This window comes from Gordionus sp. m RMFG-2023, chromosome 2, assembly GCF_954871325.1.
Source record: "Gordionus sp. m RMFG-2023 chromosome 2, tfGorSpeb1-WG-v2, whole genome shotgun sequence".
Taxonomy (NCBI): Eukaryota; Metazoa; Nematomorpha; class Gordioida; order Chordodea; family Parachordodidae; genus Gordionus; species Gordionus sp. m RMFG-2023.
Genome location: NC_088776.1, coordinates 63,193,075 through 63,265,163, shown reverse-complemented (window position 1 = coordinate 63,265,163; position 72,089 = coordinate 63,193,075). Strand labels below are relative to the sequence as shown.

Below are 72,089 nucleotides of genomic sequence, written 5' to 3'. Positions count from 1 at the left end.
ATCGTCAACATGTTTCATTAAATTATCACAACACTGTATATATATATATTGAAATTATTTACTGAAGGCGATTTTTAAAAACTAAAATTCTGTTTTAAAACTGGAAATGTTTTCTAGCATGTTTAGTTAGAGTATATCTATATCCTATTTAATTTTAGATCATTTTCTCCAGAAAATTTTCTCGTTAAATAATTTGTATAAAAAATCCATATAAAAAAAATTACTATAATTTACGACTAGTTCAAAAGTTCGCTGTAAAATTATCTGAAATTTGCGGTGTAAGTTACCCCTATATATGCAGAAATATTTTCTCATATCAAATTAGATTTTTTTGAAATTTAAAAATTATCATCAGTAAATGATTTAAATTTGGAGATTATGTATCCCCCATGGAATTCATATCCCAATACGATATAAATAAATATTTAGCATTCTACTGGAATATATTCAAATAAAAGCTAATTTATCAAAATGCATATAAATTGTCTACTTACAAATAAATCCGAGGATAGACAGAGCAACTATGAAAATTGGGATAATTTTGATCATTTCAAGAATAAAATAATTTAACGAATAAAAAGAAAATTTCAAAAATTATCTAACTAATTAAGGATTTTTAAAATTAAGAAAAAAGGATTTTAAATGACTTTAAAATTATTTTAAGCCAGTGTATATATATTATTTTAGTAATTATTTTTTTATTTATGTTTTTAATTTTAACTTTTTCAAAGAAAATGTTTAATAGAAAGATAAACATAAATAAATAATAATTTTTAAAAATTATACGTCAATAAATTAAAGGGAATATATTTTTTTCGAAAATTTGTGTTGTTTTGTTTGAAAAAAATAAATAAAGGAGGGGTCGAATTTACTCAATGATAAAATTTTTCCAAAAATTTTTTTACGTCATTTCGTATCTTAAATTTAAAAAAATGTTTTTAGCAAATTCAGCCATTAAATTGCAAATTAAAAGTATAAGAAATTAAATAAATTAGGTAATATTACATAAATAAGTTAATAATTTTATACAATAATTTATACGTCTAAATTTATTATCATTTAATGATATGATAATGTTGATTAACACTATTCATTATTTTATATTCTAAAATATATGTGATAATATTAAATATCATTAGTAGTGTTGTTAAAAGGTCCGATTCGAGTCAATTTTTCAAAAAGACCCGATTAAGATTTTAGCAAAAAAATGCTATGTATATATTGAGATTTAATAAAATAGATGTCCAAGCATTTCTGCCAGCTGAAAAATCTTTTGGATTACATAATGTTCTTTCTTTCTTACTTTCTTTCTTTGTACTATCTCAAATTTGCCTTTTTTTTTAGTAAATATCACTTTGATATAATATAGATTTTTAAATATTTTTATGACTATAGCAAAAAAAATGCTATGTAAGCATTGAGATTTAGTAAAATAGATGTCCAAGCAATTCTGCCAGCTGAAAAATCTTTTGGATTATATAATGTTCTTTCTTTCTTACTTTCTTTCTTTGTACTATCTCAAATTTGCCTTTTTTTAGTAAATATCACTTTGAGATAATATAGATTTTTACATATTTTTATCACTATAGCAAAAAAAATGCTATGTAAGCATTGAGATTTAGTAAAATAGATGTCCAAGCAATTCTGCCAGCTGAAAAATCTTTTGGATTATATAATGTTCTTTGTTTCTTTCTTTCTTTCTTTCTTTGCACTATCTCAAATTTGCCTTTTTTTAGTAAATATCACCTTGATATAATATAGATTGTTAAATATTTTTATCGCTTATCTTCTTATTTACACAGAATAATAAACCTTTAAAAAAAGAGAATTGAAAAATTCTTTTAAAATTAGATATTCATATGTTGACTTTGGCTCATTTTAATCGAATATAATGATTCAACCAAATTTTGGAAATTTATAAAAATGAGGAGATATAATATATTTCAAAAACTCAGCTAAGGGGAATTGGCACCCTCTTATTTTCCAATTTTTTTAATTAACCCCTAAAAATCCCTATTCATGATACATTTGTATATTCATTGCTAATTCTTAGAAGAAAAAAATATATTAAAGATTTATGTAGCCAAGTTCATCAGTTAAAGAAAGAAAGAAAGAAAGAAAGAAAGAAAGAAAGAAAGAAAGAAAGAAAGAAAGAAAGAAAGAAAGAAAGAAAGAAAGAAAGAAAGAAAGAAAGAAAGAAAGAAAGAAAGAAAGAATGAAAGAAAGAATGAAAGAAAGAATGAAAGAAAGAATGAAAGAAAGAAAGAAAGAAAGAAAGAAAGAAAGAAAAAGAAAGAAAGAAAGAAAGAAAGAAAGAAAGAAAGAAAGAAAGAAAGAAAGAAAGAAAGAAAGAAAGAAAGAAAGAAAGAAAGAAAGAAAGAAAGAAAGAAAGAAAGAAAGAAAGAAAGAAAGAAAGAAAGAAAGAAAGAAAGAAAGAAAGAAAGAAAGAAAGAAAGAAAGAAAGAAAGAAAGAAAGAAAGAAAGAAAGAAAGAAAGAAAGAAAGAAAGAAAGAAAGAAAGAAAGAAAGAAAGAAAGAAAGAAAGAAAGTAAGTAAGTAAGAAAGAAAGAAAGAAAGAAAGAAAAGATTAATTGTACCATCTAAGCCTTATGGTGGGATCGGTTGCAATAGAAAACATTTTTTAGGATATTTATAGCTTAGATAATGGTATTCAGGTTATGCGCGGAGAGAGGGAATGGGCTTGGGTATCAATGAAAAGTATTTATTGAATGTAATCGATAAAAATTACTTAAACTTTTCAACAATCGATCAGTATCGGATAGAGGGGAGGGGGTGTATCTCGATAAAGTATATTTAACAATTATTAATCTTTCGGACTTTTACCTCTTATAACTATATATTATGTAAGATATTTTCTGTTAGATTATAATTTTAATAAATGCTATAATTTTAATAAAGATATTAAAATATAACCTTTAGCACGTAACAATATTACCAAACGTAAATAATTATTAACTTTTAAGAATTATACGTCAATAAATTTCGGGGAACTCTTTTTCTCAATTTTATTTTGTATGTTTGAACAAAAATAAATAGGAGATGCATCACTTGCAAAAATTTCTTTTACGTCATTTTGTACTTAGCTTAAACAAATTTTTTTTTAAAACAAATTCAGCCATTAAATTGCAAAATAAGAAAATTGAATCTATGAGGCAATATTAGATAAATAAGTTAATCATTTTTACAATAATTTATAACATCTAAATTCATTATCGTGATGTTATAATAATTAGTGTTGTCCAATGTTCGATTAAGATTACAACCAAAATAACATTATGTTAGTCTAGAATGCTAAAATCTGGCAAGAAATGCATGGAACATCTATTTGACAATTCTTGATGACTGCATAATATTATTTTAGCTAAAATGTTAATTTGGTCGTTTTGAAAATTTGACCCATATCGGAAGTTTTTAACAATACTAATATTAATCATGTTAATTAACTATTCATTATTTTTAAAATTGATAATTGATGTTATTATATGGATTGTTACAGCTTAGTAACAAATTGTGCTTACTTAATCAATTTACGTATTACTTTATTATATTACTTGTGTCGATCGAATCAATTTACATTACTTTTATATAAAAATGTTTTACCAGAGTCGGTTAATCATACCGATATATATATATACGTGTAATGATAGAAATTTAGAAGTTTTTATCTTAATAATATTTTTTTTGTTTTATAATATAATTCCATATAAATATTATTGAACTTATTGTAGGCGTTTAAAACAAAATCAGATAAGATTAATAATAAATGTATAAAAAAATATAATAGAAAATTCTGTTTTTGATTTATTTGGGTAAAATAGTAGAATTCAACATGCTAAGTAACTAATTTTATTTTTTCACGTGTGTCGATTCAAATTAGCATTAATTTATTTTTTTTAACATTTCATACAATATTCTCTAATTTTTATGTATAATATTTAAATTTTTTTTTATCATGATATTTATATTTTAGAATTATTATTATTTTAATCTGTAACTAGTAACTAGTTATATCTTTAAATATGTAAAAAATTTAAATTCATAAAAAAAATCTCTTATTTAAATCGGATTAATAAAATTTTATATTCTAGTTTTAGAAATTTTTTAAACAATTTCTATTCAAAATAAATTGTTCTTTCTAATAGCGGCAACTTTAAATTTAAAAATCTCTTCGAGAATCAAAAATTTACAATTAACACTGATTCCATTTTAAATGATAGGAATTAGAGGTCTGCATTGGGCGCATTGCCCTTCCGTCTAAGACCGCTTATATTTTAAATGAGCATAATTTTTAACACTGGGTGGGTGACAGGCGGGTCGAAAATTTTTTTAAAGTAATGGACCGGCGTGGGGCGGATAAATTTTTGGTATTTTTCAGGGCGAAATGAACAGAACAGACATTAATTTATTAAAAATAATAGTTTTGTTTTTCATAATATTAATTACATCATTATTTATGTTTTAATTAAAAAATACATTTAAATTAAATAAATAAAGAACCAAACTAGCCATTGTTATAATTTTTAAGCACCAAGCGGATGGGAGGGTTAAACAAAATTTAGAGATGAATGGTCGTGTGGGCGGGTTAAATAAATTTCAAACAACAAGTGGAAGGAGCTGCTTTTTTGGCTAAAAGCGCGCCCATTGCAAAGCTCTAACAGTAACAGTGAGATCTCTAAATCTCATTTAAATATCTCGAGTGAATAGGCTGACATAGGCGTATATCAGGTTAAAGCACCCGCTAGACGCTACGGCGTTTTTCATTATGGGGCCCCATTTATTTCATAAATTTCTAGTCAATATAAATTGCGACCACCATTTCCAGGTAGGCCCCCCCTATAGTCGGGCCTGATGCTCGTTGTCATGTGACGTCAAAGCTTGTAATACACGTAATTTCTTGAGAGAAATTTAATAAAATATTTGTTTTTTGCTATTGTATTTAAAATAAAATAAAAAAATTTATTTTATATTTTTATAATGCCACTAGCTACAGGGTAAAAAATCTTGACAAAATATATTTAGAGAAATTTTAAACTTAATATTAAGTTATAAAATTTTATTATTTCTTTTATATATTTCGTAATATATTATGAGAATAAGAAAATGTTTCATATTTTGTATAGTCCTAGTTAATGATAAATAATAGTTAAAAAATCTGAATTTTTATCAAAAAATATTAAAATATTTCAATATTTTATCTAGTAACGTGAACGTAGATATGCTGAAAAAAAATGATATTTGGAAGAATTAAAAAAAATGGATAAGATTGATGAAAAATAAATCTGTAGGAATAATAGGACTTCGGAAAATAAATACGAATCAGAGTTTGACAAAATTCTTTCAAAAAATATCTGAGCAAAAATCTTTGAAGATTTTTTTTTGTCTTTGTGAACATCAATTTTTGATCAAATTTTACCGAGAAAAATGTCTAAAAATCTTTCCAATCTTTTATGAAGATGAAATCAAATACATAAATTCGGCCCGAAATAAAATAATGAAGTTTGTTGATTAATTTATTTTTATTTTTAATTGTTTATATAATATATATTATATCGAGTGCGTTAAAGATTTTTATTTTTCAGATGTGTGTGAGTGGTGGAGAAGGGTGCTTGTAGATGTATTTAGCGGTCTACATTTGCGGAAAATTTTAGCCCGACCTGTTAAAAAAATTTAAATTGTCGGTGGGTGAACAAGCGCGTATTTTTTGAAATATTTTTTGGGCTAAATTAGCACAACAGATCTATATTAATTAAAAGTTTTTGTTTTTTTTAATTTCAGTATTTACATATTTTATATAAAAAATTTACTAAATTAAAATAAATGGTGATTTGTGCGCGAACAGAAATTTCCCCACGAATCATGGAAACTTATTTTGTAAAATTGTTCAATTGAATGAAAAAAAACTCTCGTTTAGCAATTGGGAATTTGGCGATAAATAAATTTAATTTAAATACGTTATTATTTTCATTTATCTTTACTTATCAATATTATTCGAAGAACGGTAGGATGATCTGAGGGCAAATTCTCGTGCTAACAATAAAATGAAAGTTTATAATTTAGTCAACCTTCTGAAGGTGATACAATAATAATTAAAACCCTAAAAAACAGTACAACATTTCTTTTGATGGAAAGATTTCTTATGCAGCCACTATATAAGGTAGGCTTAATTCTAATTCCGAATTTCAAAATAAAACAACCTTAAAAAAATTTTTTATCCCACACACACATAAAATAAACTGTTTTTTTTCTAAAGGATACATTTAGAGAATTTATAGATGATTCTGATGAAGCCCTAACATCCACCAATAAAAGTTCTTAAGATTAACTTAAAAGATTCATCGCTTATATAAAAAAATAATAACGATCCCCGACAAGTTAGACTACTTAGTGAAAAGATTATTTTTCTATAAGCCAATCGCATTAGAGGAAAAACATGGGCATTCTACTCAATCTAAACAAAAATTTTGATCTAAATCCTAAATTTTATCTGTTATTATATATGAAATGAGAGAAATATGGAATTGAAGAGTAAAAATCTTCGACAAATAGAAAATCCTTTAAATATATTGTTCCTTCTTAGGATTAAAGGATGAATTCTTATCACATGTGTGGTAACATAATTATATATATATTTTAAATTAAAAGTTATTATTTTTCTCAGAATATTTAATTGAAACGCTTTAAAAAATTTTTTTACATTAGCTCCTCCTCAGAATCTGCTTTACTGAAATCTATAAATTTTTACTGCTTAACTCAATTTATTTTTTAAAAAACTCCTAGACGATGTTGCTAAGTTAAAATTTTGATAATCTCAATTTTTTTTATAATATATATACATTTTTTAACAGTATAAATACTAAATTCAGAATTATTTTTTTAGTGCTTAATTAATTTTTTTTCTTCTTTACATTTATTTGATTATATTTTAAAACGAAAACCTTTTTATTAATACAATTTATTAAATATAAAATATTTAATTTGATTTTCCTACTAATATCAAACTTAACCATGTACTTCTTAAAAACATTTTTTAATAACATTGTTTCATCATGCATTCTACTCTTAATATTTGGTGGTGCTCGACGACTCTTTCACTAACCTAAAAGGGTGGAAGCATTATGCTCATTACTATTTGGGTCTATTTTCCTAAGAATCTTAAACTCTTAAATATTTTATTTCCTTATCAAAGCTTTATTAATATTCCATCAGGGTGCACTAGAAGCGTCTTCCAAGCAAAGAACTTAGAATAGGAATAGCCATTCGTTTAAGCTCTGATATCGTAACACCCTCATCTTGAAAACTCTGTCAGCTAAGCTGTCGACAGTCTAGGCCATCACCGTCTCCACTGCCCGCTTCTCAAAAGGACTCCATCCACGCCATCAAGTGATAAATTCGATTATTGCTATGGACTCTCTCAATAACCAATATTCCTTCAACTTTAGAATCTGTAGTTATTAATCTCGGATCACAATGTAAATGGTGCGATGCTAAACATTGATTCCACGCTGAATGCCCTTCACTAAAAGGTAAAAATATATACCAAATATTAGAGGGGATGGCAATTAAAATGTTAAGGAAAAGAGGAAAATTAACCCCATCTCGAATATTTTCATGAGCAGTGTCACCTTGTTTGCCGCTTCTGTTATCTCATAATTACAAAGAAGCTAATGTTGTAATTGTGTATTTTTACTTTATATATATATATATTTATAATTTTATATAATATCCAAACGCCAATTAAATAATGTTTAATTGTAGATTCGTAGATTATATATCTAATTTTTATATAATATCATATGACAATCTTATAGGTTACGCATGTCGAATATCATAAAATTGTCAATCAATTTTTTATTCTGAGGAATGTAATTTCATGATTCTCTTTGTGTTAAACTAGAAATTAGGCGATGGTTTTATAAATTTTATATTTAATTATGAGATTTCAATTTATGTAAATTATTTGTCTTATTTTAGTTAAGAAATTTAATCTAGTTTCTTAAAGAAATTAGAGGCAAGCAAAAAAAAATCAAAAATATTTTATTATTTAAAAAGCTATTATCTACTACACTAATAATCTATGTCGTTCTTGATACATTATATTATTTCACAAACAAATTTTTTTATAAAAAATATTTTACAATTCTACAAAATATAATATTCCAAAAAATACGCAATAAAATACAAGTAAATGTAAGTTTAAAATTATATGGAGTATTTAAATTTCACGTATATAATTGTGAAGCAATATTGCACAAAGACATATTTATCTTTAAAAAAAAAATTCTTAAATAAATTATGGATACATTTATCAAAAGGTCGCTCTATTTAATTTAGACCCGATCTTTTTACGCTTTTCCTAGCGGATGATTAGTTTTGTCTCTCCAAAAATAGCTTTAACTTGGTCGGGCAATCGGTCATGACGCCAGCTACGCCCAACTTATTGAAAGCTAGGTCAAAATCCGCATCTTCATTCAAGGTCCATAGATAGGTCTGCATATAAAAAGTTAATTAATGCAAAAAAAAAGCAATGTATATTATAGGACTAACCAGAATGCCTCTCCTTTCCAGATGTTTAATGAATGATCGATTCAGCATAAACCTACGAAGATTGGTGAGGGGGGTGCAGAGTATGATAAAAAACGATTATTTATACAATTTTTTTGGATAAGAACATAGTTTTAAGAGCCATCAATCACCATTGATTTTATTTTTTTTAAATTTATTTATTTGTCATAAGGATGGCTGGCCATATTTTTTTTGAATTAAATTTCTTCACGCATAATTTATCGTTGTAGCTATTATTATGATTTTAATTTTGTAATATATGAGGTTTAAATATTTCGATAAATTTTTTAATAGGATCAGACATTCCAAAAAAAAATTTGATTTGATTTTTTTTTTTGGAAATTTTGAGAATAAATTTTGATTAATATTTTTGGAAAAATTAAATACAAAATGAGGATATGGACTGGATAAAATTAAAATCAAAGGCAAATAGGGTTAAAAATAATCTTTGTGGAACGAAAAGATGTCTTGCAGATATTGGTAATTCCAACATCGTTGTAGATAACTTAGAATATGAGTTTCTTTAAATATTTTTCAGATGTAATAACAATTTTGTCGTAGATAAATAACTTTTTATAAATTTTACCAATTAGATATCTTTTCCTTTTTAATCAAAGATTCTTACTCAGTGGTCAACTAAATATATAAGCCAATTGTAAATTAATTAAATCACTTCATTTTGATAAAAAATAAATAACCAATGGTAATTAATGGTAGGCCTAGGACTATAAAACCATAATCTTTATGAGATAAATAATATTTTGAAGAAAATTTTGAAAGACTTCAAATAAAATATATTTTCTTATGGGGAAAAAAAATAAAATAAATAATTTAATTTTTACAATAAACTCTTCGCAAGAAAATAGACGATTGCGATATTTGATAGGATTTCTAATAGTTTTAAAAATATAGAATTTTCAAAAAAAAGGTTTTGACATCGTATATATGGTGTCTATATAAAAAGCAAAAAAAAAATTCGAAAACAAACTCACTATTTTGCTTAAAATTACAGGTAAAGCAATTTAGGTAAACTGGATATTAAAAGCTTATAATGGCGCCAATATGTATTATTCTTTGTTAGCCCATTAGAGAATTTCTTTAACTACAAAATGATATATTATAATTTTTTTTACTATAAAATGGAAGTGATGGGCAAACGTAAAGGAGAAAGGCCGAAACTTCAATGGGGCCATAAAGTTAGAGCCAATATGAAGAAGTATAAATTAGATACAAGAGATAGCATGAATAAACATAAAGTGGAGAGAGATATTGAGGGAGTTTACCACCAGAAAAGGTGATAGCTAAAAGAGAAAAAAGAAAAAAAATTTATTCGTATTAACTTGTCAGCTAAAAACAACAATAATTTCTTGGAAGTCGGCATATCCTTGTCCCCAGTTATCCTAATAAATAAAAAATGAAAGAAATAATATTCATTTAAAATAATCAAAAATATCACATATTTTTAAAAAGTCTTTTTATATAATATTGTTTTATTTTATTTTATTTTATATTTGATATGTTAATTTTAATAATTAATTTTATTTCTACATAAATTTACAATTCTATTATTGCAATAAATATATTGATTACAAAATAAAAATAAAAAAAGTCTCTAAAATTTAATTACATTATTTGATAATACTTTAAAAATACCCCTTTTATTAAAAGCTAATTTATGATTATCATCTTTTATATTTTAATTAACATTTATTAGAAAGGTAAACAGTAGGCAAAAAAGGGGTTTTATACAATGACATACAATAATACCTAGGACTGACGATACATTTGATAAGCGTCGTTGAAAGCAAATCAGCTGGACCCGCCATTTTTGGTAAACCCGTACAGTCATTATTCTCGTGTTAAAAAAACTATTAAATTGATAACTTGCTTCCTTATTATCAGATGATCAGGCAGATTCTTTAATAAAGTTCATCAGATATAAGGAATAAAGATGGCCTCTCGTTTAAAATTTTTAGTACCGATATGGGTAATCAAAATGGGGTCCCCAGCTGTTTTTGCAAATATTTAGTTTTCTTTTTATTTAATTTGAAATAAATTTTTTTTTAAAATAATGTTTAAAGGAAAGAAAAATAAGAAGAAATAAATTTTTTTAAAAAAAAGGTAGATTATCACGTGATTTGAACGAGGCCATCTCTATGGAAATATTTTATCTAAACATAATATTCTTAGATCATTTTTTTTAGCGCGCTTTTTTTAAATTTAAAAATCGGATTTTACGGGAAATAGGTTCCATCATGTTTTGGAATCACCTATCCTGCGAATTGTAGAGACAATTTCGCTGTTAACCTCCGAAGTTCATTTATAATTTATATTTAAAAAAAATATGAATGGAAAATATTTAATATAAATATTGAGCTTAAAATGGTCATGGAAAGATTGTCTGAAATTTCATTCAAAGGGTCGGTATTCCAAACGTGACGGCACGTATTTCCGGTAAAATCAGATCTTTTAAAGTCGCACTCAAAAAAATGGAATTGAAAAACAATAACACATTGCTGGGAAAAAAAAATCATATTGACGCTGACATATAAAGTTTAATAAAGTCGGGAAAAAGAAACGAATATTTATAATTAAAGAAAAAACACAAGCATAAACAAAATAAAATGTGATTAGTACTTTCTAACGGCTCTGGGAACTGGTATTTCTAGGTAAGATTCCTTAATAGGCACAAACGGCAACAGACCGGTGTAATAGAAGATTATTAGCAGGGCTACACGCTTGAGCGAGAAGTATAACGGTACATTTTGGTTCTAATAAGTAATAATAAATAAATATTATTATTTTATTTCTCTCTTTCCTATAAGGTGGGGCTTAACTGGCCCGCCTGGGCCTCATTTCGTATAATGCCACGCTTTTGTAACGCGACATTTTGTTGCTCAAAACCCCTATTGATAACTCGTCGTTCACATCAAAATTTACGATACGTTTATAAAGGAGTGCCATTAAAAAAGTGACGGAGCGGTAAAGTGAAGCGTTAAGAAGTGATACCAAATTAATATACCTACCATAATGATATGTTCTTAGTACATGTATTCAAAGTCGTGGGGAGGTATATGCCATCCCCCCCGTCAAAATCTTTCTACGGGGGGTCAGGACGAAAAAATTACCCCCGCCCTAAACTTGGCTTCGCCGATCTAGTAAGGTGGTAGACTAAAAAATTCAACGTTTTGAAGCATAATCGAAATGGAACTTCTAAGCATAGCGATTTAGATATTTCTGCATATGATTGTCAACGGGAAAATTTTGAATAAATTAGGTGGGTAAACATATTTACAAATCTCAACTCGAAACCCTTTATTTTATTTATAAAGGTTCAGCAAGAAAAAATTTAATAAAGTGTAGGGTTCGGTTCAGCTAATAAGAAAGAAAGAAAGAAAGAAAGAAAAAGGTTTATAAAATTTCGAGTTCGGTTCCGCAAAATGTAAAGGTTTATTAAAAAAAAAATTATGTTATTGAAGCAACACCATAGTATAAAATGATTTTAATAATGAATATTATTTATTAAAATTTTTGGGCATCACTTTTAAGTTAATAATATTGTTTTGTTTTTTTTTGTAAAAAAAAATATAAAAATTGATGAAAATTAATATATTTTTTATACCCTTCTTACATCAAAACCACTCATCGGAAGTTGATGGTGAAATAATACTCAAATTAATCAAATAAATACAACTAATAATTCAAAAAGTCCGTTATTTTTCAGATAATTTTATAGACTTAAAATATAGAAAATAAGAATTATGGTTCTAATACCACTATAAGAAATAAATACAAAAAAATAAATAATAATATGTGATTCAGTAGCAAACAAATATCGTAAAAAAATTATGATATTGATATAAACTGGTTAGGAATTTCATCATTAATTTGTAAAGCCACATCATATGTTGGAACAATTTTTTTTTTATATAAAGGTCTTATAGCGGATCGGTTATGGTTCAGATATATATATATAATGGTTCAGCTGCTCATTCCGGTTAACTCCAGGTCAAAATCATACTTTTTTTCGGCTCGTGAGCTCGGCCTGTTTACTAATTATTATCATAATATAGAGGAAGAAAAATGTATTGAAAAGAAAAATAATAAAAATTTTTAACATTTTTCCAGCATTCCTTCACGATGCGATCTTGGAAGGATCCCCAGACGGTGATATTTTCTCTTCGATACTCTTTTATCAATCTAGCCACCTTAAAGATATCGTTAAAAAAATATATATTTGACCCACAATATAAACCTTTTATATGGGGAGGGGGGGGGGTGAATCATAAATCATTTTATTCAATTTGTTTCCAATTCTTTTCCTATCTTTTTCTTTTATTAATTTTTATTTATTTTATATTTAAATATTACGTGCAATCATTCATAATTATGAGGGGGTGGTGCCTATATTAAAACATCTGATCAAATCGGCAGCATAATTTTTTCCAGAAAAAAAAAACCAGTTTGGAATGCACATTAATCATTCGCTTTGGGCCACGAGACAAAACGGAAAATTTCGAAAGTGTTTCTTATTAAACCCCTAGTTTACATATAATTTGACATTGATTGAAGGTTAGATGGAAAATGAAGAATCTACCTTAATATCGAATCGAGTTGGTTATGAACATCGCAAATATCGGATCAGATAGGTAGAAAAAATTTGTGGATCAGTACAGCCATAAATTATCTTGGTTAACTATAATTTTATAACACCTTCGGGTCACAATAAATTTATTTTACATGTCAATCGCTCCGAGATAAAATTTGAAGACTTTTATCGAAAAAAAAAGATCGATTCTTAAAAAATAAATTGATTGAAAGGTGACAAGATTAATGTATAATAAGATGATTCCATATCATGAATTTCAAAAAATAAATTATAAATAGTTATAAGTTAAAAAGAATGTCAATTTTTTCTTGCTTTCAGTACCTCGGTGACTAGAAATTTGTCGTAAACTTTGATATCGATGTTGATGGGAATGTTGGGAAATTTTTGGAAAACTTCGTCGAGTAACGGGATTTTATAGGCTATTTGGTGAGTTGTATCGTTCTCGCGGCGATGCCCCTTCATTAGGCTAGGTAAGAGCGGAGGTATATCCTTAATTAATACAAATTATGAATATATTCATAAAAGGATAATATAATATGTAAAGAAAGCCATAAACATGTACCCAGAATTCTAAGCTAAAGATCCTGTCAAATTCTTCAGGATTAAATTTCTAAGTAATAAAGGGTTTCTAATTTATTGAATCATAATTATATTTTCTTTAAAAATTACTTTAGTTCGTCTATCTTTATTTTCTTAATGTAGCTTTGTGTGATGACTTTTATGTTTTATACAACAATATATATTTCTTATGTATTAGGAACAAATAAATTTTTTTAAATAATATCATAAACTCAATAGATTTATAAGATTTTTGACTCTTAGCAAAAAAATCCTGGTAAAGCTAATTGTGACTATTTGATTTTTGATGATTCAGTAAAGTTATTTTTTTCTTAGAATTATGATGATTTCAGTGAAGGATGTTCTCTCTAACGGAACAAGATTAAGAACAAAGAGATACATGTGTTTTCGGGGTGATTTGTTTGATGCCCTTTATGATAATAGACAAGCCCCCTTATGGTTTTATCATTGATTGAATATTGACAATTTAGATGTATCATTCTAGTGAATGCAATGTTGTTTTCTATGAGCATTGTAGTTATTGTCAGAGATCAAAAGCAAAGGTTAAAGAATTCAGATAAAACTCATTATATTCCCCTTAAAAAAATATGAATAAATGATTGAAATGATCACTTAATTTTTTTAAAAATAATAATGAATGATTTGTCATTGTTAAGCTTTTTATCATAAAAAACAGAATTTAAATAAATTTTAAGAAAAAGGAATTATAAAGGTAATTTGTAATGCGCAATTTTTTTATTATAAAGCAGCGAAAAGTATCGACAGATACTTTTTTGGATAATTCGTTACTCTTGAAGGCCAGTTTTTAAATATAATGCCTAATATAAAAAAAGGTGGATAATCATTATGAGCAAAATCTGATATTTAACCTTATAATCTGTGGTGGCGATTTGAATAGCTTTGCCAGTCAAGCGTGTTAGTTCATTATCGTGTACAACTACAACCTTGAAATTTGTTGAATTTAAGGATAGATTAAAATTTTAACAAAAATTGTTTTTCAAATATGAATATATGCATAAATATATATATATCTATTTTTTTAAATTTTATGCTTAACACATTTATCATTTAATGTAGGACTGAAGCATCCATAATCTGAAATCTAAATATTACAGGAGTTGTCATTATTCCTTATATCTAAAACAACGAGAAAATATTGCCTAACACTTTTCATAAATTTTTGTAAGAACAAGCATTTTATAAGAGCCCACCTATCCCCGGTTCACTATAGTTCCACCATTAGTGAAAAAGGATTCAGCATGTGAAATGTTAATCTTCTAGTTAAAATGTCTATTCTCCTTGCTCAGTTATAATCACATGTATATTTTTTTAAAATATTCCAATATAGCTCAAACAGCTGAAGGATATATGCCAAAGAGTAATACTTGTTCCCTCTTTTATAGACCTACAGGACTTTAATTTTTAAAATTTTGAACAGGGTTGTTTTTTACGCTACTCCGGACCTAAATGATCCCATGATTGGTAAAGAAGTTCATTTACTATTACCATTATGAAATTCCTTTGAAGCATAAAACATCAACATTTATATTGCCTCAAAATGAGATATATATATATATATATATATATGACCCAACCCAAAGCCAGGCTCTTATGGGCTAGAAAAGTTGTGAAAAATTTATTTTTTTTGAATTAGACTTTTTTTAAAAATCTTAAAAGCTAATTAACTTTGTTCGATACCCAAAAATAATTATTGGTCAAGTTGGGTCAGGCAACCAATGTATAATGTTTGTTTGGACAGGGTAAGAAATTAAACAAGCTGATCATATTAATCTCTAGGCTATAAAACCATGGATACTAAAGATCCACATTGGGCCTAATTTTTCAAGCCAAGAACAACCCCAAATTTTTTTAAAACAAATTTGCCCAATCCAGTTGGACCATGAATAATTTTTAATAGATTTATTTTAAAAAGCCCTGTCCAAAAATTAAAATTGATTGTCTGCTCATCTTGAATTTATCTTAAAGATAAATAAGAATTTTTTTTAAATTATAAAAATAATATTTTACAAATAAAAAAAATATGGGCACCTTGTTTCTTGCAGAAATTTCAAGATATACCTGTCTACTATAAAATATCAATTGTTAAATATCTCAGATAATTTAGTTTGCATTTATAAAAATTATATAATTTTATTTATTTTTTAAAATTTTACTTTTACTTAAAAAAATTTATAACACTTAAATTTTTAAAACATTATTAATTAATTTTGTTCTTTTAATATATTTATTCTGCCAAATGAATAATTTATTTTTTTAATATTATTATTATTTATACTTCCAAAATTACAACCTTTTTATCTTTTGTAAGATGGCAATCCAGCTCTAACATATCACTTCCCGAATTTTGAATAGAGCTTTAGAAACAAAAATTATTTAAATTATACAGTAATATTCAAAGTTAAGTTGTATCATTAAACAATTATGTATGTAGATGAATAAATCTTTATATGTATTTAAAGAATATCTCACAAACATTAATTTTCAATTCAGAATTGTAATATTACAATAAATATTATTTTCTTAACTTTTGGAATGCTTCAATGGTATTTTCTACATTTTCCCAGGATCCTATTTAAATTATATGTACAAATAATAATATATTTAAAAAACCTCCTCTGTGGCATATATTACGACATTTTAATGTATTATTTTTCTTTTTGTGTAATATTTGTGGATATTTAAACAATACATATGATGTAGCTACATATGTACCAATAAATATTGCAAACATATGTTTAATAAAGGATAAAAGTAGATCAAATATTCTCAAAATTGGCTAATGCCAACGTAACGTATAGTAATTTTGAGATTTGCCAAACAAGGAATTTACAGGCTGCATATGTTATTTTTATTAAAACAATTATTAGAATATTAGGCCCTCATATGTATTACACTTATTTATTTTTAGTTTCATATTTTTTTCAAAATATTTAACCATATGAAACACTATTTTTTTATCCCAAATCATTTATAAATCTTTATCAAAGTTTGATAATTTTTTTTTATCAATTGTTCTATATTAATTCCATTATTTTATAACCTATTATAAGAGGTAATGCTATTGTATGTGACCCTTAAAATGCCTAATTAATTCAAGATGCAAATGAAAAATTCTGAAATAATGTCGCAATTGAGCTCGCTAAAAAATTCTTACCTATACCTGAATTAATAGAATGAATATAAAAGACATTGCTAACCATATTAATATGTTAATCCTTCAGTATATAAATTGACAAGAAATATTTCCTAAATTTTTGATATTTTAAATTCTAAAGAATGCATTAATATACATCTGTCCCTAACTAATTTCGAATTTTTATCAATAGTAAAATTTTTATATAAAACTATTTAAAGCCTTTTTTTAAACTCTTATTATAAAATAAATTTACTAATCGATCGATAGCTATATTAATTAACAAGTAATTTATTTTATTTTACAGCGGATCTGAACAAAAGCCAACGTAACTCGGCCTGAATTAGAATTGGACTATCAAAACTCGGTCTGGAGAACTATCTGTGCTGGATAAGGAAAACGATTCTTACATCATATAAAACATTTAATTATTTTTTATGAATAATGGTAAATTATTTTCATTTGTATTATCCTAATATCTTCGAAATAGGCAGCTTAAGATTTGAATTTAGGTTTACATAAATTTCATTGATTAGGGAGCCTTTGTTACTGATTTTATAAATAACTAGTAATCTAGATACAAAAATTTGGTACCTATATTTTTATACACTTTTATAAAAGGTCCCCATATTCTAGTAGAACTATCTATATCTATTTTTAGATAAATTTTAATATTATATTTTTCGACATTTTTTTAATAACAATATTTGAATTGAATTCATTAAATGTTATGTCCGAGTTTTTTTCTTATTATAAAAAGCTAGAGAAATTAATGAAAGTGCCTTAATGATAAAAATATTGATAAAGCTTTATTGTTAAAATCTACCAATTATTCTAATTATTATATTTTGCATATGTATTGGCGAAATGCAACAATTATTATTGATCATTTAAATGTATTTTATTTATGTATAAATTTAACAATGAATTATCTTTAATTATATATATATATATTGTATAAATTCAATCGAATATTTTTTTTTTAGATCACTTCAAAATTTGAATCCAAACAATAGAATCTTAATTTAGTTATTATGCATGTTTTACATAAATTATAATAAAAAAATGTACTATTGGAAAATTGTTTATTAAACTCAACTCAATAATTTAGCCAGAATAATTTGTCATAAGCTTCAAGATTTGGCAAATAGATGATGTGCCACCGATTCGAAAAATCTTCAGGCTTTGCAAAATTTCTTTGAAAAATATGTTATAGAGTATTCAACATTAAAAAAGGCACTTTCTTAGAAGATGTATCGAGATCCATTTTTAAACAATGTATTTGTATCTACCCCTTCTAATTTGCAACCTAAGTCTGCTAATAGGCATAAAAGATTTGTAAAAAGTGAAAACATATCCATGATTTATGAGCCTCTATATAAATATCGTTATATAATAAAATTGGAGTAAACAAAAGGCATTTAATTTTTTTTATACGAGATGTAAAAGCTAATATAAAAATTTTAAAAAGGTATTATATTAAAGACTAGGACCAAAATTTGTTTTCAAAACTTTTGAAAATTATAAAACTTGGAAACCTTACAATAAAAAGATATGGGAAATTTGACAAAATTTCAAACAAAACATGTTCTGGCCCTCATGTTTATTAATTATTTATATTCGAAAGATTTGATGCCATTTTTGTAAATTATCTTGTTAAATAAATTTGAATATTTTGAACGCAGTCATAAGAAAATTCTAACAATAAAATAAATATTTTTGGTTTTTACACTCATTATACAATACACAATATATTTTAAATACAAAAGCATAATGCATTAATTTATTTTTTTCAAATATCCTCCATCTTTTTTTCTTCATTTTTTCAACGACCCAGCTCTTGGTAATGAGATATGACGCAAAGCAAACAATAAATCTATATGTAGATGTTATCGGGTTTTTTTTTGGTTAAAGAATTTTTTAAAGAAAATAAATGGTTGGGAAAAAGAAGGAAGGAAAGAAAGAAAGAAAGAAAGAAAGAAAGAAAGAAAGAAAGAAAGAAAGAAAGAAAGAAAGAAAGAAAGAAAGAAAGAAAGAAAGAAAAAGTATGAGGAAAGGGGGAATGAGATAAATGAAAAAAAGAAAGGAATAGTAAACATTAAAAAGAAAGTTGGAAGAAAAAAAAGGAAAAGAATTAAAATGAATGTAAATAAGAAATATTAATTTTTAAAAAAAACTATAACTTACCCAAAAGAATATGAATATTAAGGTGACAACGTTATATATTACGTTATTCATATCGGAATGCTAAAACATGATATTAATAAAAATTATTTAGGTTTCAATAAATATATCTGATATATTCTTATACATAAGACCTGAAAAGACCGGCCTGCCACGCGGACCGATAACATTAAATAACTATAACGAGCTGCGCTCGGCAAATTTTTAACGGGCTTGGTTGGGCAAGTTCGCACATAAAAAAAATTCTGCCCGGAAATTAGATATAATAAAATATGTGGATCTGAGAATTAATACAATAAAAAAAATCTTTCCTCTAAATTTTGATATATATATTATTTTATTTTTTTTGATTTTTAACTTAATATTTTGAAATTTGCTATTTAAAAAAAAAATACAAAAATGTTAATTTTCTCTGTTTAATTAAATAAAATATTAAATCTATAAATATTTAATAGTAAAATTAAACAAGAACAACTTAAATAAGTCAAATAAAATATGAACTCAATAATAGATACGCAATACAAATGGTGACAATGATCCTCTAGAAACCTTATTACCCAAATAAATAGCCATAAAAGGAGAAAGGGAGCCTTAATTGACATTAAAAGTTTAATCCGAAAAATTCGAACAATCTGTGACGGACTTTAAATAAAGTTTTAACAGGCCAGGGCAGGTTGGACAAAATAAATTTTAACGGGTCGGGCCGGGCCAGTTTGGGTAAAAATTCTTAAAGAATCGCTTCGAGCTCTTGCAACACTTCTAATTGTATATGCTATTGATTTATAAAAGATAATCTAAAGTTTATCGTAAATATTGCATTTTAAAAATTTTAAAATTACCCGTGTAATCAGAAGGATAATTGACAAAATCAAGTTTATCGTTATTATGATTACCATATTAACCATCCACGGCCAAAAGTAAAATCGCATTCTCTTCCATTAAATATATTGCGTTATACGTGAATAATAACATATAATTATTTCTTAGAGACCTGCAGAGGTAACATTTACACGGCCCGGCCCGGATTTTTTTCAAAATTTCCCGGTCCGGGTTTTAAATTTTGAGGTTCGGGCCGGATTTTTTTCAAAATTTCCCGGTCCGGGTTTTAAATTTTAAGGTTCGGGCCGGATTTTTTTCAAAATTTCCCGGTCCGGGTTTTATATTTCAAGGTCCGGGCCGGATTTTTTTTTAAAAACATTTAATATTTATTTTTGATTTTATAGCTAATGATATTGATTTCAAATATTTGGTTTCTAAAATGCTTGCAGGTTTTCTGATATTTCTTTTAAAGATAAATTTCAGAGTTTAGAATAATGTATATGCTTTGTTCATGGGATAATTTGAAGCAAAAAAAAAATTATAAATTTAATTGATAATTAAATTATAAAAACTAAAATTAATATTGGTTTTCATGATAGCCAAGATGATTCCATTCCATTATAAAAATTATTTTTTTTTATAGATTTTGCCGATATATAGTAAGTAATCCATGTGTATTAGGATGACATGTGTAATTCAATTATAAAAATGAACTTTTAACCGCAATATTTTACCTCATTTAAATCCAAATAATATGATTGGTAACTTCTCCAGTAAATTTAACTCTCATTAGATGCCTTATCCCTACCTACCCTTCCTTTTATTCTTATACTGTTTCCTTCCCCACCGCGCCCTGAAAAGGGGATATAAAATATGAAACAAAAAACGACATGAATAGGAAAGAAAAAAATTCCTCAATAAAAAGGGGAAATAAATCCACTTCTAAATTAGCCAAAAAATAATATCTAAACCCAAAAACAAAATTTGGGGGCCTATTCAATATAAAAAATAAAATCCCAATGCCACTGATGTATAAATTTGTAATACAAAGTGATGCTTATCTTCAATTTCATCTCAAGTTTTTTAAAATAATTTTTTTGTTTTTTTTATGAATAAAAAAAACAACTTTTATTGATTTAATATAACCATATTGTAATTTATTTTAAAAAAAATATATAATTGAAAATATATTTTTTATAATTGAGTTCCCAAAAGGGAACCAAAATTAAGTCTAAAAAAAATTCTAAATTTAAATTTTGTGGGCCGCAAATGTAAAAATTATTCTCCGGCTTTCGTATGTACGTAAAAAGCAGGATTTTTATCGCCTAGATTTTTTTTTTAAAAAAATGCATAATGTTAATGGCGAAAAATGGCCATTTGTAGAAGTCGTTATTGGAGTGAACATGAAGTTATTAAAATTTTTGTTATTTGTTAATCTCAATAGTTTCTGCCTGTATTATTTGGGTGTTGGATATTATAAGTTTGAGTGGGAATAAAAAAAAACACATGCATAGTTCCCATATTAGATATTTAACGACGGCCCAGGGTATTGTTGTCATACCATCAGGTCTTAAACCATCACCCCTAGAGATAAATATTTGGGGGTTCAAGATAATTCGGAATGTGTTTTGTATTGCTAGTATTTTGATTTATTGTAAATTTGTTTTCATTTTTTTTCAATTATTAGTTGTAATTAAATTCGGCTTTAATCCCAATATGACAACTCACAATTTTTGGTTAATTTTGTTGGATCTTTTGCCTAAAAGTTGTTTTATTTGGATAGATGCATCAAGAGAAGTCATAAACGAAAAAGTATATAAGTTTAAAAATATGTCTAAAATATTTACTCGTCTAATGCCTATTATCAATAATATGGAAAAGATGACCAATAATATGACGAAAAAGAGATCCACACCCCACATAGTAACGAAACGATCTTGAAATTTTTTTAAATTTTTTATGTAAATTAAAAAGTTGAAAATAAAGTAATAGATAATGTATCTAATATGTAAAAAAAAAATTAAGGTTTTTGTCTAAATTTTATGATTTTTTTAAAAAATTAAAATCTTGATTTTAAATTTAATTTTTATAAAGTAAAATTTCTAAAAATTGTTAAACAGCTTCAATTTTTTTAAAAACAGTTACACCTAATATTATGCAGAACCTGAAGATTTTTCCCATAGATCGCAGAAAGGTTTGGACATCTATAAAACGATATCTCGAGGATTGCGAAATACTTTTGGCTAAAATATCGGGTTAGCCGTTTTAAAAAATAAGAAGGTATTCAAACAAACACTTAAATATGAAACCTTAAAGAAAATAACTTTCCGTTGACAAAAATTATTAAAATAAACATGCATTCAATTTTGTTATAACGAACATTGGGGTTAACTTGAGGAACTATGAAATAACCATTTCTTACAAGTTAAGAATGAATGAGCCAGCCTAAAAAATTGCGATATTAAATATTTTGTCCATTTTACAATGATTTATACTAACTGTCTTGAATAGGAAATTTCAAATTTCTTGGAAACCCATGTTTTTTCTCGAAAAACCTCAATTTCTAATTTCTTGGAAATCTCAGTTTCCAAGTTCTTAGAAGCTAAATCCCCGGAAAAAGTTATCGTAGAAAATTATTTACTATAAATCTTTTTTTTTTCTTCAGTATAATATTCACAACACAATTACGTTATTAAAGTAAACTAAGAACTTGACTATATTTAGTAATAAGATGTATTTATTCTATTAGGGTAAGTCATAATTATCTATATACAAAATTCTTCTTCTAATTCTCCGTTTTTTGGCAACTTCCAGGTTTACCCAGAGGTTGGCCCGTTTTCCCTCTGATTTTTCTTTTCTATTTTTGACGGTCCCGTACCTGTAGAATTCATTATTTTTCTCATATCCGCCGCCATAACATTCATACACATCATCTTGTACCATCCTCTAGGTCTTGTTCCTCCTACTCCATTCAAGGTGTATTTCTTGATCCAGCCATCTTCTGCCTTACGTTCCACATGCCCCAAACCATCTTAATCAATTTCTTCGCATCACCACCCCAATCTCTTGTTGGCAATTCCTTGAATATGCGTTGACGCCTGAGAGGCCGCGTAATTTATTCATCGCAAAGTCATTTTTAGCCCAAACTTGGGTATTATAGCTCTGCGATTTGTAAATGGTGTCCTTCTACTAACATGCATGCTGTCGTTCGATTGATGAACTGTCTAATTTCCAAAACAAACAAAAAAAGTATCGTTGAAGTTAAAGGGGAAAATTTACCGTAGGCTCTGTGACTGTGAGGGAGTTGTTTAGTTTATGGGCGGCGATACATGAGAAAATGAAAGCGACCACGAAGGCAAATTGGAAAGAACAGCGATGAGGATGATTAGATAGATGAGTGGAGGTATCTCCAAGAAAGAGAAAAGCTACCAAGTAATAGCGAGCAAGATTGCGTATAGAAATGATTGGAGTGGTAATGCGACGTAATAGACTAAGAAGGTTTGGGCATGTGGAACGTATGACAAAAGATGACTGGGTAAAGAGATGCACCTTGACTCCAAGTAGGAGGATCGAGACATAGAGGAAGGCCCAAGATGACGTGGACAAATGTGATAGCGGCGGATATGAGAAGCATGAATCTTACATATATTGTTCCTCAAGACCGTCAAAAATGGAAAATGGGAGGGAAAACTGGCCTACCTGAGTAAACCTGGTATATTGGGGAAAAAATTTTAATGCAAGATAATATGTCATTATTATTCGATCTTAAGTGTGAATTTATTTAAAGAGCGGATCTCATTTTCATGAAGATTGTTAATTTTCGATTTTTTTTTCCTAGAGGATGTCTTTTCTGAGAGAAGGGATTTCTAGGTGATTTTGCCTAAGGATATATCATACGTGGGTTTTTTTACCACCAGGGATTTGTTCTGAGTATGTAATTAATATTTAAATTTTTGAATGTTAAAACTGGATCCAAATTTTAGTTAGATTAACAAATAATAAAAATGATTTTTTTTTTCTTATATTAGGAGATAACCAGATAAAAAGATAATTTCAGGATTAATACTATTATTGTTAAAAAAGCCCAGGGTTAGGGTTAGGTTTAGTTTTTTTCGAGCCAAAATAGTATTATGTCAGCCTCGTCATTTGGACAAATAGATGTCTAAAAGCCTTTCAGCAATCTAATGATTCAAAAAATTTCCCAGGAATTAAATTATATTTCTTTGGGTTATAATTTTTGATAGGGCCATTACTTGCTTTTTAACGAGACACACTAATTTAATAACAATATTTAAAAAAAATCTAATTTTTATAAAATGGAGATAAAAAATAAAAATAAAATAATAAATTTATTTTTTGAAATTACAAATTATACGAGAAAAAAAAATTTTTCATCTCAGAGACCTGCAGAGATACCATTTGTAAGTCCCGGTTCGAATTTTTTTTTCAAAAATTTTTTTTGGCCCGGTTCAACCCGGTTCGGCCCGGTTCAACCCGGTTCGGCCCGGGTTGAACCCGGCCCGGATTTCTTTAAAGTATATTTAAATTTATTTTTGATTTTTATAGCTAATGAAGGCGATTTTAAATATTTGGTTTTCCCGGGCCAGGCCAGGCCTGCATGTCTCTAAAACTCATTATTTTATTATAACCATCTCCAGTGTTATTTGCTTGTCTATTTTTGCGCGTTGTCGTTATTTCGTATATCCTGGAGCCGGCTTGTAGCAGGAAAATTATCTGAACAACAACAACATAAAAGAATAAATGTCTTTTTATAAAAGAAAGTTTTTCACAACTTTTTATATTAATTTAGTGGTGTTTTTAAAAAAACACTTTCAATTTCACGAATTTAAAATTTTAACTTTTCTTAATTGTTGGAACAGTTATATAGTCTAAAATTAAGAATTCTAAAGCCAAAAATCTTTTGCTAAATTCTTTATCAGAATGCTCTCTTATGATTCGCTTTTATTTTGTTAAACTGTTGCTTTACAATTAGTGTTGTTAAACGGCTCGATTCTGAGAGCCGATTATTAGAAACGGCAAACTCAACATTATAGCTAGGAAAATAATGCGCAAAGCGTATAGATTTCGCCAAGAGATGTTCAATCCTATGTGCAAATCTGTTAGCAAAATCTTTAGGCTTGCATAATATCTTTCTGGATAAAAACATTGAGTTAGTGTTTTTTTTTAAATCGGTTTACCGTGTTTTTTATTTGTTTAAAAATTGTTTTTTTTTTTGATGCTTACATTAGTGATCACCGGACTAATTTATCACCAATTTTTTTTAAAAAAAGATATTTACCATACATTAATTGTAAACTGTTAGTTATTTTTTTGTTTAAATTTAACAAAGATGCATAATATTTTGACTATTTTCATTTTCTCTTTATAAACAAACGACTGTTTAAGACAAACCAAGATATGTTGGCCTAAACACTTAAATAATTATTTTCTATTATAATATATTTTTTTAATTTTCTAATATATTCCTATACTATTTTTGGCTATTTTTTTCATTTTTAATTTGTATCGCATTCATTTATTTTATTTTATTTCATTTATATTTTTTTTTCTTCTATTATATTTTTCTTATCTAAGTGTATCGTATCAATTTAATTATGTTCATTTACCGAAAATACAAATAATACATTACCAGGCAGATTGGCGGAAACCATTAATCAAACTGACATTGACGCATTCGTTAAAAGTGTAGGGGAGACCGGGGATATAATGAACCCGGGGTTATAACGAGACGTGGCTTTATTTTCTAGAGTATTAAACTCTAAGGGATAATTTTTTTACCAAAACTATATAATTATATAATGCATATGCGGCAATAATTTTTATTTATATCGGGCAGCTTGAAGAATTTTTATAAAGCATTATCTGATTTGTACCTGCAAAAGTAACTTTTTAAAACTTTACTAATTTTCAAAAATAAAGATAAATAGACATTTTTACCACCCAAAAATTATCTTATATAAAATAATAAATTCTATTTTATAGAATATCCATTTTCCAGAAGAAAATTGATATTATAAATACTTTAAAATATGATCTTAATCAAAATTGGTGGCATTGGGGCTATTTTTATAAGGTTAGGTCGAACCTTTTTCTCCATTTTTTTTTAAATTTTAACATGGTTATAAATTACAAACCCAGAACCAAAAAATTTTCTCAGGAAGAATTGATGATGATATATTCCCAAAATAAATCATTAATCAATATTATGAGCATTACAAATCTTAGTTATACCACAGTTAAGAGATATAACTCAAGATTCAAGAGAAAACAAAATTTTATTATATCCAATACAAGACAGATTTTTAATATTGAACAAGAGGCAATACTTTCAAAGTATTTTATCAAAGCAGCAAATATGTATAATGGGCTTTGTCCTAAAAAAGTAAATTTTTCAATAAATGTTATTGTTAATAATTTATTTTAATAAAGGCCAGAAAATTAGCTTATCAACTTTCATGTAAATATAATCTAAAAGTACCAAATTCTTGGCAAAATAACAAATCTGCTGGTGAAGATTGGTTAGTAGCATTTCTTAAAAGAAATCCCTCTATATCACTGAGGAGCCCTGAAGCAACCAGCCTTGCAAGGGCTACTAATTTTAATAAGGATAATGTAGAAATTTCTTTTGATAATCTTAAAAATATTTTGGATACTACAAGACTTACTGCAAATGAGATCTTCAATATGGATGAAACAGGTAAAATATTGATTTATGTAAGGCATATAAGAAATGAAAATTTATTAAAATGTCAGAATTAGACATAAAATTAATGAATATATATACAAATATAATTATAATATTTAAATCCTACTTTTTAATCTAAGATTCATTAATATTTTGTTAAGTAGAATAGTAATATCACTCAGTATCAGTATTGTGATTATAATCTTGACATTTATATGTTGTCCTATAAAATTCTAATTTAATTTTAATGAATATAAAATTACTATGCTATTATATGAAAATATTATTATCATAGGTTTAACAACTGTTCAGAAGCCTACTAAAGTTTTAGCCATGAAAGGCTAAAAACAAGTTGGAGCTATCACATCAGGTGGGAACCCTTATGACTTTAGCAATTGCAGTCAATGCACTGGGCAACTTGATACCACCCAATGTTTATATATCCTAGGAAAAAATATTATGATTACTTTTTAAGAGATGGACCACTTGGTGCTATTGGTATATCAAATGGTTCAGGCTGGATGTTAGAGGATGACATTTTAATTTTCTTAAATCATTGCCAAACATGCTAAACCTGCAAAAGATTGCTATTTTAACTTCTTCACCATATAAAAAAAAAGCCATGGAGAGAGCAAATAAAAGAAAAAAATCAAAAAATGGTATTAATAAGAAAAACAATTGTTTGGTGTGCAAAAAAATTTATTAAAAACATCATAACAATCAAGACTGGTTTCAATGTCGTAAATGTGGTTATTGGTCACATGGAAGTTTTTGCAATTTCAATCCCATTTTTATTTGCAAAGATTGTGAATAATGTGCCCATTTTTTGTTTAGAAATGATTTTATATATTAGTTTTATGCTTTAAATCAATAAATATGTTCTAATAAAAAAATATATAACTTTTATGTAGAAAATTAAGCAGTGCTTATAATAGCCCCGAGCCAAGGCTCATTCGTCCCCGGGATAGGGTTCACTCGTTCCCAAAAAAAAATTCCAGAAAAATTAAAATTATGAAAAAAGTACTAGATATGTATTTTTGTTATTTAAACCTACCATAAAACTAATAGAGCTGAACAAAATGAGATATTTTTTATTAAAAATGATAAAGTACTTTTAATTTTATTAAGGTTTGACTTTTTGGGTTCGCCATAACCCCGGTCTCCCCTACGTCAAAGAAAAACAGCTGGGGATGCCATTTTGGCTACCCATATCATTATTTAAGATTTTTAAACGAGAGGACAACTTATTCCTATGTCTGACGCAAACTTTATTAAAGAATTGTCTGATCACTGAGATAATAAGGAAGCTAGTTATCAATTTAGTAGTAGTTTTTTTTTAACAAGAGAATAATTACTGTATGGGTTAACAAAATGGCGGGTCCAGCTGATTTGCTTTCAACAACGCTTTTAAATGCTTTATGATGAATGCAACGTCAGTCTATAATACAGGTGTCATTGTATGTCATCGAAATCAACCAAAATAAAAAATTCGATTTAAAGGCAATGCAATGTAATGCAATATCATGAGAAAAATAAATTTATATACCAGCTGTTTTTCTTTGTAAAAACAACTTGGGCATAACTATTAAAGATAATTGGTCAAAATAGTATTTACTAATGGAGAAATATTGCGAAATTGTCTATGCTCTTCAATAAGAATATGCATCTTGTAAAGTGAATAAATTAAATGCCTTAAGCAATTTGATTAATATTCTAGATGGGAGATAATGGGGTTAAATAAGAACCCTAATCATAAGCACGTTTCCTCTTAGTAAATTTAAGTAGCCCTTTCAAATTTAAGAATAAGTTTTGGAATGTGGAAAAAGATTTAAAATCTGCCGCATGATGTCGTTCTTATAAACACGGAATGTTATACTCAATTTTACCAATCCTAAGGCTTTACCCTGGTTTGTCTTACTTAGCAGTCTACGCAGGCTTCCTCTAAACAGCCCTAAAAAGAAAAGGGGCTATTTAGTTATACGTATATAAGGTGTATTTGTGACTCTTTACTCATCAAAATATTTATTTATTGTACACCCACCCCCCTCCACATTCCTTAAAGAAAATCAAAACAAGCTGTCCTAGTTCAAGAGATCTCTTTAGCCTGGACTTATCAGATAAGTTCCAAAAATAAGACGAACCAAGACACGGTTAAGAATTTGTATCTAGACGGATGGTCTCTTCTGATAAATGTACAATGTGCGCCCGAGGGTGAGGTGGAAGAGGGTGGGTGCGGCTATGACTCATTAATTTGAGGGAGAGGAAGGGAATTTAGAGGGACTATGATAATATAATATATATAAGTTACCAATGAGAGGATTGCGGTTATCATACTTCCGGTCCTCGTGGAGAAGCAACAGCAGCAGGATTTCATGATGGCCATGTTTGATTTAACTTCTTTTTTTTCACCTCTTCTTTCTGTTATTTTTTTTTAAGATTTTAATAAATTATTTATATACAACTATATTCGTAGATAACTTTAATTAACCTTGCAAATTTATAAAAATTGAATGAATGACGGAATGTTTTTTAAAAAATGATTGGCAGAAATGAGTTAGAAATTCTGATAAAGGAGGCCCCCCTGCAAGCAACTTCTTCTCAGATCCAATTTTCTGGACCTGAAGCAATTTTTGTTTCCTGACACCATGAGTTCTAGGAAACCACTTTTTTTTAACGCTCAATTGTTAGCGATCATTAGCTTCGTATTCTTAATCTTCTTCCTTCTTTTTTTTTATCTCACTTTCCCGTTCACTTTAATTCATTCATTTTAAATATATATACTAAGTTTTAGTGTCGGTGACAGGAGTTACTACTCTATATAATTATTTTTAATTACTTTATTTTTGCATATTATTTTGCTAATTTTAGATTAGATTAGAGAGGAGTGAGGGATGGGGATGGGGGTGAGTGTTAAATTTCCACGGAGGAGTAGAATGAACAAATCTATATATTTAATTGCAAAAAAAAAGTGGACGCAGTGCGTGACTCCTTCTTAGATCTAATTTTTTGCTAAGTCGGATATTTGCTTGAATCTTCAGAAAGTTGTAATTACGCAATTTTGAGGAGAGGGTATCAAGAGAGGCCAATCCAGATTTTAAACAAAATTATCCATTTTTTAGTGAAAATCAAGGATGAGTTCCTTGAAACTATTCTTTACAAATCTAAGAGTTATTTCCTTATATATATTGTAATTATTTTTATTTATACCACATGTATCTTTTTCCTTAACATTTGCATTAAAAAAAAAATATGACGATAAAAAAATGATACAAAGAAAATAAAATCGAATGATTTGGTCATTAGGAATTTGACATAAAATATTGATAAAATTATTTTGGATAATTAGTTCAATCACGTGAGAGATTGAGTATATTGTCATATATATATATGCCGCAAGAGATATCAGAATCCATTAGGATTCTAAATCTCTTGATTTTAAATCCTTTACCAAAGGCGATTTAAAAATTTTTAAAACCCTTAAGAGGAAATGTATTCTAGCATGTTTAGAGTATTTACCCTATAAATTTCAGCCAATTTCCGCCATAGATATTTTAGTATTTTTTTATAAAAATTTATATGAAAAACTCCATATAAAAATTAATATAAATTTAGAAAAAGTTGGCTGAAATTAATAGGGTAAATACTCTACACATGCTAGAATACATTTTCGGTTAATCTGGATTTAAAAAATTTTTTTAAATCGCCCTCCATTTCCGCAATAAACGGAGTGTAAATAAAAATATTCATATCACATCATGAAGGCTATACTTTGACATCATTCCTAATTAAGCCTCAATTCCGATTAGATTTTAAAAAAAACTTATGACAGATACCCTGGAAATGTTCCAATTCCTTGAAGAAGAAGGTCGGCCTCATGTCAGAAATTTAATCTTCTAAATATAATGATGCCATTGCCAAACATTCGAAATACGATTATCTCACTGTAACTTTCCTTTTTAAATAGACCCGATCATCTTAAAAAATCTCCCATTTTTTCATGTTAGAGGTTTGCTATTTAAAGGTTTGTAATCTCCTTCCTAATTTGTTATCATTGTTAATATAAACATAATCTTCCCTGGCGATACCCCGTTCCGTTCCTTCCCATTGCTTAAAATCCTTATTTAATACGTGTTGGTAGCATAAACAAAAATTATACGGGCTCCCGTAAGAAAAATAATGTTCTATCTGCTCCTTAGTATAAATAAAATGCAAGTGACCTGCTCTATAAAAATTACTTATTTATTGGAGTAGCCAGGATTTATTGGAGAGGGGGGGGGGGTGGGGAATGGAATCATGGACTCATTTTTGGGAAGCTCAGCTCAAAGCCTCTAAATCACAAATATTTATGCCAATTGACCTGCCCTATATTACACGCCATGGAATGAAGTTACAAATAAATTTCGTTCTGATATATATTTTTTTATAATAAAAATCTTTAAAAAAATAAGAATTTTATTTCACAAATTATATTTTAATGAAAACAATAAATTTTAATTGAATGGAATACTTGCGGTAAAAAAAAATGATAATATGGGATCCTAAGAATTTTTCTCTATGAAAATAGATTGGAAGAAGACAGGTAAAAACTATAAAATTTGTGAATATGTATTATTTTTAATTTTTTTTTACAAAAAAAAGAATTTTTTTTTTCTGTTTTAGAATGTTATTTTAGAGTAAATTTGAAGTTTATAAAAAACTCAAATGATTAATATTAAAAAAAAACAAATGTAAAATTATATTTGAATAATGGTTTAATTGATTTAGGTGTGATAATGTTTTTTAAAACTCTCTGCCAAGTCAACGTATAGCAATTTTATAAACACAAACCTAATTTGCAAAATACCGACCAAAATTTATTAATATGTTAATGTATCCTTCTTCCAAACATTCCTAAAATCTCCCAATTCAAAATAGTTTTTTTAACTCACTTATAACCTTCCTCAATATTATAAATCACTAGAAATATCCCCTCATTAGCTCATCAAATAATATTTGGAGCTAACTTGATTGCATTTGAAAAACCTAAAGGAGGTATCCGCCCAATTGCTATCGGTTCTTTCAACAGACGCCTGATTACTAAAATTATCGCAAAAAAAATAAAAACCGATAATCATTCCCTGCTTTAGCAATTACCAATTAGGCTGCGGAACAAAATGAGGCGTAGATATACCCTCTCACTGTTTTCGAATCTACCTACAACATCCACCTATAAACTCCGTTCTTTGCAAAATTTATTTTAAGAACGCCTTCAATACTGTGACTCATTCCTCGGTTCTCGAATCCTTTTACGACAATTTCCCCCGATACTCGCGCTTTGTTGACATTTGCCATACCAATAGCACTCCCTTCATTTTCATTGGTTGCGTTATATACTCCAAAGAGGCAACAGGGCGACCCCCTTGGCCCTATACTTTTCTGCTTAGCCATCTTATCGAAATCGAAGATATCCAACTCTTGGGCTCCCTACTACTTAATAATAAAAATACGGAAAAAACTATCGATAAAACCTTCTCCGAGTTACACATGGAAAAGTTCATCAATCATATCCCATCGCACCAACTTTTTTATATATTAAAAAAGTGTCTATACCTAAAATCTCGCACCTCTTCCACTCATCTTCCTTATTCACTTCCTCAGGATTTTTCACCCAACATAATATTCGCTTAAAGACCTTTATATGGAAAGGATACTTAATCCATTCTCAGACTTTAATTGGCACCTTGCTCAATTACCCGCCAAACTTGGCGGTATCGACCTGATCCCCTTAGAATTACTCTCCCTATCTCTTTTTATCTCTAATCGCCTTTCGCTCAATTCCGCGATCTCATCTTTCATAACCCCCAATGACGATCTCTTAACAGTAGCAATCGAAAGTTGGAATCTAAATCCCAGATGGTCAAACATTCCCAACCGAAATTTCTTATAAATCAATCTTGGAACCCCTTATAAAGAATTTACAAAATAGTCTTAACCCTTCCGATATCAGCGATATACAACTTCTTCAACTAAACGATAAATACGGTGGGTATGAATGGCTCGAGGCACTTCCAAGCCTAACCCTTGAAATCTCTTAACCAATGACCAACTGAGAGTTACCATCGGATTTAGACTTGGATTCTCGCTTATACATTTACACACTTGCCACCTTTGCAACCTACCCGTTCAACCAAACGCAAGACACGGCCTTAACTGCTACCGCAGCCAAGGTCCCCATCTCCGGCATAAAGCTAAAAATAAAATCATCGACAACGCTCTTAATAAGGCTAAAATTCCTAACATCCTAGAACCAACAAACCTCTCTTTAAAAGAAGGTCTCAGACCTGACGGTTTAACCTGCACTCCATGGTCCAATTGGAGATCCCTAATTTGGGACGCAACCTGCGTCTCTTCCTTTCCCTCATCAATTAATTCAAACCCTCTTACTAGCGGGGAACATAAAAAAGTAATAAATATTCAAAATTAAATAACTTTATATTTCAGCCAATAGTCATTTCAACTAATGGCACTTTCTCACAATCAACATATTTTTTTTATAAAAATTTTAGAACCTAAAATTTTTAACATCACTAACGAAAAACGCGAATCAATTTTTCTTAAACAAAAACTCCAATTAGAAATTTTTAAACATAATTATACCTGTTTTTTAGGAACATTTTTACTATAAACTCTTTTTGGAGCCATCGATATTTTAAAAATATACATTCACTTTTAATATATATATATATATATTCATTTTTATTTTTATATTTCGTTTACATGTTTTAAAGATAAATGAACTGTAATAAGAGAATAAATTCTTATAACGATCACGTGGTAGAGTCCGGCCTGCTATATATCACCCCCCCCCCTCTAATGACGGAACCAACAAGTATGATTAAGAAAAAAAAACATGATTTTTGCCGGGATTCTAACCCAGAACCTTGGGATTTGGTAAGCGACGTTCTTGCCGACCACGCGTACACCACGCTTTTTAAAAAAACACGATTTTCCAAATATATATATATATATTATAAATAAAATTTGGTAGTACCATCTATCCAAAAATGGAAAATCAACAAAATATAAATTTAGTAGGTATACTACCTTAAGGCAGTATCCATCATTAATCTTTTTTTTGTTAAATACGCGCCATATTGGATTATGATAGACGCCATTGAAAAGGCATCATCTCGTTTAAATTCTGTTTTCTGAGTGTTATTTTTTTCAATTTGCGGGATTGATAGTGTTTAATGCTAATTTTAATGAAATTAATCTACCCAGAACGTGATTAATTATTCAAGAGGATAGATGTAGCTCTCAAGTCAGCAACCTTAACTGTTGGAGGAATCATTTATGATTCGAAAGTCTAACTTAGAACTGAAGCCATTTTTTGGGGGCAAAGGCTCATTATCTCCACCCGAATACAAAGTTGCATAAGCATGGTCAAATTAACTGATTAATGGGACAAATATTTGACAAAATGGGCCAGTATAAAAAAATTATTTGTTAGTTATTTTAAAGGAAGAAAGAAAGGAAGGAAGGAAGGAAGGAAGGAAGGAAGGAAGGAAGGAAGGAAGGAAGGAAGGAAGGAAGGAAGGAAGGAAGGAAGGAAGGAAGGAAGGAAGTAAGGAAGGAAGGAAGGAAGGAAGGAAGGAAGGAAGGAAGGAAGGAAGGAAGGAAGGAAGGAAGGAAGGAAGGAAGGAAGGAAGGAAGGAAGGAAGGAAAGAAAGAAAGAAAGAAAGAAAGAAAGAAAGAAAGGAAATAAATCTTTTTTTTAAAATTATTATTAAAATTGGTATTTTCTACATTTTCCCAGGATCCTGTAAAAATTATATGTATAAATAATATTATATTTAAAAAGAAGCTCCTCTGCAGGGATCCAAACCGAACCTGAACCGAACCGTTAAACCGCTAAATACCGGTATTTTTTATCGAACCTAAACTTCTAAAAAATTTCTAGCCGAACCTGAACCGAACCGCTAAAATGCCTCTGAACCGGTTCGAGTCTCATAATTTTATGCTTATAAAATAATGTGTAAGTTATTACTAATATTATATTGCAAAAATTTTAATTATATTCAAATTGTTTTTAAAATTATTAGCAATCACATTTGATTGATAAACGTCAGTCATAATTTTTATAAACTTTAGTATATTGCCATTTTACAACATTTTTTAAATATTTTAAGCTTATAAATTATAATGCCTAGAAAAAAAATTAAATCTAATATATCAATGACACATCAAATCTGATATCCTGGCAATGCCAGCTCCCAAGTTAGTGTGGAAAGATGTTTTTCAACAACTAAATTTTATCTCCTTATAGATGTAATTTGTGAGACGAATTTTGAGAATATATTAATTGTGCGATTAAATAAAATTTTTTAAAGTAATTTTTTATATTAAAATTAATCATTCATTTTATTTGTTATATTTATAAATTAAATATTATTTTATAATGTGCAATTAATAAAAATGAAGGTTTTTATTTTAATTATGAAATAAAAAAAAATTTTCCTTCTATATTCCTAATGTAGGTTTGAATACAAAAGTGTTCAAACCGGTTTTTAGAGGTTTGAACCGAACCGATATTTTTATTTTTTGCGAACCGAACCTGAACCTTGAACCGTTATTTTTATCCGAACCTGAACCCGAACCGAACCGATATTCGTTTCGATTTGGATCCCTGCTCCTCTGTGACATACACTACATTTTAATGTTATAATCTTTCTTTTTGTGTAAGATTTGTGAATATTTATAAACAGTACATATGATGATGCTACATAAGTAACAATAAAAATTGCAAACATATATTTAATAAAGGATAAAAGTAAAAGTTTCGGTTAATCTCATGCTTGGCCAAGGCCAACGTATAGAAATTTTAGGATTTGCCAACCAAGGAATTTACAGCGATACATGTTATTTTTTATCAGAACAATGAAAGAGCAAAGATTATTAAGTGTTATTATAAAAGATGTTATAATTATTAAAAAAATATTAGTCCCTCATATGTATTTACACAAATTTTTTTTTCTTTAATTTCATATTATTTTCAAAATATTTAACTATATGAAAGTCTTTGTTTTTGTCCCAAATCATTATAAATTTCTACAATTATTTATCATCAATGTTTGATAATTTCTTTTTTAAACTAATTATTCTATATTAATTACATTATTTCATAATTAGCTATAGCAGTGTCCCTTAAAAAACGCCTGATTAATTCTAAATTTCGTAAAAATGAATTGACAAATTGGAGAAATATTACGAAATTGTCTATAAGCTATAATAAGATTATATCATGCAATGTGAATAAATTAAATGCTTCAACATTTTAATTAATATTCTAGATGGTAATGGCGAAAAATATTACAAAATAATTGTATATAGGGGAAATGTGCCATAAATGGCCATGAGCGAAGACTGGCCACCACCCTTTAACGTTTTATCTATTGGACTAATTCCTCTCAAAATTGGTCAAAATGTGTATATTTATGCTATGTACTTTACCTAAGTTCATTTATTGAATAGAGCAATTCAATAAAAAAATATTTCAAATAAACTTTTTTAAAGTACCTCTTTCTGGAAAAATCACGTTACACATTTTTTTTGTTTGCTGAAAAAATTTCTAATATTTTAAATAAATAGTATCCTAAGGCATTTAGCATTATTCACACAAAAAATTAGACTTTAAAGGCTTTATTTAATAGACATATAAAGGCGTTTAATAATAATAGAGAGCTTAGTATTGACTGGCCATGTATTTATTGGCCACAATTCACATATTAATATTAAAATGAAAAGCTCTTGCAAAACAACATTTGGTGAAGTAAAATGATAAACACGCTTAAGAATGTTTAGTAAAATGATAATTAAGATATTAATTTATAATATTATCATTAAATAGATGTGGTAATAAATTGAGATTTTAATAATAATTAAATTAGTGTATAATTAATTTTTTATATAACTAAAAAATGTATAAACATTAACATAGGTCTTCAAGTATTTTATATTGTATTATTTCATATTTTTAATATTCTTAAATAAAATATTATGACCAGTTAACACATAGTATATGGTTTGATTCAAATTATATTTTAAAGATTAATATTTAGGCTACACATTGATATAAAATTTGTTTGGTTAAACATAAATTTTAATACCTTTTTTCAAAAAAGTAAAAACATATTCATGGCACATTTCCCCTAAGCTTCAACAAGAATATATCTTGTAAAGGGAATATATTAAATGCTTTAACGTTTAAATTAATTAGATGGGAAAAATAATGGCATTAAATATAAATTCTAATCATAAGCCGTTTCCTATGTGGTAATAGTAAATTCTAAGTAACCCTTAAAATTTAAGTTTAAGTTAGAATGCGGAATTTGTAAGCTCAAAATATTATACTAATTTTACCAATCATAGGGGTTTGCCCTGGCTTGTCTAATTTTTTAAACGATATTTTTTCCTTAGCCTTCCTACATAGCTTCCTCTAGACATCCTAAAAAATGAAAGGGAATATTTAGTTTTACTTATGCGAGATATATTTGTGACTCTTTCCCAAAACCAAAATATTTATTTAAATCCTCATAAAGCAAATCAAAATTTGCTTTCAACTTTCTTTCTTTCTTTCTTTCTTTCTTTCTTTCTTTCTTTCTTTCTTTCTTTCTTTCTTTCTTTCTTTCTTTCTTTCTTTCTTTCTTTCTTTCTTTCTTTCTTTCTATATTAAAATGTCTTTTAGTCTGAGCCAAAGAGGCAAGCTTCAAAAATAAGACGAGATCTAAACAGGGCTAGGAATTTTTTTCCCCCCAAAAAAATAATAATAACATTTTAAATTTTGGACATAGCCGAATGGTCGCACCCCTGACAAATGTACAATGTGCGCCCTAGGGTGGAGTGAGGGGAGTGGTTATGGCTATGACTCATTAGTTAAGGGGGAGATGGGAGTTTAGAGGGACTATGATAATATATATAAGTAAGTTAACCAAAGAGATGATTGCGGTTATCATACTTCCGGTCCTCGTGGAGAAGCAACGGCAGCAGGATTTCATGATGGCCATTTTGATTTATCATTTTTCTCACCTCTTCTTCTGTTATTTTTTTTTAAAATACTTTAAAATATTTTTTATATAATCTATATTAATTGAATTAACCTTGCAAAATTTATAACGATTGAATGATTGACGGAATGTTTTAAAAAAAGTGAATGGCAGAAATGAGTTAGAAATCCTGCAATTGCTTCGATCTCAGATTCAATTTTATGCCAGAAACAATTTTTTTTCTAACACCATGGCGTCACTTTTTTATAACACCCAATCGTTAGCGATCAGTAGCCAATGACATATATAATACCAAAACTGTCGATTCATTCATTAAAATGCATTCTTTAAGCGTCGTTAAAAGCAAATCAGCTGGACCCGCCATTTTGGTAACACATATAGTAATTATTCTCATGTTAAAAACTACTATTAAATTGATAACTTGTATTCCTTATTATCTCCATGAATCCGGTAATTCTTTAATAAAGTTTGCATCAGATATAGGAATAAATTAGGCCTCTCGTTTAAATTAAATAATGATTAGTGTAACCAAGATGGCGTCTCCAGCTGATTTACATTGATGTACACTTTTAATGAATGAATCGTCAGTCTGGGTATTATATAAGTCATTGTCAGTAGCTTCGTATTAATTTTTTACCTTCTTCCCTTTTTCTTTCTCTCTCCTTGATTCATTCAAGTATGGTAATAAGAGGGCGATATTAGTAATACTATAAAAATTTTTTTATTATTACTCTTATTTGGATTTAATTTTGATATATTTAAGATTAAATAGAAAGGGAGGAGTTAGGTGAACAAATCTATTTATATATATATAGATATAAAGTTGATGCAGTGTGTGACCCCTTAGATCTAATTTTCTGCTAAAGTCGGATATTTGCCCTTCTAGTCTTCCCAACTTGGAATGAATGGGGTGTTTAACAAATTTAGCGATTAAAGTTTAAATTTGAAGAAAATAGGAAAAAATATTTTGGGTCAAAGAGCGGCCTTAAATAAAGACTAACTAGTATCAATCCTGATTTTAAACAACACTTATCCATTTTGGAAAAATTTTTTTTTGGGAGAAGTTCATTGATTTATCAAACTATTCTTACAGATCTATAAGAGTCATTTTTTCTTATATTATTATTAGTATTATTATACTACTTATATATATCCTTTTCATTAACATTTACACCCACTGAAAAAAATGGCATTTTCTTTTAAAATAGTAAAATGATACACGGTGAGATAAAATAGTTGACAAAATTATTTTGAATAATTAGTTATATCACGTGATAGATTGGGCAATATTGCCATATTTATATATATATATACACAAATATTTCTAAAAAAAATAATTTATTTTTTTTTCTTCTAATTAATAATTCTGAAATTTTTTTTTTTTTATTAAGATTATAAATTTACAAGGAATTTTATGTATTCTTGTATTTAAATTTTTTATATTTCATAGTGAATTAATATTAATAGTTAATTTAAATCAGTTTCAATCCCATTCTAAAAAAGGGGCTAAAACGAAACCAAAGATTACAGTCAATCGAGATTGTGTTAAATATAATACATTGAATATTTTATAACAGCATTTGTTAGGCTAAACCTCAGCTATAATAAATTTTACGTAAAATGTTAATTTATAGAATATTTTTTTGGGAAAAATTAATCAAACTTCCAAATCGAAACGTAAATTATCTCATCAATTTTGAGTGTCAAATTGTCATTGATGGGGAGCAAAATGTGGAATCTAGTGAAGAACCCTAAGAAAATTACGAAAAAAATATATCCAATATTTTTGGAAGGCCATATTGTATAGTGATACAACTCGACTAAAATTACACTGAGGATTAACGAGGAAGGGAGATTCTAATCATAAAAATAGTTCTTTAAATATGAAAATATTTGCTCAGTTCGAAATCAAGAAACCTCTGCAATATAGGAACTTATTAACTTTTATATTATATGGTATAATAGCTAACTCATCGTTATAATAATTTAAACTAACTTTGCAGAAACTATTTACTCTAAACATTTAAGCCAGAAAAAATATTGGCTAAGCCTCGAGATATCAATATTATATGTCTTGACTAGTGTTTAACTCAATGTTTCATCTAGAATAATATTAGGCAAGCCTGAAGATTTTGCTTGGATTTAGTCAGTATTCTAGATAAAATATCGAGTTAGCCGTTTATGAAAATCGGCTCAAAAAGCTATTTAGCAACACTAATCTACATTGTTCCTTCTATGAGAAAATTCTTCAGGCTTGCATAATATTATTTCTGTAATTTACAAAAAAAAAAAAAAATTATTTTTTAAAAAAATAAAATATAAAATTAAAAATAAAATTACGAGAAATTTAAATTAAATAGAATTTCTTAACTAAGAATAAAAAAAAACGTGTGGTCCTTTAGAATTTTAACGCTATATAAACAGAGATTAGAAGATAATAAAAAAACAAATAGAAAAAGGTATGTATTAGAGTTAAACTTTAAGTTTATAAAACAAAAAAATTCGAAATGAATAATATGTAACAAATGGTAAATTATATAGGAATAATGGGGTCGTTTTGGATTAACGATAACGTTTATAAACTCTAATCTAATCATGTTAGATACTTTGCCAATTAGTGTTGTTTAAACGTTCGATTTAAGCCGATTTTTTGAAAATGGCTAGCTAAAATTTAACCAATCGTCGAAGCGTTGAGAATTTCAATCTTCAAGGCTCACTTTACTCTTTTTTTTTTCTACCATAAAATATTGAGTTCGCCATTTTTAAAAAATCGGCTAGAATGGGGCAGTTCGTTTTACGACACTAACTACTCGCCATAGTTAATTTCCGGCTAAGATAGACGCCATTGAAAAGTGTCTAATTGTTTTCAATTTTTAATTTTAATGAAACGATTGTCAATCAGAACGTGTATTCGAAAGGATATATTTGTGGTTTCAAGTTACGGACTGAGATGTGGCGGTAGCATTCATGATTCGAATCCAACCAAGAACAAATCTCAAGTTTCCCTGATGGTTAAAAATAAAACGTTAAATTGGTTTGATCTGATATGGAAATGATATCTTTAGAGACCAAAATTTTGACCCCAAGATCATTAAAGTCGTGGCTTATGGGCCTGCTAATAAAGAACAAGGAGGGTAGGACATAAAATAAATCTGGCAACTTTTTACTTACAAAAGCCCTAGCTATAAACAATTGCGCGATTAATTTTGAAATATGATAAAAAATCAATATAAAAGAGTCATGGTAATATTTTGTATATTATCCTTGTAGTTAAATAACTTTATCATAATTACTAATGATAAATAACAAAATCCCAGCTGATTCTCGTAGCTATTGTGTTGGTTCATTCTCTATTTTATAAAATTATACCTAATTTATTGGCTGAATGATTTTCGTAAATAACGCGACAAAATACCGTACAGCTTGAAAAAATGGCGTTTATTATGAACGAGGCCTTTACACGTATACCGTATTTTTTTAACAATTTTTTAAAGGAAAATCACCTAACACTCCATTTTCTTTACTTTTTTTTAAAAAAACAAATGGATTGAAGTTTCGCTAAAATTTAGCCGAAATTTAATTTTATATTCAATTTAATGTGTACTGAACTATTTTAAAATAAAATTTTATGTGTAAACTAAATATAGATTATATTTTTAGTTTTTTTAGAATTAATTAATAAAAAAAATATCCAAAATAAAGATATTTACTTTGAAGAGAATTCTTAAGAAGAATATTCAAATGAAGAGGTTCTAGGAATTTCGCGCGCTAAAAGGAAACATATGGGAAAAACAAATAAAATGTTTTTGCTATTTTATATTATTTATTTATATTAGTATAAAAAAATGTAATATTGACTTGAATAATGTTAATACTAACTAGAGGTGGGTACGGACCGTGAAATTACACGTGACACGATGGGTCAGGGTGAGGTGCGTAAGTGTGAACATAATAATTAGGTCCGCACCCATCATTAGTAACAACCTAAGGCCATTTCTAAATAACGTTTTTTTCAAAGTGATTGTTTTCTAGTTATGTTTCCAGCAATATTTTTTTTATATTTATTGCCAGATAGGATAGTATTTTTAAAATATTAATGGGGGGGGGGATCATATTAAGGACAGATGTATTCTTAATTCATTAAAACATTTATAAAAAATCAAATTTTGGAATTAGATAATCATAAAGTGGCTAATTTTCCATAACCTTGTGGCACGGGTTTAGCTGGCAATCTGTGTTGGGGAAAATAGAGGACCCTGGTTCAGCTGAAACAAAATCTTGATCTCTTAGAGGAAAAGCCATTCAGTAGAAAAATGTGATAGGAATTTATACGAAATGCAATGCAATACACTGGCCTATAATAATTACGCGGTCAAAGAAAAATTAAAATTAAAACTGGCTTCAATCTTTATAAAAAAAATTTTTAATAGATAAATCGTTAGTATTAATTTCATTGATAAAAATCATGATCACTTCACAATAACACCATCAAATAAAAAAAATACCTTTTTACAAATATAGCTAAATAAGATAAATAAAATATCTTATTAAAAAAATTAAATTTTTATCAAAAAAAAAATCCACTAACATAGTTTATTTTATTACCATCTTCTAATCTGTTTTATTTCATCTCGTGAAATCGGAAATTCTTATCTTTTCTTAAAAATTCTCTTCCAAAGTAAGTTTCTTACTTATTTTTATTTATTTTCTTTATTTCTTTCTTTCTAAATAAAAAAAAAAATTGGATTATTAAAATTTATAAAATAAATTAATAAATTCATCTAAATTCAATTTATTTGTAATGCAATAAGATTGTAGGTGGTTTGGCCTTGAAATAAGTTTTTAACGAAAAAGGTACATTTTAATATATTGGGCCTTTAAATTTTCTGCTAAGGTATTTTCATCAAAAAAAAAATAGAACCCATCCTCATTCAATCCTCAGTGATTTTGAGAAAGTTACATCACTAAGCGATAATACCAAAAAAAAATACGATACTTTTTTGCAATATTTTGAAAATATCTTTATTATCGTAATACACCCTAATTTTTTGGGTTTTAACTCTTGGTGAGAATTGGAAAATTTGCTAATTAAACTAGGCTTTCAATATAGAGTAAATAGTATTTACCCCCTTCCACTATATTCCATTTTTAGCGGGCCCTAGGTCTTCCACCAAATTTTGGCTCTCTAGATACTATTATTTCATATGTTTACAAACTTATTTTTAAAATGCTTGGGATGGGATATATTATTTTTCAGACTACATTTTTGAATACCCCTTATCTATAAAACTTGAAATTTTGTGGAATTCTTACTTTTTTTTGAATAAAAAAATTATCGATTATTGGTAAAAACAATGAATTTTATTTTTTTTTTGAAATTAATTTAAGTTAGACGCTAAAACAATATAAATATTGTCAACTTCATCTCAATAGGAAAGGTGAAATCAGATACCAAATTATCCTTAGCAGCATACCTATATTCCAAGTGTTGTTAAACACACGGATAACTCAATACTTTTTCCAGAAAAATATTAAGCAAGCCTAAAGATTTTGTTCATAGAAGGCTCAACTGTCTAGGGCATATAACAGTGAAAATTTATCAAAGAAATGTCAGAAAAATTACAAAAATAAACGAGGAAATTTAAAAAAATAAAATAGCGAATTTTCTTAAAATTGATAAATTTTAATCTAGGAAATTTTTAGTAAACATGCCCCTTTAACGAAAAAAAAATAAGAATACAATAACAATTATAAAAATTAATGTTATCGTTGAAAAACTGATAAGAAATTTATTCATACACATATTTATATAGAAAAATTTAGTAGCTTTTTGAGCAACTATTTTATGGAATACCGTATATGAAAAATTATATTCTAGTAGCCTACTGATACTAATATCAGTGCCATATAGTAATACCTAGACTGTACATACGGCTGGGGACGTCGCCGTTTTGATTAGCCGTATCGCTATTAAAAATTTTAAACGAGATGCCAATTTATTTCCTATGTCTTGACGCAAACTTTATTAAAGCATTTGCCTGATCATCGAGATAAGAGAAGAGAAGAGAAGAGAAGAGAAGAGAAGAGAAGAGAAGAGAAGAGAAGAGAAGAGAAGAGAAGAGAAGAGAAGAAGAAGAGAAGAGAAGAGAAGAGAAGAGAAGAGAAGAGAAGAGAAGAGAAGAGAAGAGAAGAGAAGAGAAGAGAGAGAAGAGAAGAGAAGAGAGAAGAGAAGAGAAGAGAAGAGAAGAGATTCTGGCATCCCCTCTCTCTAAGGCCTGGCGTAATTGCCTTCCAAAAATTAAAAATATATATTTTTAATTTTTGGAAGGCAATTAGAGATTTTTCTATCTGCTGAAACTTATCAGCAATATAAGATTTGCAATCTAATTTTTAAATAGTTCAATAATTCAAAAGGGGGTATATCATTAAATTATTTTTCTGGCATCCCTTCTCTCTAAGGCCTGGCGTAATTGTCTTCCAAAAATTAAAAATAGCAATTAGAGATTTTTCTATCTGCTGAAACTTATCAGCAATATAAGATTTGCAATCTTATTTTTAAATAGTTCAATAATTCAAAAGGGGGTATATTATTAAATTATTTTTCTGGCATCCCCTCTCTCTAAGGCCTGAGAGAAGAGAAGAGAAGAGAAGAGAAGAGAAGAGAAGAGAAGAGAAGAGAAGAGAAGAGAAGAGAAGAGAAGAGAAGAGAAGAGAAGAGAAGAGAAGAGAAGAGAAGAGAAGAGAAGAGAAGAGAAGAGAAGAGAAGAGAAGAGAAGAGAAGAGAAGAGAAGAGAAGAGAAGAGAAGAGAAGAGAAGAGAAGAGAAGAGAAGAGAGTAATTAAGGGTAGCAAGGCAATTTATCGATTTAAATAGTAGTATTTTACCAAACATGAGAATAACAATCACCATATGGGTTACCAAAATGGCGGTTCCAGCCTGATTGGTTTATTTTTTTTTAATAAAAAAAGGCAATAGATCAAAAAAAACTTAGCCAATGATGGCCAACGAACCAATGAGAGTCATAAAAAAATGGTTTCCTAAGTTATCGCGTATAATCGGCTAACGTCAGCGAAAAAAAAAGTTATAGCTGGCAGGGAATTGGACCTGAGTTGAAAAAGCTTGCAGAGACTCCACTATCTCGGAATATTCTCTAATTTTTTTTTTACTTCCTTTACAATTCATAAAAGAACTAATACAATCGTCATCTTTATAGAAAAAAATGTGCCAAAAAAAAAGTTATTTTTTTTCATCTTATGACGCTCAATTGTTTGAATCATTAGCCAAAAAAAATAAATAATACCATTTATATACGAGAATTTAAAAAAAAAAGGAATAAAAAATTAAATCAAGATGGCCATCATGAAATCCTGCTGTTTCTGCTTCTCTCCGCGGACCGGAAGCGTGCTTTGCGCGATTATCTCCTTGGTAAACACAATTATATATATCTGTATCCCTATACAAATTTCTTTTAAGACACCCTCCAAAAACTGATGATTCTAACCCACCCCCGCCCTCTAATGACCATGATGGCTTTCATGGTTAACCGTCCATCTGGTGTCTGCCAATTTGGGTCTATTTTCTATTAAGATTTTTAGCCAAAAAAATATGGCATGTAAGCCTGGAGAAGGGTTCGAACCTCTGTATGCCATATCTCGAGGCCCTTGGTATTATTTTGGCTAAAGATCTTGATCGGACTGCTATTAAAATTTCGACCCTAAAATGGCCGCTTAACAAGATAGTCTTGTTCCTATTATATTTGTCGGATGAAACCGCTCGGACAGGCCGATGTCCGTTTAATGATGTAGCGGTGTTGGATCTTCTGGATTCATAAAAAAATATTTAAAAACCGGAAATTAAACATCAAGTTGTCAAGACTTTCTATTAAAAAAAAAACTCTTCCCTTTTTTTTGTACAGATTATTTTCTTGATAGAAGCCGGATTTACGATCAACAAATTGGCGGACAGGCAAAGTGGGAGACAAGGAAACGACAATAAAGGTGATAAAATATTTTGTTTTTTGAATCAAAAACATTTTATTTCGCCTCATTTTTAAATTAGAAAGAAAGAAAGAAAAAAAAAGGAAAGAAAAGAAAGTAAGAAAGAAAGAAAGAAAGAAAGAAAGAAAGAAAGAAAGAAAGAAAGAAAGAAAGAAAGAAAGAAAGAAAGAAAGAATCAATTGCTAAATTTTATTCATTTAGTGTTTTATAATATTTTTTGGTTCTCTCCTTATAAAAAAATGATTTTTATTTGTATAAAACTTTAGGAAATTATTTTAAAAAAGTTTTTCAAAAAATCCATTTTACACTCTTTTTTATCATTATTTGATCATTTAAATTTTTTATGTAAATAACCGGCTCAATTTGAGTCAATGATATTTAAAAATGACTAACTGAATATTTTATCCAGAATAATAATATTTAGCCTGAAGAGTTTTGCTTATAGATGACACAAAGGTCTAGACACATTTTGGGGAAATCTAAAGGCTTAAGCAATATTTCGTCGGACTAAAATATTGAGTTAGCCGTTTTTAATAATAGGCTCAAAATGCCAGTTTAATAAATGTTGATTCAATATTTGGTTGATATAACTAACGTATAAGTATTAATTCATATTTTAACAAAATAATCAAATATTGGTTAACATTAAAAATTTGTTGTAGTATATATTTTACAAGGTTTGGGCTTAATTATAAAATCCCTTTTTTTTTGTAATTACTAACTGTAATTAATTCCACTTTTGGAGTAAAGATTCGTAATTAGGAATTAACAGTTATAATTACTAATTACATGAGTTGATTATCTAGCTAAACAATTTGATTTAAAACATGAAATAATATAAAATGTTTCAATGAATCCTTTCCAAATCTAAAAAAAAAACTAGAGATCATAAAAAACGATTCTTGATAATTTCTTTGAATTTGAACAGTAATTATGTCTACCCCCATTATCCAATTACATTATATCATACCTAAAAGATGATAGAGGTCCATATAAATATTTTAAACCCAATTAATGGATTTTGATTAAATGGAAATCATTCGACGAATAACCGCAGATAAAAACCCCGAAATAAAAGGGGCCCAAAAAGGACAAAATAGTTGTATAAGAGGATTTTTCATATAAATATCTTCTAAGAAGAAGAAAAAAAGACATTAATGAAAATTAAACAGAATAATTCTTCTTACCCCCTAGGCTAGCTAGGGTCGGGTTAGGGCTGAAAAAAATTATTTTGCAGACCTCTATCCCTTTTACACTAATAAAGGGATTGATAGTGTTGATTTGTAGTGGGAATCTATAAACTGAGAGAGGTTGCTTTCGTCAAAGTTTATCGATATTAAAATATCCAACTGGTAAAAAAATACGCGGATAAAAAAATTAAGCTTCATATAAGAAAACACCCCCAGGTCTCCCCTACATGTTATTTTAATTATTTTGACCCTTTGCACAACAAAAATTATGGTTTTTTGCTTTAACCCTAAATTTTTACGTATATTAGATATTAAATATCTTCATTCTACACTGTTAATTTTTTTACAAAAAAAAATATCAAATATTACAAGATGTATTAATAGCTCTGTGGGGACTGGAACTCTTTTTTGTCGTATTGTTGGTCATCTCCACCATATTATTGATATTAGGCATTAGACAAGTAAATATTTTTTTTTGACAACTTAACCTTACCTTTTATGCCAAAAATTTAATTTTTTTAAAATTTTTTTACTTTTCGTTATAGCTCCTAATAGATCACTTTTTGGTGCAGTCTATATTACAACAAAACAACTTTAAGAAAGTTGTACAAAAAAAAAATAGATTAAATGCTAACTATAAGTAAAAGTTACAAAAAAAAATACAGCTGTGAGCAGATACGTAGGTGGTTAAAGCCATTAATCTTAACCACAACCAACTATTTTTTTAAACAACCTAAGAATTTCCATTTCTGAATTTTTAAAGAAGAAACTTTGTATCATTGATAAAGCGGAATAATCTTTCTTTCTTCCTTCCTTCCTTCATTCCTTCCTTCCTTCCTTCCTTCCTTCCTTCCTTCCTTCCTTCCTTCCTTCCTTCCTTCCTTCCTTCCTTCCTTCCTTCCTTCCTTCCTTCCTTCCTTCCTTCCTTCCTTCCTTCCTTCCTTCCTTCCTTCCTTCCTTCCTTCCTTCCTTCCTTCCTTCCTTCCTTCCTTCCTTCCTTCCTTCCTTCCTTCCTTCCTTCCTTCCTTCCTTCCTTCCTTCCTCCTTCCTTCTTCCTTCCTCCTTCCTTCCTTCCTTCCTTCCTTCCTATATGTATTGTCTTTAATTGTATAAAATTCATTAATTGAATTAAAAATAAATAATTTGGTTTTTAATGCGTAAACAGATTAGGATACAATCAAATACTGTTTATATATCAAAATTCTTTTTAAATATCATTTAAATAAATAAATAAATATATATTTATAGATTATTGGTCACTAGTGTTGTTTAAAAGGCTAACTCGATATTATTGCCAGAAAAAAAATATTGTCTTAAGCCTCTAAATATTTAGTTAATTAGATGATGTTAGACCCCTTGTGCCACCTACAAACAAATTATTAAGGCTTGTGCATGATATCTTTCTGGATACACTATTGAGTTCGCCTTTATTAAAAAAAAGTTAGCAATACTATTGGTCACCCTTAAATGTAGTGTTGTTGAGTGGCACACGTTTTGAGCCGAATTCCAAGAACGGCTAACTCAATATTTCATCCAGAAATATATTATGCAAGACTTAAGATTTTGCCCATAGATTGCGCAAAGGTTCGAACACCTATCGCCGAGATCTCGAAGATTAACCAATATTTTTCTGGCTAAAATGTTTAGTTAGCCGTTTAACAACACTATCGGTCACCCTTAAATATATATATTTTTTTTTGAAAAAAATATGATATTATTTAATATAAACACTATTAATGAAAGAATACGCGAAAATTATTTTGGCCGTGGATGGTAAGTACATCAATAATAATAATGATAGTTTTGATGACGATATTAATCGCCGAAAGGTTGAGTGCTTTGGCTCCTGGGGTAAATTTTTTTGTTATATTTTTTTCTAGCATATATTATATATATATATATATATAACTTAAAAGAAAGGAGTGTTGTTAAAGGATACTTTCAAAAGTATCGCTCTTACTTTTAAATTACCTATCAAAAAACGAAGCGCGCTAGGATATTCATTTTCCAAATTGTATTTTCCGTTACTTTTTAGTTACTTTATAAAAAAAAAAATTACTATTGGAATTCAAACATTTTAAAAATAAATATGTCAACTATAGATACAATAATCTATCAGATAGTCAGTTGGATTTTATAATATATAAAAAAATTTTGCTAATTCAAAATGTATTTAATTTCATTATATTTTATTATTAAAAAATTTAGTATATATATATAAATATATACACACTATATACAGACTTCCAATTGAACTGATATATATACCCTTTTGTTTTAGCATCTATCACCTAAAATTGATTTAACATTTTTATACATTAAGAGAGGAGTGATAACTTATCAATTTCTTTTATTAATTTCTCTCAAACAGGGTCCAAAGATAATGCACATTTTAAAGTTGGGAAAACAAAATTCCAACTTCCTAAACACTCAATCCAGACGACTAAAAGATAATGTAGCACACCCTTCAAGAACGCGGTTTATCAAAACCCGCTATACGCGACATTATCTCAAAGAGCGACTAATGGAGGAACGGAATGGTTTTGGTCAAGGAATTGTTTATCGAGATCGCCTTAAAGCATGCATTCAAGCTAAAGGGGAGACATTTTTGTGTACATGTGAGAGAGTTCTAATTTTGTTTGATCCAACTCTTGAATGCATTCTCTTTGGAACCTGCTGATAGAATTTACTGAAATCTTTCAGCATTGATATTTCATTCCTCTCATCAATTCTATAAAGTAAAAAAAAATTGAAATATGTTATAGAAATGACAGATTTATCGCAAAAAGCAAATGGCTATTAGTTTCAGTATATGTGTATCAGAGACCTTCAGAGGTCCCGTTTGCACGGCTCGATAGTGATTTAAAATATTCGGTTTTAATCCGGCCCAGCCCGGTTATTATTTTACGCCTAGCCCGGGTATTTTTGAAAAAATTTAGGCCCGGCACGGTGTACCCGGACCGGACTTAAAACCCGGACCGGACTTAAAACCCGGGCCGGGCCTGCTACTAAAAAAATCATATGTGTAACCTTAAACAACACTGAAAATAGGAGAGAAATTGATCCATAAAAAAACTTAAATTTCATTCAACATTTCTTTGTTTTAGAATGGCGTGCTATTCTTCGTAATATATTGCGCTATCAGCATATCGATTGCACTCTTTTTGGTATATTTATTTTTAAAAATAAAAATATTATTTGTTTTTATGATATCTATTATCATCTATATTTCTATTTAATATTGTCTTTATTTCATTTATTTATATTTCTCTATTTTCTTTCTAACTATAATAACTTTAACCTTTCAATAAAACGCCTGTACTTGTGTCAGAAGAAATGAAAAGCTTCGTGTTCTAGTGGCGGTTTAAAAAACCGCCAACTCAAAACTTATATATCACGATTTCTATTTTAAGTAGAACAAATTTTCAAAAATAAATGTTTGATTTTAATATTTTTTTAAAAAAAAATGCATAAATAATGAGGATAATTCTAACTTCTGCCAAATTTTTTAAATTTTTTTTTACAAAACTCTAAATGAAAAATAAGTAGCCAACCCTTTACTATATATTAAGCAAAAGTTAAAAAAAAAACGAATTGATCTTTTATGGTGAATCTTACACACATGCCACATTCTCCTTCTTTCATAAAAATGTCTACATATTATAAAACTTATCGACATTTAGAATAAATTAGAGATAGGTGGCCCTAGCTCAAAATCCCAGCCCACAGATTCGGCTAAATTATCTTAAGACAGTATAAAAAATATTTACGGGCTGGCACGATAAACTTGTACAAAGTAAATTTGACTTCCGGACTGAAGAATCATAGTTTTCCACGGCTCTAATATATGCTTAGATCTAACGAATCTGCAGTGGATCTCTTGGATCACGATAATTAGCCCTTTTTATGTAATACCCAATTTCATGATGGTTGAGATGTCGAACACTCCAACCTAAGGTGCATATTGAAATATTGAACCTCCCATTCTTATCCCTTCATTCCCAACTTCACAATTTATTTTCTTTCTTCATAACTATTTTTATCTAAATTTAGATTTATTGTTTGCTCTGCGTCATATCCCATTATAAAGAATTAGAGGGACGATACTTGGAAAAGAATGCAATAAACGTATGAAAAGAGTGGAAATCTAAAACATCTGTACAAATATTATCACCACTATATAATGCCACTTTTTTTTTTAAGGTTATATAAATTTCATATTTGAGTTAATGTAAAAAAAATTTAAATTACCACAGATAATCTTTACAAAATTAAGATATATATACTATATATAAATTATGCTTCGTTTTCTTTGGATTTTATTCATTTTTGATGCATTGATCTTGAATCCATTCCGATATCGAAGGTCTATTTAATTATATATATGAACAATAAATTTGGACAAATTATATACTCTTAAATTCTTAGAAACGGCGGCGAACTTATAAAAATTCGCAAAATAAAAATACAGAGAAGAATAAAACTTTTTTGCTTTTCTAATCTTCTTAGAATTTCTGTGTGGCTATAAAAAAAAAAATAACATGAAAGAGATTTCCAAGACTTATATAACATAAATAAGGGAGAAAAGGGGATTATTTCAAAGTTAACACTTTTGAAACAATAGGAGAGGAGGTAGGAAATTAGCAGGAGAGAATAGCCTCCAAGTAGCTTCCCTCTAGTGTTGTTGAATGGCCCGGCCCGTTGGTCCCTTTTTGAGGCGATTTTTTAAAACGGCTAATTTAATATTTTAGACAGAAAAATATTACCTAAACCTCGATATTTCGTTAATACATGTCTACATCTTTATTCATTCTTTTAAGCAAAATCTTCAGGCTTGCCCTAATACTTTTCTGGATGAAAGAGTGAGTTAGCCATTTTTAAAAATCGGTCTCACAATACTTTCCCTGTCAAAACAATTATTCAAAACGAATTTTGCATTTTTTAAAAAAAAAATTTCTTCGGCTATTTAAACGATATAATATTTAATGATAAGTAACATTTTACTTTTATTTTGATATAATTAAATAAATATATCCTTCTCCTAGCCATCGATTTATTACGAAAAATTCATTTTTTTTTATTCATTCAAATATACATAACAACAATTAAAAACTATATCATATATATTTCTTTCTTTCTTTTCTTTCTTTCTCTCTTCTCTTCTCTTCTCTTCTCTTCTCTTCTCTTCTCTTCTCTTCTCTTCTCTTCTCTTCTCTTCTCTTCTCTTCTCTTCTCTTCTCTTCTCTTCTCTTCTCTTCTCTTCTCTTCTCTTCTCTTCTCCTCTTCTCTTCTCTTCTCTTCTCTTCTCTTCTCTTCTCTTCTCTTCTCTTCTCTTCTCTTCTCTTCTCTTCTCTTCTCTTCTCTTCTCTTCTCTTCTCTTCTCTTCTCTTCTCTTCTTCTCTTCTCTTCTCTTCTCTTCTCTTCTCTTCTCTTCTTTTCTCTTCTTCTCTTCTATTATATAATATATATATATGTACATATATACATATATACACATTAAATTTTAGAAAAACAATATAAAATTCATAATCTTATTAAAGAGGGGAAAGGGGCAGGATTGGTACACTATTATGAAAATCGTAATTGAGTTCCTAAAAAAACGCTGACTAATTATATATAAATATTTCGATTTGTATTTTTTTTGTCCTAAGAAAAAGGAAATTCTTTGGTTACAAATATGTGTAGTCGTATATGGGCCAAGAATAGAGATGTTAGAGACAAAATGTCTACTTGAATGAAGTTATCCATTTTTTTTGGTAGTTGTTTGTCATTTTTTTCTATTTTTGGCTTGAGTGAGTGTGTTGCTCTTGATATTTTGGGGAAAGTGGTAATACGGATATACTACCAGATGAGAGATTTATCTCGAGTCCATGAGTTAGTTGTGAGTCCAAATTTTCTGAGGTCATTATCTGATGAAAAGTTTACGAGTTTGTTAAATAAATATAGGAAAAAAAATGCAAATTTAGATATTTACTAGCAAAGGGAGAAAGTCACTTTTGACGGTATGGTGACCAATCACAGATATCAGTTAAATCACCGGATAACTAGCTTTAGCAAGAATGTTTGTTTAATAATGACTTAAACCTATAAGTTGAATTTCAATTTAAATATTAGAACGATTTTTTTAAGATAAAAAAAAAACATATGATTGGCCATTTTTAGATTTTGTCAAAGTTAGAATTTCTGACCAGGGCGCAAATGCAGAAAAATAGAAATAATGGCTCACCCCATCGATTATCCACCAAGGGTCATTTGAGGGAAAGTCTCTTCTTATCATATTGAATTTAGAATCCCTTTATGAATGGTCATAGCGCACCTTAGTTGCATAATCCTCTATAATTCTCTCACATGAATATCATTGAATAGCTAACCTTACATCTAGGTTTTAATGTCGAATTTCTAAATTATCATCGTTTTTAATCCTATTGATACCAAAAGGCTATCATCGCATTCGATTTACATTTTTATAAGGGCTCAGTCATCCCAAGCCATAATAATGATAGGTAATTTTTTAAATTAGTCCACTTGACCCGTTAAAATTTAACCTAAAGTCCGCCTCGGTCCGCTAAATTTTTTTAAACATATTCCCGACTCGCTAACCGGGGGTACGGCTTAGCTGGACCGGTGTTTGGTTAATTTTTAATTTTAAATGATATGATTTATATTTTATAAAAAATAAGCGAATGAATAAAAAAGAAGAAGAAGAGAAGTATTTAGTTTAGATTGTTATCTTAAAAATTTTACTTTGCAAAAAAAATAATTATAAACGGTAGAGTATCTTAATCCACTAGGGAGTAATAAAAAACATAAAATCAAGTCTGGATTTAACATAATAGTTTTTTTTTATATATATACTTTCATTATAAATGAATCATAAAATGGTGAAATTTTTTCTTTAAACTATCTCTGAACGTGGGTTTAGAAGTAAAACTAAATTCTGGATTAGGGAAAAGAAGGTTCAAAGTCTTTATATTGTTCAGAACCTTAATATCTAATAGAAAAAGCATTCAGTAGGAAATATTATATAAATTTAAGTTAAATGTCTTTCAATGGCGGGTACTATAGCCAAATGACAGTTACAACTGACATCAACCGTATATAAAATTGTTGGATGATACTTTAGTATTAAATATCATTGAAGAAAAAAAACTTCAGACATTATTACATCTAATCAAATCAAATCAAAAAACCATAGCAAGTTAGTGTGCATTTTGAAATAATATGAGCTTTTTATAATATTAAGAAAGAAAGAAAGAAAGAAAGAAAGAAAGAAAGAAAGAAAGAAAGAAAGATATCCTTTTTACGTAAATTTTATTTTTATATATTTACTTTAATTAATCTTATCTTAGAAATTATTAATACGCTCTTACCTTTTGATGAAATTTATATCAGCCAGCCACTATTCAAGTAAAGTAACCAATGACCTAAAATAATTATTTTTTAAAGATTTTTAGAAATTTAAAACATATCTAATTTTTTATTTTTAAAGTAGTTATATTCTCGTGAAATCATTAAAAAATAAAATAAATGCATTTTTAATATATATGGGCCTTTAAATTTTTCTGATACGGCATTTCCTTTAAAAAAAATATATTGATACCGCACCCTCTCATTCATCCCTCATTAATTTTTAGTACCAAAAAAAACTTCGATACTTTTTCGATACTTTTATTCGGGGTTGACATTTAGCGATTTGAATTAAACGAATTTAAACTCTTTTGGTAAAAGGCAAAATGGTCTAACTAGCCCTAAGATCCAAATTTTTACTGTCTTCGACTGAATTTCGGCCTTTAGAAAACAAAATAATATGTTTATAACTTATACTTTTAAAATGCGTGTTCTAACTATATACTTTTATAATATGGGTAAAACTTTATTTTTAAAAAATGATTTAGCTAAATGCAAAACAAAAATAAAAATTATTGTCATCTAAAAATTGAAAAGACAAATAAGACACCAAAATATATTACATCGATATTGACCTTAATGATCCAAAATTATTTTTTAAGGGTTATCTAGCTAGATTGTAGCTAACTAACACCAAAATATATTACATCGATATTGACCGTAATGATCCAAAATTATTTTTTAAGGGTTATCTAGCTAGATTGTAGCTATCTAACACCAATGACCATTTGTTTCAATAAAGTAACGCGCTATTTAGCTTATCTGGTTAGGATTTAAAAATTCTACGCATAATAATAAAATTTCATGGAAATTTAAATATTGTTAAACCAGGTTTTTTGACATTATTTTGCGTTTTAAACGCAGTTTTTAATCAAATATTTATAATTTTAATTTGTAAATATTTTTGAAAATGAAAGAATATGATAAAAAAAAATGTTATCATATGATTTAAATGACAAATAAAATTTTAGTAGTTTTATAATAAACCGTCATATGTTATGGCCTTTAAATTTTGAAGAAAAAAAAAGCTATGTTATATATATATATATAACGAATAAATTTAATTGTTTATTTTGACCATTTTATTTGGCATTGAAAAAATTAAATTACAATTTTACTATATTATTTATATATCACACACTATTACTACTAAATATAAACAAAAAAAAAATAAGAAAAATGAATAAATGAATTAAAAAGAAAAGAAAAGAAAAGAAAAGAAAAGAAGAAAGAAGTCTAAAAAATAAGAGGCTATAGTTGGGGTACATCTGAGCCCCGTAAATAAAAAAAAATGAACTCCGAAAGTTTAACCTAACGCGTTCAAAAGACAGGTGTCTACACGTGCTAGAAAAGCTGCCATTAAAAAAAATATTTAAAACAAAATGCCTTTTTCTCGAAATTTAAATCTAGCTAAAATTATCTTTAATTAAAATTAATTTAACATTTTTATATAGAATATAAGTCAAATATCTGATTTCGGCAATTTTATAATTTACTAAATAAATAAATAATAAAATTAAATATTTTTTTAAGAAAAATATTTTTCTTTCTAATTTGTTTTTTCATATAATGTTATCGTTTTTGGTAGTGAAATTCTTATAGGACATTATTAACCGTTTTTAATTTCTTAAGAATTCTTGTCGTAGGTAAATCTTTTTCACTTGTTTTTTTTTTAAAAATATTTTTGATAATTAATTTTTAAATGAATAAATGTTAAACAAAATATATTAAAAATCTTAATTTAAATTTGATTTTATAAAAGAATTTTATTAAAATAAATATAAGTTTGAGATCATCTTAACAAACAAATAATTCTGAGTTATTAAAGATATAAAAATTAAATTAAATATCGTTCTAAATTTAGCGAAAACCTTCATTTCATTGCGTAAAAAGATAGGTAATAGGCCTTAATAAAAAATAATTGTTTTTTTTTTGTAAAAATTACTCTTTTTAATTTGTAGGAGTTCGGCAAAGGCAAATAAATCGTTAAATAACGAGTCCAGATGCAATATTTATAAAAGTCGGAGACCCTACCGGGGTCGGGATGTATATTTCGAAACCAAATATCTTAAATCGCCATTATTTTAGCTATATAAAAATTAAAAAATATATATTAATCCGGCCCCTGGCCTGTAAAATATAAAACCCGGGTCGAGTCAGAAAAAAATTTGGGCCGCCGGACCGGTTTTAATTCGGGGCAAGATGAAACCCCAATTCCCCTTTATCCATCCTATGTAATTTTGGTTTAGTTACATGACCACATGATGGTAATAATCATTTTCACAAAAATTACCATTACTTTTAAACGATTTTTTAAAAAAATTATGTTGATCATTATTTTTAGCTTCTATGCACACCATCAGCAGATTCCGGCAATACTTTAAGGTCTTGGGCCAAAATTTCTGTCATTGGATTAGATATCAAATTACACATGTTTATATTTACTTATTGCTAAACGTGTTGGATCGATATTAATTATTATTTTTTCTGACCGTATCTTTGAATCACTTAAAGACAAAATAAAATTAACTTACAATTCACTCCACCATCCTTTTATTTTTTTATTGATTATTGGTAAAAATATTTTTATTATTTTAAATTTTTTTTTTAGATTTAAGCCAAATACGTGACATTTATAAATGACACATCGGGGAAACAATATTTTTTTTTACATCAATAATTGAACAAATGACCAAAAAATTTTTTTTGTAATAGAAGTTCCCTAAGAGTGTTGTTATGGACTAGAAGTTCTGTCAGGAATTTTAGAGAATCCCCAATTTTGCGATTTTTTCGCTTGATGGTATAACGAATCTGTCACCAGTAATATAGAGATTAGTTCTTATATAAGGCTGCACTTGGCACCCTCATCTAAATAGTAGAACAGCGTTTTTTATTCCCCATCAACTCTCGATAAAGTCATCTTTACTATATTTTCTAAAAAAAAAAAAATTTTCCACTAATCTTGAAATCGCTTTAGCTTCTATTTTCCAGCTTTGGATTACGCCTTCCTTTCCAAATCTAATTATACTAAAAGAAATTAAAGTTCTAAGAATGAAATATTATAAATGAAAAGTACGCTCTCCAACATTAAAAGACTCGTTAAATGAAATACCTAACTTCAAAAAATATTTTGTGATATCTAAGGTTCACTAACTGTGTCACGTATAATTATCTAAATTTGCGAATCTAATCTATAAACTCCTCCATGATAATTTTACACCTTCCCCTCTCCACATAATATTTTTTTAACCCCTCTTCTCCATAACACAGTCTATCCCCTCCGATTTCAATGACGAACTTGTGTCATAACCCAACCTCACCCCTCAATGGTAGTGCACCCTGCTCCATAATATATAAGATAGAACCTGTCAGCCTTCCCTGAACCATTCACATCTCAAATTCCATAGATGAAGAGGGTGATATAATGAAATACTTGTGGACAAAAAGATACTGAAAAAAAAAAACGTTTTTAAAAAGCAGCATTGAAAAACGTTTAAAAGAAGAAATTGAGCCTTAAAGAGGACATTAAATTGAAAGGAAACTAAATTAAATTTCATAAAGAAGTATTTAGCTTATATATATATACATTACATACCTTATAGGGCATTACAGCTTTCCTGCAATGAATCATCTCAAATCACATGGTGTAAATTTTGAAGACTCAATGCAAATACTACGCTAGGTAGAGCTCCTGGCAAATCTGTTTTGATTATCTTTTGTACTCTTCAAATTTTAACCATACCATTAACCTCGGGATAATAAGCACTTGTAACCCTTTTCTGTGTGCCGCAAGAGTTTATGATATGCTTTGTGCTAACTTCATTCACAAATTCGCCATCCTGGTCATTAATATTTGAACCTATAAATATGATAAATAAATATTATCTGAATCTTAGATCTAACCATGTCTTTCATGGCCACTCTACATGAAAATAGAGTGGACTAAAATGTGCCTACATTTGGATATATTTTGAAAAATAATCAACTGCATATTAAAATCCGGCATCACTCATCTCTACAATCTATATGGAATACTGCATTTCTAAGCTTTTTTTTTGTCAAATAGAGTATTTATATTATCAACAAAGATCTCAAGAACCTAACAAAGTCAACAACATTTTGTCTTATTTCTAGACACCAAAATCGAAAGGAAAAATAATTATATCTACTATTTATAATTGAAGTATTCCCAACTAGTCATGCTTTTAGACTAAAAAATTAAATTAGGCTTCTAAGTTGAGCCACAACTTGAAGATTGATTAGAATATCTGGATGAAAATATGGCTACTCTGTTTTAAAGTTGACTAAAGATGGGTAGTTTAAAAACACTAATTATAATGTTTTTTTTTAAATAGTCTTATGCATTTAAAAATGAATTTATTAAAGGTTAGATGCTCTTTAGCTGCACTCTATCGTTGTTACAGCAACTAGATCCTCCGGAATAGAATGACCCCATATTAATTTGTTCAAAATTTTAGAGGTTTGAAGAAAAAAAATCTTAACTTTTACAAAATTAAATAAATATTTCGCGAAGAAAATTAAAATAAGTGTATTCAAAAGCCCTGAAAATCTGAAATGAGGCCACCTTATTATTAAAAATATTGAACAAATGACCAAAAAATTTTTTTTATAGTAGAAGTTCCCTGAGGAAGGATGCTGTTATGAACTAAGAAGTTCTGTCAGAAATTTTGGAGAGATCCAAATATAATTTTGCGATTTTTTTTTCGCTCGATGGTGTAACTAACCTGCGCACCTATTGCCATCATTCACTGGTAATATAGGGATTAGTCTTATATAAAGTTGCTTCTGGCACACCCTCATCTAAATAGTATAGACTATTGCGTTTTTTATTCCCCATTAATTCTTGATAAAGTCAGAGAAAAATAATATATTTATAATTGAAATGTTTATGTGTTTTTTTTAAAAAAGTCTGCATTTAAAAAAATGAATTTATTAAACGTTGGAAATAAAAAAAATACTCTTTAGCTGCACACTAGTGCCTTTAAAGTAACTAGATCCTCAATAAAGGAATAACCCAAAATTAATTTGTGTATAATCTTATAGAATCATATGCCACATAAGTTATTAATATTTTTTATTTATCTTCACTTTTTATTGAACAAAAAAAATTTTGAATTGAATTTATAAATATTTTACATAGAAAACATTAAAATAAGTGTATTCAAAATTTTATCCTGAAAAATCTGAAATGAAGCCACCTTATTATTAAAATCTTATTTTTTTATGAATTAACTCCCCTCCCTTTAAACAGTATTTGTCAAAGGGTGAGTGAATCAATGATTGTGACATCTAAACTCAGAGTGTGATTAGGGGAGTGAATCTATGGCGTTACGCGTATCGTAATGGTTATAATAAGGGGGAAAACGCAATTAATCATTTAAAGCTTCAAATTTTCCCCCAACTTGCACGATACCATTTGAAATGCATTAATCTTTCAACGCAAGGCAATGTTTACAAAAAATTATTTAAATTCGAATACATTTTACCAAAAATTATAATTATAAAGGGAGGAATTTTTTAAAATTTAATATTATAAAAATAATTAATCAAATTTATAAAAAAAAACCTGAAAATTTTAAGCATTTTTCTTATATAAATTGCAGAGTTGTTAAAAAGATACTTTTTAAATGGATCTAGATACAGATACAACGGCTAAAATAATATCTAGATACAGATTATTTAATCAAAAATCTATGTAGATACAGATACCAGATATCTAGATACAGGATCTAGATACTTGTATCTAGATCCTTTAACAACTCTGATAAATTGACATTAATAATTGGCCTTTACAAAAAAACGACATTTTATTAAGCATATTTATATTAGTGTTGTTAAACGGCTCGTTTTGAGCCGAAAACGGCTAACTCACTATTTCATCTAGAATAATATAACGGGAGCCTGAAGATTTTGTTTGTAGAAAGAACGAAGGTTTGGACAGCTATCAGCAAAATCTCGAGTCTTAGGCAATATTTTTCTGGCTCAAATATTGAGTTTGATAGCCCACGATCTAAGGGTCATAAAAGATGGATTCTTAAATTACCAAGCCCAAGAAGGGTATTCAGGAAAACAAATTCTCCTAAGCAAGGGATCGACTTAGGTTTGAAATAGCATGCAACCCCCCTCAATCCAAAGTTTCTAACATATAGGTAGGTAGGCCTGCCATTCAATTTTTGGTATATAATTATTTAGTATTTTTTTTAACAAAAAATAAAATATTAACTCATCTCAATTCGTTATAGAAGATTTGTAAAGAAAAACGAAAAAATTTTCGAATTTTAATTTATTAAATATTTTATTTTTTTTATTTTAATTATTTTTTTTTAAATTTAAAAAAAAAAAATTAAAAAAAAAATAGGGGGGAAATAAAAAAGAATCTATAAAATTCCGCAGAAGAAGATTAAATCAAGATGGCCATCATGAAATCCTGCTGCTATTGCTTCTCCCCAAAGACCGGAAGCATGATAACTGCAATCCTCTCCTTGGTATAACGCAACTAATACAATATATATATAGATACTATTATATAAATGTCCCCTTAGAACTCTCTTAAGGTAATAAAACGAAGCTCCTCCAACCCCCCCCCCCACCCCTCTAAGAAAAAATCTAAAATGGCGATTTTCTATCGGTGAAGACCGCCAGACAGGCTCGATCCAAATTTTAATCGATCAATTCAAAATGAGGGCTGATATCATCTGTTTTACTTACATCTCGAATCTTCCTCCCCTCCCCCCAATTCTTAGGAGAATCATGTCCCCAGTATTCAATATTGGTTTTACCTTTTTTTTAAATTCAGGATCTTATTGGAGTGTAAGAAAAATTTGCTATAAATAGTGTAGAAGAATAAATTATGTTTTACATTTATACAAAAGCTTCTTTTTTTTCTAGAATGCTCGTATTGGCGATTTTTTCTAAAAATTGTCTAGGAGTTCTCGAAATTACGACAGAATATGGTCAAAATATTCTGCCATCTTTTAGACCAAATTTCGAGGGTCGGGTAATATTCAGTGTTGTTAAAAAAAAACTAGACATACAAATCTTTCCGCCATCTTTGAGTAAAAAAATTTCCCAAGATTTGCTTAATATATTTTTGGGCTGAAATATTGGATAAGCCGTTTAACAACAACAACAACATTTAGTCTTTCTTTCTTTCTTTCTTTCTTTCTTTCTTTCTTTCTTTCTTTCTTTCTTTCTTTCTTTCTTTCTTTCTTCCTCTCTGTTGGCCCTAAAATCCTTACCTTATCCTTTTTCATAAAAAAAAATCGGTTATCGGGTGTTTCAAAACCACTCCCAACTATCACTAAGGTATTTGTTAGGAATGAACCTGAGATGAAAGATTATGATAAACCGCTAATTTAATAATATAGAGCGAATTGATAAATTAAAGATCTGGGGAGTTATAACGAAATGAGTCGATTTAAGAATAATGATTTCGATATTGAGAAATGTGAGACAAATTTTGGATAGATTATATTTTATTATATGCCAAAAAATTTTGCTATGGGGGAGTGGGAAGCATTTCGTAAATTATATTAGGGATCTATAGATAGGCTTAGGGCGTAGTCAACGATTATGCCAAGGGGGTGGCCGTTGGCAGTTTCGGCTTTTCCCCAATAAATTTTAATAATTTTTTAATTATGAGTCGTTATTCGAAAAAAACCTTTTTCAAATTATTGTTTATAAATGATATACAATTGTATACATAACCCATTTTTGGGGTAGATAGGACAAGGGTATAGGGGGAAATTTTTTAATCCCCAAAGGAAATAAAATTTCTTTTGCGCACCCCCCCCCAGGTTCGCCTTGTGATTATAGGCCTTTGGCTATGTTATATTATTTATAAAAAAAATAAATTTAATTTTTCTCCTTTTCTTCTAAAAAATTTTAAAATTTTAAATAGTCCGTTATTTTGAAAAAAAATTTTTTTTTTATTAACTATTTACTCGTTTTAATAGTGAAGTAATTGATATTTAAGAGAACGGGTAACGCTACCCACCGCTCCCGCTACGCCTATGGTAACACTAACAATAATAAAATTCGCGGAAAGATATAATTCCATAAGATGATTTTTTTTTAAACAAAATCTCTTATTAAGATAAACTATCCGATAAATAAGCTGTCTCGTGATACATTTTTGATTTAAATAAAGGGTCAGACATAGGATTAAACCTTGGGTTTTTTTAAAAAGCCCGATTCGGGTCGGGTTATAATAACGGACCGGGTCGAGTTATAACGGACCGGGTCGAGTTATAACGAACCGGGTCGAGTTATAACGGCCCGATTAAAATTTTAAGCACCAAATTGAACACAAAAATTTTGCGAAACTTTTCCTTTTTCTTTTAAATTTAAAAAAAAAAAAATTTCATTCTTATATTTTATGTTCAGATTATTTTCTTGATACAAATGGGTGTCAAGAGTTACGATTTGTCAACTGCCCAGAGACAACCAAGTGATTACAATTTCAAAATTTTTTTTTAAAATAATATTTGGCCTTAGCTTATATTTTTGCTTTGTATTTTGATCCAATAATTACAGTTTTTCGATATGAAATCAATCAATTTTCCCCTAATTTTAATTTGCTTATAATATGAGTATAATAATTGGTAAAAAAATTTTTTTTTTGTGATTTTTCCTATATTACGGACTAAGCTTTATTGTAAAAAAAAAATCTTATTGACGTTTTGTCGAATCCTAATTCCTTAAGCTAGATTCCTGGTGAGATCCTATACGACACAATTTAACAGCTGATCCATTCATTCAATATTATTCTATAAGATCAAATTTTTTCGTATAATTAATATTTATAATAATTACTCAGCTGATTAAATATAAATTGTTACTTATCAGAGACCCACAGACTGACTACCCAGTTACCCGTACCCGTAAATCTTTTTAACCCCGGCTGGGGCTAAATCTTTTTAAATATCCGGGTTTAACCGGACCGGAAATTATTTTTTATTCCGTGCATATATGGCGGGGCCGAAAATTTTAAATAGCAAAGTATTTTATATGTTAGCGTGTATTATTTGAATGCGTTTTTCTTTTTTTAAATTTAAAAATAGAATTTATGCGGAAATGGATTCTTATCATGCTAGGAATACCTATTTCAGGAATTTTAGATAAATTTTTCCGATAACTTTTGAGTCATTTATAATTTATATTAAAAAAAAATATGGAAAAAAAACTAATATAAATTACATTTCCTTCCTTCCTTCCTTCCTTCCTTCCTTCCTTCCTTCCTTCCTTCCTTCCTTCCTTCCTTCCTTCCTTCCTTCCTTCCTTCCTTCCTTCCTTCCTTCCTTCCTTTCTTCTTTCCTTCCTTCCTTCCTTCCTATAACACATTGCCGGAAAAAAACTCATTCACGTTAACACAAGCCGGACTCGAAAATATTAAATTTTTTTTTTGAAAAATAATTCGGGGAGGACCGTGAAATCTCTGAACATCTATCATATTAATTAAAGAAAAAATTGATAACGTATAAACAGATTTTTTTAGAAAAAACAGTCGATCAGCTGTTAAATCTGGGAAGGGATCCAACTGATGAATCCAGCCTTCGCACGTTAAATATATATTTTATATTTTTCTCTATTTACCAATAAACAATAAAGGTAGTGTCGTTACTCTTTGGGGATTGGATCTCTTCTTAAACATATTAATAATCATCTCGGCCGCATTATTAATAATAGGCATTAGACTAGTAAACATTTTATTTATTTATTTTTTTACCTAAAGCTTTATTTTAAACTTTTACGCATCTATCCAACAAAGCAACTTTAGGCGAAACTTGCGCATAAAATAGGTAAAAGGTTAACTAAAAGTTGGAAAATTTTTTTTTTTGAAAATAAATAAATAATCAGCTGTGACCAGACACGGGAGGGTTAAATGATGTCAGTAATCTCTAAATTATTAATATATTTCCCAATATCAATAGAGTAAAGTAGAAAACCAAAGATAACCCTTTAGAAGAAAGTTTGATGAAAAAAGGATGCTGAGAGCAGTGGAGAGGGGGGGTTCCCAAATTGTTATTCCTGCTATTTTAAAATTGTTATAAAATTAAATGGGCTCGAGGTAATGCCTTCGCTATAATTCATTTTTCACTAAGATATTTTGAGGGATGGATTTAACAATGTAACCATATTATCCATTCAATGGATCTAGATACAAAGACAGATACTTTAATCAAATACCTATCTAGATACAGATACCAATCTAGATACAGTATTATTTAGATACTTGTATCTAGATACTTTAACAACTCTGTATCCATATATCATATATATATATATGCAATATTTAATGAAAGCGTAAGCGATACTACTTTTGGCCCTGGATGATTATTATGGTAATCTCAACAGGAAAGAACTTGATTTCGTACATTTACCAATTGGCTACAATGGTAAAATTAAAAAATATTTTTCGACTATAATAGGAAATAAAATTTAGATTTAAAAAAAAATCAATAGGTATATATTACAATTAAAACTGAATACCCCTCTCTTTGTTTCCATTCTAAAACATAAATTAAAATAAAAATTTTTTTATAGATTTGATAAGGGAAAAAAATTATATCAAAGTTTACTGCAAATTTAGTGAGATTTTAAAACAGTGTCCAAAGTTATGCATCTTCGGAGCCAACAAATATTCGAATTTTTCCAGCATGAAGTTAAAAAATTTAAGACGTAAAAATATCGGCATTTAAAGGTTAATTTGTCAAATGTTGTCATACAAAAACGGATGTTAAAACAAAGTCTCTAATAATTAACTCGAACATATGTTCCAAGGCGTCTGGCCATTCATTGATTGCACTATCAACAATTCCTTGACAAAAAAATTATTCACTTCTTCCACGTGTCGCTGTTTGATATGCTCAACGTTGGCTCATGCGGGTTTGACAAACACGTTCTTGAAAGCTTCATATCCTGTAGCTGACTCTGAGATCTGATTAGGGGATCAAAGAGTGGTTGAAAATTTTTTTTATCTTAAAAACAACTTTTACAGTATCTCTGGCTCTGTGAGCTGAATCGCTGCACTGCTGTAATATGAAAAATTTACTAAGCAAGCGCTCGCCTATTAATACCGTCACGATAGTATGCATCTTAAATTTTAAGCCCTAGATCGATAAAGATGAGCTTTGCAGCCAATACGTACCCCAGCTAAAACAATGACGGATTTAGTGAAATTTGAACGGGTGTGAAGCACTGGATTGGCTGCGACTTTTTCTTCTGATTGGAACTACAAAGTACACCCTATCATCTTACAGATTTACCGGTGGAGTTAATGCAAACAGCTATTAATATACGAACCACATGAAATAAACTAATCTCTGAGAGTATTTTCGTAGAAGTTGTTTGAAGGAACCAGACAGAAAATCTTATTTGAATCGGTTAGATCCTGGTCTTGCTGCTTTCTTTGAACATTTCAGCTACAGCTCTTAGTGAATTATTCGTTGCACTAAATATCTCGAAATATCGGTTCACATAGAAAATTTGACATGTTCTGTGGGTGCTAGCTCGGTCTTCTTGACTCTATAATGAGTGTTTCAAGAGAAATCAGCATTTTTTTTATAGTAGAAGCTACTACCCATACAGGTTTTCAAACGATTGGCTAGCATTATAACATGCTATTAATTACTTTTAGGCTTCGATCGCCCATCTGTTAGGAAATTCTATCAAAATTCTTTGACCGCTTTATGTTTTTCTTGCCTTAGAATTTTCATTAAAACTCAAGTTAATCTTTACTTGAAATCCCTTTTCCTCCGAGTAATAGGGAAACTATGTTACTAATAAGATGCCATATATATTTTTTTTTCATTGTGCCTAACTCTGGAATCTGTTAAAGTAATTTGCAGAAGTTGATGGTATACCCTGTCCATCTACAAAAATTTTCTCTTGAATGACTTTTTAGAATTGACAGAATTGTTCAAAAACAAAAGAGGGGATCAGTTAATATGGGACACAACAACATATATATATATATAATAGTATATAACAGGTTAAAAAAAATTAATGATTATATCATATTTTTAGTATATCGATGTGCAAATCGTATCAATTAGCATTGTCATGATACTCTTATCATTCTTTTGGGTAAGTTTTTTTTTCCCCTTTCTATTAAATCACATTCATATTTTCATATTTCACTATAAATTTATTTAAGTTTTATTTATAATTTTCTTCCTCATTTACCTCTATTATTTATTTTATTTCCCTTAGTGTTGTTTAAACGGCTAACTCAATATTTCATTCAGAAATAATAATTACGCAACCCTGAAGATTTTGCTTGTAGAGAGGAACAAAGTTTTGGACATCTAGAGTCTTAGGCTGCATTCAAAGTGGAGACGGATATGTTTTTTTACATCCGTTCCGTCAAAAATCAATCTCATTAAAAATGATATATAATTGATTTTCATTTTTAAAAAAATTATAAATAACGTTATAAAGCTCTATAAGATTTTGACTTTAAAATTTGCCGGATCCTTTTTTAAGACGGAATGTATCGAAACGGACGCACTATGAACATATATATCATTTTTAATGAGATTGACTTTTGACGGAACGGTTGTAAAAAACGGATTCGTCTCCACTTTGAATGCAGCCTTAAGTCAATATTAATCTGGATAAAAATATTGGGTTAGCCGAAACGAGCCGTTTAACATCACTAGCTTATCAACCTATCATTATCCCATCTACAATTCCTTAATTCTCACCAATTCTTTTCTTTCATTTCTTTTATAACCTTTATAATTTTAATACATAGATTTATTGTTTGCTATGTGTCATTACTCACTATCAGGAGCTGGGGCGTTGAGAGGTAAAACGTATTTGGCGAAAGGATGCAATAAGGATCTGGCACAAAAAATAATATTATTCTCATTGGCATCGCTTCAAAACATTATTATAACGGGGGGAACCTTCTCAATATAAAATGTCGCAAATTTATTTTTTTTTAAAAAAATTTTCAAAACTTTATACCATCAATTTTTTTCCAAATATTTGTATATAACTTCCGATCAAATATGAAATTCGATAATAATTCATTATCAGTAGGCCTCGATGTGTAAATTAAATCATTTTTTTCCCTAAAATATTTTGAAACAAGTTTTGATTTGCAAATTATATATATATATATCTTTCTTTCCTTTCTTTATATATATATATATATGAGCTTTCTTAGCATCCTTTGTATAAAAAAAATTTAATATTGCAAACTTAAATACTACACACATAATTTTACAATATTTTACTTTTCATTTTTTTCTCGAATTTCAAAGATATATATTAATATTTAGATATAGCTTTTAGAAAACAAAATCAAAAAATATATATATTATTACTCATCTATTGCCTATGCACACACAGTGTAATATCTTAGCTGGCTTTTGTTGGTCTAATTACAAAATAATATATTAAATATTTGAATATAATCTTTATAAATTGTATAAATTAATAATATACTATTGTTTTTTCTTATTTTTAAATTATGTAATATCTAGTGTTATTGAACGCGTTCGTGATAACGTTCGTTTAATTTTAAAAATATTTTTATTTTTATCTATTTAAAGAATTTAATATTTCCGAATTTTTTTAAATAAAAGTATTATTTATATTTTTTTAATCGACTGTATATTTCCTTTTCACATTTCAATTTTTTTAACACATAGTTTATTAATTTGAATATTATTGTGAGAAAAATGGCTACGGTTAGAGGGAGGGGGGGGGGAATAACAAATTTAATTTATCACCTCTCTTTGTAGTTCGCCAATGTTTTAACATATGTGTAGCTAATATTTTCGAAATATATATTTAAAAAATCTAATTCGTATAATATAATATTATAGAAATATTTTTCGGAATTCATGGTAATAAATAACACAATCTTGAAATTGGTAGTGAAACATATTTATCAGTTTTTAAAGGCCAAAAATAATCTTCTACGCGATTTAAAAGTATACGGAATTACCTATCGCGCCAAATTTTCCTTATCTTATTTTATAAAAATTCTGGTAAAATAAAAACTATTTTATTCTGCACTGCAGCATTCGATAGCTAGAATTTCTGAAATATTAGAAAAAAAAGCAATATAAATCAGACCTTTAGATAAAAAAAAATGAAAAATATTATAAAATCACGTTACGTTCATTGCTATATATAAATGCATAGAGAAATTTCGGATTTCTAACATTTTATTATTTACGTGTTGTGTATAAATCTCATTTTTTTGATAAAATTAATTATAAGAGAAAGAAATGTTCATAATTTCCTTGGTCGAAGTTCCATCGTATTTCATTGGGAATCATAGATGAATTTTTTTCTGTACGGTCCCAATTCTTGGAAATAAGATACGACGCACGCAAAACAATAAATCTTGATATTCGTAAAATTTTGTAGTTTCATATAAAAAGGTCAAAATAAAAACTAATGGTAGAATCAATTGAAAAAAAAAATTAGGCTTATAATCCTTTATTCATTTTAAGTGATAAAAAAAACGTTAACGCTATGGTCCAGTATAGCGAACCCTTTTCTTATTAGCAGCGTATACATGTCAGGATTTTCACTGGATGCAAACCCCCCCTTCAAAAACCTATGCCTACCTGTCTAAAATATTTTAGCTGCCCTTTGACGGCGATGCTTCCCTATTTTTAATTTCTTTCAGTTTTTTTAAAAATTATAATGATACTCTTTCAGAAAATTTAAAATGAATAACTTAAATTATTTTATCTCTTACTAATACCAACTACTATCGAATATTTTTGTGAATATAAAGGATTTATTTATTTAGATAATAAGTTCAAATTTAAAACCACCATCATTTAACAATGAATTCATTATTATCGCATTATGAGCTTGCTGAAATTGTCTAAACCTTTTAAAATTACATTTGAAAGGATGGGCAGAAAGTTTTATTTGGAAAATATCCTATATGATTGTTTGCAATACGTAGATTTGGTTGATGAATTGTATTATAATAATACTATAATTAAAGTATTAATTTTTACAACAATAAATTTTGTCCTATTTGATCTTAAAATTTAATAGATAACCCCCCAAAAAAATTTATCCTACCCCCCCCCCCCCATTAAAACCTCCTGTCGCCCTCAAAAAATAGGATGCAAACTGATCCCCCCACCGGTTTATGTAGCCGCTGCCTATTAGATATATGTCAATTTCTATTCGTAATTTGTTACGAACTCTACAACATATTTTTACAGCCTTTTTATGTATGGATTTTAAACCACTTTATTTTTCTAATATACATGGTTTTTACATGTTATTTTTAAATTACAATTAATACAATACACTAATAGCATTCGTATTTTTATCATTATCATAATATCAAAACCTCTTTTAAAAGATGTGTAATTTTATAAATTGTGCCAAATTTTTTAAACTCAATAAAGTACAAAAAAAAAGTTAGTCGATTTTAAACTCAAGGAGATTACATATATTTTATTTTTTTAAAAATCTTTTTAGCTTTTGCCAAATCGAGTGGTAAGCTTTTTCAATTTCTATCGCTACCATCTTACCCTGTTCACCCTGATTTTTGTTTTAACAGATCCACTATCTTCTAAAGTACCTAGTTTTTGATATGCTAGCGAGTATCCTCAGCATTCTAATATCTAGTGTTTGCTAAACGGCTCGTTTTGAAGCCGATTTTTAAATATGGCTAACTCGATATTTAAGCCAGAAAAATTTTGCTCCAAGCCTCGAAATTTGGTTAATAGATGCCCAGACCTTCTTTGCGATCTATGAGCAAATTCTACATGCTTGAGTCAAAATGTTTCTGGATAAAGTACTGAGTTAGCCGTCTAACAACACTACTCATATTCATATTCTGTACCCTTCGCTCGTCTTTCATTTTTTTTAAGATAAATGATGGGCGTGTTATGTATCCAATGAAACGTAATATAATCAGGAACTGATTCATTCATTTAACTACGTATCAATATAAATCAAGGAATGGCACGTTATGCGAAAACAAAAATAGAGAGCGTCACCAGCTGATTCGTATTCAAAGAGAAACTTCAAAATACACATTTAATAAATGTCAATCTAAGACCAAATATTATGTTATGTCAATTGGCCCTAAAATGAAAACTAAAATAAAATAATTATATCTAATTCATTGTTTAACTAAGAAAATAGAATATACGGCATAGGCAGGTGGGCAAATATAGGCCCGGCCCAGCCTATGGCCCGAAAAATATTAACGTTGATTTCCTACATATTATTCCTTTATATTTTTTGGGGGTAATTGAACAGATAAAGAAAAATATATTTATTATAAGTTTCATTTACTATAAAGAGTAAATTAGGTGAATATTAAATTATCAAAGTTATGACCAAATATTTAAATTATAGTTTTAAGATTTTATTCTCAATAAGCTTCTTTTTTTTTAAATTAGAGCGGGTGGGCTAGACCTAGATCTAAAGAGAATTCGCAACATGATCACGGGCTGGTTCGGGTCAAAAATATTTATTATTACAAAAGTTTAAGTTATTATACTTGTGGGTTTGAAGACCCTAGGTTCTACAAATGAACTTACATATTGAAGGCACAAATAATTTGATATTTAAAATAAATATATATCAAATTTTGACCAATTTTTTTGGCATTTAGTATATAAAATTTATAATTTTAGGTCCCTGTTTAAATAGAAATAAAAAAAAAAGATTGACATACCCATAAGAAGATGGAGACTATGAAGACAATGCTCACTATTTGAAAACTCGCGTGCTATAACATGTGATATTAATGATAAATAATACAAAAAAAAATTTTTAAATTAGAATTCTTTATGATAATATAAAAATACTTAATCTATAATTTTAAAATAAAGATACAAATTGAAACAGTTTTAGAAAAAAATATAAAGAAATTAAGTTTTTTTTTAGGGTAAATTTAAATTGAATATGACCTTTAAGATTTTAATAATATAAAAAAATAATATTAAAATGATCAAAAATTACCTTATAATACAAATGGGTAATCGACATAACCATGTTGATTGATAATACGAGGAAAATTCCTACCATCCATGGCCAAAATAAGAGTCGATTATTCTTTTATTTAATTTTACATAGTATATAAATAATAATATGTTTGGATCCCTATCTTATATCTTTCTTTCTTCTCTTTCTTTCTTTCTTTCTTTCTTTCTTTCTTTCTTTCTTTCTTTCTTTCTTTCTTTCTTTCTTTCTTTCTTTCTTTCTTTCTTTCTTTCTTTCTTTCTTATCTATCTATCTATCTATCTATCTATCTATCTATCTATCTATCTATCTATCTATCTATCTATCTATCTATCTATCTATCTATCTATCTATCTATCTATCTATCTATCTATCTATCTATCTATCTATCTATCTATCTATCTATCTATCTATCTATCTATCTATCTATCTATCTATCTATCTATCTATCTATCTATCTATCTATCTATCTATCTATCTATCTATCTATCTATCTATCTATCCATCTATCTATCTATCTATCTATCTATCTATCTATCTATCTATCTATCTATCTATCTATCTATCTATCTATCTATCTATCTATCTATCTATCTATCTATCTATCTATCTATCTATCTATCTATCTATCTATCTATCTATCTATCTATCTATCTATCTATCTATCTATCTATCTATCTATCTATCTTTTCTTTTCTTTTCTTTTAAATTTAAAATTTTTTCTCATTAAAATTTAGATTATATTTTCTCACAATATTTTAAACTTCTGAATATATAAATATATATAATAAAATTATCAACCAAAAATACCCTTATAATAATATAATTAAA

General features: G+C 28.1%; 3 protein-coding genes across 12 annotated transcripts in view; 1 reads left to right on the top strand and 2 right to left on the bottom strand.

Moving 5' to 3' along the window:
- The window catches only part of LOC135923207 (uncharacterized), a 12,176-nt gene extending 11,542 nt beyond the window's left edge, over positions 1-634 (bottom strand). For all 7 annotated transcript variants that reach the window (XM_065457835.1, XM_065457832.1, XM_065457836.1 and 4 more), the window contains exon 1: positions 495-634. In XM_065457835.1, the coding sequence (XP_065313907.1) occupies positions 495-549 (55 nt within the window). In that variant the 5' untranslated portion in view covers positions 550-634. The remainder of the gene's footprint in view (positions 1-494) is intronic.
- A 7,535-nt stretch (positions 635-8,169) lies between these two features.
- On the bottom strand, positions 8,170-16,547 carry LOC135923450 (lysophospholipase D GDPD1-like). Of its 2 annotated transcripts, XM_065458197.1 has the most exons (10): positions 16,402-16,547; positions 16,317-16,359; positions 16,082-16,145; positions 14,640-14,714; positions 13,513-13,680; positions 12,701-12,790; positions 11,220-11,353; positions 9,923-9,982; positions 8,565-8,616; positions 8,172-8,507 (listed from the first exon to the last, which is right to left on the bottom strand). In XM_065458197.1, exons 1-10 carry the CDS (start codon positions 16,520-16,522, stop codon positions 8,385-8,387), a joined length of 930 nt encoding a protein of 309 aa, XP_065314269.1. In that variant the 5' UTR covers positions 16,523-16,547; the 3' UTR covers positions 8,172-8,384. The 2 variants fall into 2 exon arrangements, with proteins under 2 accessions (XP_065314270.1, XP_065314269.1); XM_065458198.1 differs by lacking the exon at positions 8,565-8,616 and having other exon boundaries at positions 8,170-8,507.
- A 28,395-nt stretch (positions 16,548-44,942) lies between these two features.
- On the top strand, positions 44,943-67,900 carry LOC135925132 (uncharacterized). Of its 3 annotated transcripts, XM_065460326.1 has the most exons (11): positions 44,945-45,100; positions 45,591-45,672; positions 47,235-47,323; positions 48,606-48,713; positions 49,970-50,029; positions 60,649-60,775; positions 62,676-62,739; positions 63,900-63,988; positions 64,595-64,687; positions 66,318-66,377; positions 67,048-67,900. In XM_065460326.1, the coding sequence occupies exons 1-8, from the start codon at positions 45,026-45,028 to the stop codon at positions 63,901-63,903; spliced, it is 609 nt and encodes a 202-aa protein (XP_065316398.1). In that variant the 5' UTR covers positions 44,945-45,025; the 3' UTR covers positions 63,904-63,988; positions 64,595-64,687; positions 66,318-66,377; positions 67,048-67,900. The 3 variants fall into 3 exon arrangements, with proteins under 3 accessions (XP_065316400.1, XP_065316399.1, XP_065316398.1); XM_065460328.1 differs by lacking the exons at positions 62,676-62,739; positions 63,900-63,988; positions 64,595-64,687; positions 66,318-66,377; positions 67,048-67,900 and adding an exon at positions 50,916-51,020 and having other exon boundaries at positions 44,943-45,100; XM_065460327.1 differs by lacking the exons at positions 62,676-62,739; positions 63,900-63,988; positions 64,595-64,687; positions 66,318-66,377; positions 67,048-67,900 and adding an exon at positions 52,514-52,601 and having other exon boundaries at positions 44,943-45,100; positions 60,649-60,771.
- The last annotated feature ends 4,189 nt before the right edge of the window (positions 67,901-72,089 follow it).

Bases quoted from the DNA above. Each gene is read 5' to 3' on its own strand.
- LOC135923450 (XM_065458197.1), bottom strand. From the start codon at position 16,522: ATGTTTGCAATATTTATTGGTACATATGTAGCTACATCATATGTATTG. The intron at 16,146-16,316 runs GTTAAGAAAATA...TTGTTTCTAAAG, and splicing joins ACCATTGAAGCATTCCAAAA to CTCTATTCAAAATTCGGGAA. The intron at 8,617-9,922 runs GTTAATACGAAT...CAATCTTCGTAG, and splicing joins TTGTTGTTTTTAGCTGACAA to GTTTATGCTGAATCGATCAT.
- LOC135925132 (XM_065460326.1), top strand. From the start codon at position 45,026: ATGGCCATCATGAAATCCTGCTGTTTCTGCTTCTCTCCGCGGACCGGA. The intron at 48,714-49,969 runs GTAAATTTTTTT...TCTTTGTTTTAG, and splicing joins TGAGTGCTTTGGCTCCTGGG to AATGGCGTGCTATTCTTCGT. The intron at 60,776-62,675 runs GTATAACGCAAC...TTTTATGTTCAG, and splicing joins TAACTGCAATCCTCTCCTTG to ATTATTTTCTTGATACAAAT.